Below are 60,748 nucleotides of genomic sequence, written 5' to 3'. Positions count from 1 at the left end.
GGGAGGGATCCGTTCTTGAAATAATTTTTCTTCTTTTGCTGAAGGTGGATAATCTTCACCACTAGGTTGAGCAGATTCCTATAGAACAAGCAAAAAATTGGAACTGACACCCAACTGACTTGGCTGCTATACCCCTTTGGCAGCAATACAACCTAGTGGTGAAGGTTACTCATTAAGTAGGAAGGAAGGAATTGGTGATTGAGAAACCAATCAAAAAATGCACTATCATGCAAGATAAGGTATTCCAGTTCATGTGGGTCTTTTGACATGACTGTTTTGTATTCATTTGTAATATATATTTATCCTATCAAAAAAGAGGTTCTGTGATATTGTAAATGCCATTTAACATATGTTTGTAGGTGCTATTTTTGCAAATGTGAATGTAGATATTAAAATTATATATATTTTAAGAGTGTATACTTTATATATATTTTAAGGTATTATGTGAATTTTGTTGGCTTGTAAATAGTTTTTTTGCTGTAATTAACTGCCCAACGCTCTAGAAAGAAAACATTTGCTCCACTTTTTTTCAGCTTAAGACTCTAAGGGCCATTGGACATATTAAGTCGTGACAAAACATGCTTCCCCGCGAGTGCACACTTGACAGAATGGCAACTGGGGCTGGGGGAGGATTGGCAAATTTATGATCAGCCTTCACCAATTTGGTACCCTCCAGATGGTTTGGATGATAATTTGCATTAGCCAGAACCAGCATTGCCAGAACCAGTCAGAAATTATGGAGATTGTAATCTACTGTCAGCTAGAGGGCACCAGGTTGGGGAATGCTGGGCTGGAAGCTCATGATGCAATAACCTTTCTGGAGGTAGCTAACTAATAACTAAGCACCTCTGAGTTTGGTTGTTGCCTGAATGGGAGTTCTGCTATACTGCTTGGTGTTCCTTGATGGAAGGAAGATGGGACTGAACATTTGGGAGGTACAGTATTCTACTAATGAGTTCCATCAGTGCAAGGATTTCCACTTGGTCAGTGGGACTGTCCCATCTGTACTCCCCTCACACATGCCCCTCCATTCCCCAAATCTGCCCCAGAAGAGTGGGGGAACCCCTAGAACCAATTTAGGGGACTTGCAGAAGGAATAGTGGAGAGAATGTTCTCATGCACAGGAGCGGAAACCTTCCCCTGAGCGCTGCATTGGATTCCGTCCTATATTTCTATACCACCCTTCAGCAAAAAAAAAAAAATCACAGGGCAATGAACAACAAATCACTATATATTCTATAACTAGTTTCAACGTCAATACAAAACAAGCAAAACATGAACTAAAATAGCAACAAAAACAAAACTACAGGTGTACACTACAAAACTAACTTTGGACCGACTTCACCTCTTTGTTGGCGAAAGAGGTACTTGTTCACCTTCCTTCTAAAATAAAGGATAATGTTAAGGCAAGGAGCAACTCAGCAAAGAGATTGTTCCAGTGTCTTGGAGCTGCCCAAATGGTCTCAATTTTGCTGATCTCCTCTCTTGTCAGGACTACCACATGGGCTTCATTGGCTGATCTTAAATATTGGTCCGGTTGGTATGCGACAAGGTATTTTGGTCCCAGAGAGTTCAAAAAATTTAATGTCAGCATAACCACCTTAAGCAGGAATGGGAAGACAATCGGTAACCAGTACAGCTGTTTTAAAATGGGAGTAATATGTGAGTTTCCTGTTGCTCCCATAAGACTTGAACCACTGTATTTTGTACTGCTTTAAAAACGACTTCCATGTCGAGTGCATTAGAACATGAAAAACTATGGCCAGGCTAACCCTATCCAAGGGATGCGGGTGGTGCTGTGGGTTAAACCACAGAGCCTAGGGCTTGCTGATCAGAAGTTCAGTGGTTCGAATCCCCGCAATGGGTTGAGCTCCCGTGGCTCAGTCCCAGCTCCTGCCAATCTAGCATTTGAAAGTAGGTCAAAGTGCAAGTAGATAAATAGGTACCGTTCCAGTGGGAAGGTAAACGGCGTTTCCGTGCGCTGCACTGGTTTGCCAGAAGCGGCTTAGTCATGCTGGCCACATGACCTCAAACCTGTACACCAGCTCCCTTGGCCAGTAAAGTGAGATGGGTGCCATAACCCCAGAGTCGTCTGCAACTGGACCTAATGGTCAGGGGTCCCTTTACCTTTACCTTTACCTTTACCTTTACCTTTACCTTTACCTTTACCTTTACCCCTATCCAGGAAAGCTAGTGCATCAACCAATGCTAAGCATAGCTGCTGCTGGCTGCCGAGTTGGGACTTTGGGGGATACTACTGGAACCATATTCATCACCAAAGTGCACCTCTCCTCCTTTAAGGAAAGTGCAGTTCTGTTCAGAACAGGCCATTTCACTAACAGCTGAACCCAGGAACCATCCTCCCTCGGCACATCTGCTTTATTTGGATTGAGTTTCAATTTGTTGGTTCCCCATCCAGCCCATTACTGCCTCAGACACTGATTCAAGATCTGGGCTTCCCTGAAGGTGTGCAATCATTAATCCTCAGCCTAATAAAGTGCATTGTATAACTGATTTACAGCAGAATCATCTCAAGGTTGCTGGCTCATTTGAGTGAAAAATATCCAAAATCCATTGACAAAAATGTTCAATCAGACATGTGGCTCTCATGTAGGCACCTTGGGAGCAACGCAGGGCTGTTGGGCTGGTGTGCAGTTACTATCCTTGTTCTAGAAATGCCTAATACACCCAACTGAATTTACAAGGGAGTTCTGTGTTAACAACAGCCCATCTTTTCTGCTCAAGTTTAGAAATTTGAGTGTTACTTTAAAATCCCCCTGTTCCTCCAAGACACAGAACACTTGGTGAAACATCCTAAGAGGGAGGAAAGTATACACACAGCTGCTTCAAAGCTAATCGTTTCTAAGTAACCTTAATACATTTTATAAGATTAACCATCATGCACTCCTCTATCCTGCACACGTAATTCTGGACAATGATGGCTTCTGTGAGCATGTGCCGCTTATCAGGAGCAGGAGACAGCTATATCAGGCTCCTCAGGCTAAGGATAACCTCCACTCAACTGGTAACTGGCAGAGTTTACAATGATGCAAGTAGAATTTTTTTATAAAGCATTTCAGAAAAAGGAGGGAAAATATTGCTAACTTTGCTTATGTTAAAGCTAACACCGACCTCAGCTAAATAAATTTAGAAGGTGATGTGGTATTTTTAAAATGCTCTTTAAAAAGAAGAGCATTAGAGGTTAATTGATTAAGAGATAAGGCCAGAGAAATAGAACAATGTCACATGCTAACAGCTCCCCACTGAGAGATAAATGCCTGGATAAGTTCGTTTCCAGCAAGGCGACAGGTTAGGCAATGCAGAGATCTATTTTCAAGTCCAAACTCAAGGTTACCCTTCCAGTTTTGACTGTACTGTTATTTGTTGGTTTTAGAGTTTGCATTTTCAAGAATAAAAATAACTGTGTGTGATAAGACGGGAGGGGAAAGGAGTGAAGAGCATGGAGTAGGGGAAAGAGAATAATTTATTTTTGTGGAAAACAACAGTCTTCCATCAGGGAAATTCAGATATACAGAAGCAGATATATAGAAGTTCAATGTTTTGTTTAAACAAGTCCTGTTTTAAGGAGATGACCCAAAAATAAATAAATAATGAACTTCTATACATCTGAACTGCCAGCATGAAGGACTTCGGATAAAATTCTCTTTTTCGTACCTTGTGGGGTTTTGTTTTCGCTTCTTTTCCTAACCCCACCCCCTTCCCAGCGTGATAAGCAAGATGTACTTAAAACAATGGGCTGAGTCACCACACATTCAGGTGCACTTGCCCTGTTGAACTGGGAACTAAGTCATGACTAATTTTTTAACGCTGCTTGCAAGGAGGCTAAACATACCCAGCTCCTTCAAGCTTTCCTCATAAGACTTGGTTTCCAGACCCTTTAATAATCTTGGGAAAGGAGTCTTCACTTCTCCCGTGAAGTACCGGTAGTCCTGCATTGTGTGGAGGCTTTCTCATGCTGCTGCAAACCTCTTCAGTGCCTTAAAAAGTGGGAAATCAGGTCCCTCACTAGGAAGAAGATAGCTTCCATTTCTAAAGTGGAAAAACCTCCCCTTCTCTACCTAAAGGGTGTCAGCAGGAAGAAGAAGAAGAAGAGTTTGGATTTGATATCCCGCTTTTCACTACCCGAAGGAGTCTCAAAGCGGCTAACATTCTCCTTTCCCTTCCTCCCCCACAACAAACACTCTGTGAGGTGAGTGGGGCTGAGAGACTTCAAAGAAGTGTGACTAGCCCAAGGTCACCCAGCAGCTGCATGTGGAGGAGCGGAGACGCGAACCCGGTTCCCCAGATTACGAGTCTGCCGCTCTTAACCACTACACCACACTGGCTCTCGCCAGTGGGGTTTTGTTTTTGCTTCTTTTCCTAACCCCACCCCCTTCCCAGCGTGATAAGCAAGATGTACTTAAAACAATGGGCTGAGTGACCACACATTCAGGTGGACTAAACCCCAATAAAAAAGGAGTCAGAAAACAAAGAATGTGGGGTGAAGCTCGAACAGCACTAACCCAACATGACTTGTAGGCTCTTCTGGCCTTGACTGATGGTCAGGGGTGCTGCGGGCAACACTGGGCTCTGTCCCTCTTTCCTTCCCTCCCTCCTCTGATGCCCTTTTGCATCTCTGACTCCCAAAGGCTTGCATATAGCTGTTTGTTGCAGCAGCCCTGGTTACAAGCTCCGCAGGTGAATGGTGCCTCTGGGGCTGGCCAGGGGGTGCTGGTTGCCAGGAGCTGAGGCAGCCCTGGAGTAAGCAAGCAAGTGGGGAGCCCAGCCAGCCAGTCCACCAGCACTTGCTGTTGGGAATGGACAGACAAGTGGGAGGCCAGGCAGGCAGGCACTGTGCTGGCCTTTCTTGTGCTTGCTGTGTGCAAGGCCGGTCTGGGAGCTGAGTGCCTGGCGCTGAAGGTGGAGCCTTCCCGCCATGCAGGCCTGACAGTGCCTGCTGTTGCCACTGCTGGCTCCCAAGGTAAGGTGCTGGCCTCACATTCACCTTTGGCCAGCTTCCATTGGGCCCCTAAGGCTGGGGGCATCCTCTTCCCAGGCCCCTGTGGGGCAGTGTGAGGAGGCACCTCTCTTGGGGGAGGCGGTGGGGGGCACTCAGAGACCAGGGCCTGCAGCTGCGGATGCCCAGAGAACTCTCAAGGAGAGGCGAGAGGAGGCTGAGGGAACATTCCCCAAGGGAAGGTGTTCGAAAAGGGGCAAGGGGCTGCCAGCTCTGCAGGCAAGGGGTGACATAACTGGACTCCAGAGCCTCACAGTGGTGCTGCAGAAAGAAATGTAGTTGGTCAAGGGAACCATGGACTGAAAAAAGTTGAAAACCTCTGCCTTACATGTAGCAAACTGAAGGTACACATCCCACAAGAACTACTTAAAAATGAATTGTGGAATGAAATTCTGCGCTCCTTTGAGGGAAAGGGCAGGATATAAATTTAACAATAAATAAATACTTTATGTGCAATCACCAAGACTTCCCACCCCCCTTACTTATTTTCATGGAATCATGAACCATCATGTGAAGTTAGTAAAAATGGATCTAATGTCTCTGTAAACTAGGGAGGGGAAAGTTGTGACCATCCCTTTCAGGGAAACACACGAGGCTCTGGCAGTAGTGTGCACTTGGATGAATACTTCGGTTGAGGACAAATTCTGGAAGCCAGGGCAAAGTGTGCCCTTAAGCAATGCGTCTCAGTCCAGCATGTGGTAATTGCTAATGGCCACCACTGCATTTGACCTGGAGAAAGGAGGAAGCTGTACCTGGTTAGATGTTGTTGGACTCTTAACTCCCAACTGGCCAGTCAGCATGGCCAATTAGGGCTGCTGGTAGCCAAACAGTGTCTAGGACAACCACAGGTTCCTCATCCCTGCTCTAAACCTTTACTTTTGCAATGTGAAAATGAAATCTTCTGTGCTTTGCTGTGTAATACTAATTTGCTAAAAGGCTGACAAGATGCTTGAACTCAGATGTTTGAATGCAGACAGAGATGTTGATCCAGGCTATTACTCTTAAAAACACAAAAGCTAGTAACACAAAACATTCGGCACACTTTTCCCCTTAAAAAACAACAACAAATCAACAGGTTTACACATCAATTGAATGTCAACACCTAAAGCATTTATTTTTTATACTTTTTATACATATGATACATTTGAATTTTTACAAGTTGTCCACAGATACGAAAGTTATTACAGGTATTAATTCCCTGATACTGAAAGCTTGTTATATAAACATTTCTACAATGAACATAAATACATGCAAAAGGAAAAAAAGTCAGAGAAGAAAATGGGTTGTTGAAGAATGAGCAATCCTACAAAAAACCAGGATAAATTTATACACTTTCCTATGTCATATAGTCATAATTCCACCAACCCATTTGACTGCCATCTTGAGTACCTGAGGGGAAAAGTCCTTATTCTCTCAATATTTACTTTACATAGAAACTTGTCAGTTAAATGGCAGCAGATCCTATTTTTCTGTTTTATGCACCCATAAAAGGGGAGCAGGGGAGACTGAGAAACTAAATGTATTGTTACTAAATGCCTCTTAAAGCAAGTTTTTTTTCCCAAAATCTCAAAGAAACAGTATTAGAGCAGAACTAGTACATTAAGTGTAACATGCACAGCAAATAGCTTTACCCACAACCTAATCAAAGGGAAAATGAAGACTGAATATTTTCTTGCTAGTTACACAACACTCAGCAAAGAAGGAGAGGCTCAGGAACACATCTAGGAAGACTGATCAGATGGACAAGTCTGTCCTGTCAAAAGTTATTCTCCCTAAGAAAAGGAAGCCAAACTGGTATAGCTTTGAATTTGTGTCTTACGTATTCACTGCAACTATTCTGAACCTATAGAAGACTGCTGTAAACACTACTTGATGTATTAGATCACTGAAAAAAACCCAAACTTAGACTAATTGCAAGTATACTGGCTGTTCATGAGATGGCATCTCTGAACTGAAGATGAAAGCCAGGAGAAATCCCAAGAGTTATCAGAACTAACTAAGATTACAGATTATAGCTATTTATTTTAAAAGGATGCTATTTGGAAGGGACAGAGAGCATGAAACCTCTAAAGAAAAGTATAATGTTATCTTATATGGTTTTAATGGAGGCCCCAAGGTATATTTAGAAAATTCACTGCCTTCAGGCACCCATGTGCAAAATCTGTGCAGTTATTTCAATATACTTACAAAATATACTATAGACAAACTTCTTTACAGAATGCCAGCCAAGTTCAAATGGATGTAGATGGCGGTGCAAATTAAAGGAAATTAATGTGGTAGTAGGGGGAGTGTCCTCGGTTCTCACTTTGCCTTTTATCTTTTTATCTTGGAACTTTAAAAAGAGGAATGGATCCTGAACCTTGGAAGGCTGGTAATCAACAAATGTAAATGAAATGAAATAAACAATCTTATTCACTCCCTCTTCAATCTGACACCAAATTAATTTTCGCATGACTTCTCTGATGGGTGATGTTACTCAATATCTCAAATCAACTAAGCAGAATGTCAACCTTCTAAACACAGAAGGTTATCAATCACAGCATGGACAACAGTGTTCTGTTTTTGCCTCCTATGTCAATATCACAATCCACACAATAATTCTAAAGAGTGCAATATTTCAAAAAAAGATCTTTAAATTAGTTTTCCTTATTAAAGTGTTCTCTTTTAATAAGAAGAAAGACAAAGGCAAAATAGCCCTGCAAGGCTTCAGATTACAAAGTCGTTTTAGATACAATGAGTTTTCTTCTGCATTCCTATAGATAAACCCATTGCTACATTTTTTTGCACCCCTATTTCATTCCAATACAAGTTTTAAGTACTAAAATGCAAAATGGCTCAGATTTACTACAAAAGGGTGAACTCACCACTTCAACATTGTGCTAAGTTGCCATTTCAGCAGAGATTTCCTCCTCTTATCCAAAAACATTTCATACTCCAAGGAGATGGCTACCTTTGTACTAGAAATGTTAAATTCAGTAGCCCAAGTTATAGAAATCAACAGGTTGTGTATGAAAGAAGCAGTGCAAATAATACTACTGATCAAATCTGCTAAAGTTTACATGGTTATGGAAACCAGGAAATATACAAACATGGAAAAGTCAATAAAAGAACTAGACTCTTCTCTTTATTACTTCAATCCTTTGTTTCCTAATCCTCCTTCCGACTGACAAATTTTGCAGGATTATAAAAGGATGATCATGAAGTTCCAGTCTTCAGAAAGAAATTAGTTATAAATGTTGCCAGTCGATGCCTACTAACGTTTGATTTGCTTCTTGTGCGTGTCCTATTTCCTCCGTAATGCTGTGTTGCTGCCAGAGTTTTTGGATCTTTTTAAATCGCTCTCTGCACAGATGTAGAGGATTCCCTCGTCTAGGATAGAAAAGTCCACGAAAAAGCAACTATAAGAACATGAAATATCCCAAGTTCCAAATGCTATCTTGCATGTAAAAATAAACAAATAAAACCATTTGTTTGCAGCGTTTATAAGCATGCCCTGGTCTCAGGGCTGAAACAATTAGGCAAACAATAAATCCAATAAAAATAAACGTATTTTTTTTTAAAAAAGAACAATGAAAACCACCAGCAGCAGCACTTTATGGAAGCAGGTGACTAAAAGCTATCGGAGAAAAAGGCTCATAACAGCAAAGCTCAGTAAAGCTCACCTCCTCCCAATGGCCTGGACACATGCTGAAAGTTGATGTCACTAAGAGGCCAGAAGTGCAAGTCACCAGCCAGGCATCCCTCATCATATCCACATCCATTAAACATCACCTCACTGACACCTTGGGGGGTATCGTCTATTCCCTCATATGCCCATGACCATCTGAAGTATTGCTCGACCTTACAAGGCTGTTCGTAAAGATTACTTAGTTCAGGGGTCAGCAAAAGGCAGGTCTCTGAGTGATCAGAAGGGCCCAGAAATATTTAAGTGTATGTCTTTAGCACTTGGCTCTGGCTGGTGGATCTTGGAGTTTCAAAAAACAAACAAACCCCAAAGTAGATCCCACAAGCCAGAAGTCTGTCCACACCTGAATTAGACAATGTACGCGAAGCAGTCTGAATACTCGAGATGTGGTATATAGAATGTCTTCTTTATCCTAACTAGATGAGGCAGGCAGAGATTGATGCTTTTTTCCTGATTCTAATTACCTTCCCATATGCAACTGGTACTTAATCCTTGGTGAAATCTATGCTTCCCCAGACTTTTGTTATTCCCAAAACTACACATTTTGCGGGCCACACACCAAATAAGACCTGCCCAGTTTCCATGAGGCTGGCACCATAAGACAAAAGGTTCTGGTACATATAATAATAATAATAATAATAATAATAATAATAATAATAGAGCACAGGTAGACTGAAGCTTGCACCAGCCCCAGCCAGTATGGCCAATGAGCATGGATAATGGGAACTGTAGTCTAACAACATCTGGAGGGCACCATGTTGGCTACCCTTGCTGTAGAGTTTAGCCAGCGTAGGGTTTCCATGATGCTCCCACATGATATTAACAACATCTGCACATTAAGCAGTGCCCTCAGGCTTCATTTTGAAGGGCATCCTGCAACAGGATTCACTGACTGGATGCTTAACTTTTTGTTCAAAACTTGCAGTGACTTCCCACTACCGGATTCAACTCTAGAAATTATATTTCCATATGCACCTGACATCTAGAAGCCATGGCAACAGTGGCCATCTGTATTAACTAGTAACAATTTAAATGGCCTCATGGAAGTCCATTTTTGTGAAATGGGTCTATTTCACAGAACTGCGATTAACTTTGAAAATTAATATAACTTTATTGATGGTGTCATGCGGTTCACCGTCACGGTGTTTTTCCTTAGTTCTGGCAACATAGGTTGTTTGTTTTTGTTTTTGCAAACAAACAAAACAAATACAACACAGAATATGGAAAGCTACCTGAGTCCCTGATCCGTTTCTCCATAGTCATCAAGGTAAGGAGGAGCATAGAAGCAGCCCTTTGTTTTTCCAGCTAAGAATAGCACTTGACACTCCCGTACTCTGAAAAGATCACAAAAAAGATGACGTCCTGGTTAATGTAATTCCGTATTCTCTTAAATCAATAATCCCACCAGCAATTAGAGGTTAAAGTTCATCACAATCAGAAGAATGGAGGCATTTTCACAGAACTACAGCCTGTGCCTCCTCAATGAGCAGCTGCGTGAGATGAGTGCAGAGTGAAGGCGCAGGTCAATTCTGTGTCCAGGGCAGCTGCCTACCAGCTCCATCTGGTACACCAGCTGAGATCCTACCTGCCTGCGGACTGTTTCGCCAGAGTGGTGCATGCTCTGGTTATCTCCCACTTGGACTACTGCAATGTGCTCTACGTGGGGCTACCTTTGAAGGTGACACAGAAACTGCAACTAATCCAGAATGCAGCAGCTAGACTGGTGACTGGGAGTGGCTGCCAAGACCATGTAACTGCTAACAACAACACTTTGAAGATCCCGGGCCCCAGGGAAATTAGACTGGCTTCGACTAGAGCCAGGGCCTTTTCGGCCGTGGCCCCGGCCTGGTGGACCGCTCTCCCACAAGAGACCAGGACCCTGCGGGATTTGACATCTTTCCAAAGGGCCTGCAAGACGGAGCTGTTCCGCCAGGCCTTTGGGCAGGACTCAGTTTGATTTACTTTCCTTTGTATAAAACAAGCCCAAAGGAGGCCCCCAACCTGCTCACAGGTCTTGTATGATCAGTGGAAACAGTTGGCCTGGGCAAGTATCAACCACTCTCAATTCCAACCTGATAATTGCCACCTGCCCAGATTTTAACTAGTCTGAATTAATTTTAAGATGTATTTTAATTAACTGATGTCTGTTTTTATGCATATTGTGTTGTTTTGATGGTGTTAGCCACTCTGAGCCCGGCCTCGGCCGGGGAGGGCAGGATACAAATAAAAATTTGGTATTATTATTATTATTTATTACAACACCAGTCCTGAAAGACCTACATTGGCTCCCAGTACGTTTCCAAGCACAATTCAAAGTGTTGGTGTTGACCTTTAAAGCCCTAAACGGCCTTGGCTGAGTATACCTGAAGGAGCATCTCCACCCCCATCGTTCTGCCTGGACACTGAGGTCCAGTGCTGAGGGCACAAGAAGCCAAGTTACAGGGAACCAGGCAGAAGGCCTTCTTGGTAGTGGCACCTACCCTGTGGAACGCCCTCCCACCAGATGTCAAGGAAATAAACAACTATCTGACTTTTAGAAGACATCTGAAGGCAGCCCTGTTTAGGGAAGTTTTTAATGTTTGATATTTCTTTGCTTTTAGTATTATTAATTATAATATTCTGTTGGGAGCCGCCCAGAGTGGCTGGGGAAACCCAGGCAGATGGGTGGGATATAATATATTATTATTAAGAACAAATCCTACAACTTAGTCTCCTCTTCCTGTGGGAGAGGTGTGACTTTCCTTTGGAACTATTCAAGTGCAACCACCCTCTTACCTGAGAAAAATTCCTACTCCAGAGCCACAGATAAACGTATGTGCAGTACAGGCTCCTACATCTTCTCCTTCCAACTCTGTTTGACAACAGTAGCTCTGAGAACACAACATGGTCCCACATACAAGGCACAACGTTGGTGCTCGACTTTTATCACCACCTGACTTTGGACACCTTTGTAAGAAACAAAAAGATGTGACATTTATATTTAATACAATGCTATTGTATCTACCTAGGTAAGTTTCACTGCAACTATTATAATATACTCCATTTAGTTTATGTCTTGGATCCAAAGAAGGGTGAGTGGAACTTCACTCCTGCTGTCATCACTCTCCCCCCCTCCCCCCCAAAAGCTGATCCTTGAGTATGGAAGAGCCTCTGAAACAGGACAGGATGCAGCAGGGAGGGAGAATGGGAAGAGACTGGAGTTGGGGCACAGGGTGATGCCTTTTGTGAGCAGAAATGCCTTTCTGCTCATGGAGAGGGGAGAAACTAAGCAGCAATGCAGCTCACATAAATCCTGGGCAAGAGCAGAAGATAAAGCACTATTTGACACCTCTTTCACACCAAATCGACAAACCCCATTTGTGCACATGGAGTGCACATTTGGGCCCAAGCCTATATTTTGAAAGTTTAAAAACTTTAAAAATGTGTTTAGTATTTTTAAGGATACAGAAAGTGAGGAGCTGAACAAAGCCTTCATGAAAGTTTTAATAAAACTTTCAACTTTTCCCAAACTTTAAGATCCCCTTCAACTGAAGATGCCAAGGACTGCAAAGGTTATATACCCTGTCGCTGAGCTGCAGCCCGGTTTCAGAATTATTTCAATAAAAATCAAGGTGGTCATAAGGAATTGCATAAGACTTACGAAAAGTTAGAAGCTTGATTGATGAGGCTACTGTAATCATCGGGAAGGTCTATTAATTTGTTAGATTCTCGCGGGTAGCTAAAATGAAACGAACCAATAATACACATTAATACATTTCAAACTTGGCTGTGGTATGTAAACAGTTTGATCTATTACTGTACATTTGGATTCACTGTTGAGGTATAATGTAATATTGACATTTTTTTATTATAGAAAGACCTTTAACTACAAGCTTAATGAGATCAGCTTGGGTGACCCTTGTGTCTAGTGGGTGGTAAATGCTTTAATGTGGGAGGGGGCAGTTCCTGCTGCTCTGAAGGAGGCAGTGATACAGCTATGCCTGAAGACTACCTTCCCTAGACCCAAGGGTATGCAACAACTACTGCCCACTCACAAATATCTCCTTCCTGGGCAAGGGGCTTGAGAAGGTGGTGGCTGCCCACATTCAAACATGCTTGGCAGAAATGAATGACCTGGCCTTATTTCAATTGGGCTTCAATTTCAATCTGTCAGTACCTGCATCAGGACAGGCAACAAAAACACTGGAAAGATGTAGATGAGATAGCAAACAGAGGCATGCAGGCTAGGGAGAGGTAGGCAGTAGAAAAGAGCAATAGGAAGGTATGGTAACTATGAGGAAGAGGGAAGCAGCAATAAGATTGATACTTGTCTGCTCATTCAGCTGATGAACTTTTCTGACCATGTTCCCACATTGGTAGTGTTCTTGCAAGGACAGCATCACTGTATGCAACCCCCTTATTCTAGCACTAGAAACTCCATCATGGATTTATACACTCCCTTTTAAGAAAACAGCTAATTTAGGCTAACTGGACCTACAACGTATGAAGCAGGGCAGGGGGAGGATAGGGTATCCACACAGCCTATGAACAAACTCCAACTAAAGGCCATCGTTTGCAAGTCTGCCCCATTCACAGATAAAACAGGGGTGAGCAGCGTGTCTTACACGCCCCTGAATCTTTCCCTCCTGCTGGTTTTCTCTTACTTACCTTATGGCTTGTCTCTGACCTTGCAGGTATCTTTTTACTTCATCATTATTACACCAGCTATTAATGGAAAGGGGAGAGGGGGGGGAAGGTTAGGGTTCATTCTTGTAGGAGCCAACTGAGAAGTGCATGATTCCATATCCTGCATCCAGAATTTCCATTTGCAAATGGGCATCTACTGTGGTATAGGCTGTCTATTGCAATCCCATCACAAAAGCTTGCAACAGCTGTATGCCACCATTAGAATGATAGCTATTTCCACTCCAGGATCTTGCATTTGGGAACTATACCCCAATGCAATGAGGTAGTACCAATCCTTATACCTGTGTGATGCAAAATACTCATATTTGCCTGTAACAGCACAGAACAATGCAAGTGTGTACTGCATGGGTGCAATTGCTGCACTGCACTATTTTAAATAAGCATGTGTCGGCTGGCACAGTGATTTATACTGTTTAACTATCAGGTTGTCTCCAAATGCACACACTGCTAGTTCTCTCTGTCATCTGATATAAACGCTCTACCCACCCCAAAAAAAGTGTTTTTCCACTGTATATTTATTTAAATTGAAATAATAAATATTGTTCCTACCTTTCAACTAGCGTATCTGTAATTTTGCTGTTTTCTTGAAAAAGGCAAACGAGGTTGTTTGGCAAAGAGAGATAGCTACATAAATGTTCAAACTGGTTTGCCCCGCTGACTGTAACGGGAGAGAGAAAAAAGAAATATATATTATGATGATGGTTAGATGAATCAATCATCTGTAAAGAACTCCCCAAACACACATGTATGCATGTGTATAATTTCCGGAGAAGTAGCCATTTTGCAGTCTTTAAGGTTCCACAATAGAATAACATTTAAGAGGGAATAAGCTTTCATGGACTACAGTTTGCTTCGCTAGATGCTTTTATTTATTTCATCAAATTTATATACTGCTTGGGGGAAAAAACCTCAAAGAGATGCATTAAATGACATCCTGAGTTACAGTTATATACATTGTTGTGATTCAGCGGTTTCATACTGCAGTTTCCTTTTGAAGTTCCCCTTTTTCAGCGTGATCACCTTAAGGTTGGTTACAGACTACCGTATTTTTTGCTCCATAAGACGCACTTTTCCCCTCCTAAAAAGTAAGAAAAATGTTGGTGCATCTTATGGAGCGAAGGCTCCCTGTCACGCAAGCGGCGAGAGGCGGCGGGGGGCAGCGGAGGAGATGCTGCTCGTTTCTCCCTGCCGCCTCCGTTCGCAAAAGCAGGCTATTTTTGCAAACGGAGGCAGCAGGGAGAAACCAGCAGCATCTCCTCCGCTGCCCCCTGCCTCTCGCTGAACACGGCGAAAGGCGGGGGCCGGGACCTAGCGGCCCGGAAGGGGAGAGCCGCCCTGACACTGTGCATGGTGCTAGCAGTTCTCCCCCCACCCCGCTTGCTTAAAGCCAGCTGGGGAGAAGGGACAGACCATAGCGTCCTCCCCTTCTCCCCAGCTGGCTTTAAAGTCAGCGGCAAAGGGGCGGGGGAGGAATGAAGAACGTTCCTCCCCCCCGCCCCTTTGCCGCTGGTGGCGGCGGCTGCGGAGGAGGAACGTGCAGCTCAAAAGCTGCTTTCTCCTCCTCCTCTGCCGCCACCAGGTTTGAGGCAGAATATTTTTTTTTCTTGTTTCCCCCCTTTAAAAAATAGGTGCGTCTTATGTTCCGGTGTGTCTTATGGACCAAAAAATAACGGTATTCTGTGATGTTGAAAATTCCCTCCAATGGTTTGCGTAGAGTCTCTGTGCAGAAGCTGACCTGTCTGTCCTATGTAGAATGTGCAAGGAGATTGTTGTTAGAGGATATGTATCACACTGTAAGAGTGCCAGAGTCGTGCATGCTCTAGTTATCTCTTGCTTGGATTACTGCAATGCGCTCTATGTGGGGCTATCTTTGAAGGTGACCCGGAAACTACAACTGATCCAGAATGCGGCACCTAGACTGGTGACTGGGAGCAGCCGCCGAGACAACATAACACCGGTCTTGAAAGACCTACATTGGCTCCCAGTACGTTTCCAAGCACAATTCAAAGTGTTGGTGCTGACCTTTAAAGCCCTAAATGGCCTCAGTCCAGTATACCTGAAGGAGTGTCTCCACCCCCATCATTCAGCCCGGACACTGAGGTCCAGTGCCGAGGGCCTTCTGGCGGTTCCCTCACTGCGAGAAGCCAAGTTACAGGGAACCATTCAGAGGGCCTTCTTGGTAGTGGCACCCACCCTGTGGAATGCCCTCCCACCAGATGTCAAAGAGAAAAACAGCTACCAGACTTTTAGAAGACATCTGAAGGCAGCCCTGTTTAGGGAGGCTTTTAATGTTTAATAGATTGTATTTTAATGTTCTGTTGGAAGCCGCCCAGAGTGGCTGGGGAAACCCAGCCAGATGGGCGGGGTATAAGTAGTAGTAGTAGTAGTAATAAATTATTATTATTATTATTATTATTATTATTATTATTATTATTATTATTATTATTAGCAGGTGAAAGAACCCATATTTCCAATAAGATTAACTGAATTAGCGAAATATAGCAACGACCAAGGGAAAACTAATCGGCCCATTTGCAAAGCTCAACTGAAGTGCCCTTGAAATTAATGGGATATAAAATTAGTCATGACAAGCTATTTATTTTAATGGGACTTAAGCACAATTAATGTTCTCTGGATTTGGAACACTTTAGTTTATATTTAGCTCTTTACACCTGGTATGGTAATTCTGCAAGGTTATTGCTTTTCATTTTTGTTCCTTATTTAATGCATATTTTGTTTACAAGCGTAAGCTATCCAAAATTTAATTACCCACTACTGCACTTTCTATAAAATCACATTACACCTCACTTCCATTTCCAAGACAAATTAGTTTTATTATTGAATATACAAAGCTGCAATTCATTCTGTAGAGTTTAAAATTACACTTCACCAGTCATTCACATTATTGCTTCAATGTGGCTAACTGATTAAATACCTTGCAATTCTGGTGGTACTGGAACACCATTTAAATAGTGGAAGAACATAGCAGAGCACCTCAGAAAAGGCATGATCCCAGCTTTTATACTTCTCCATAGATGCCATCCAGAGGACATTTCTTTGAAGGCACTAAGAATAAAAACAGATATAGATTTTTTTGTGAAATCAATCTTAAAAGTTACACAAAATGCCACAAACGTTTAATTGATTTTGCATTTCATCAATTAAATGCCCAGGCAGGAAAATAAAGGGTGTGATCCAACTGGTGCCCTTGTGCTCACAGAATGACTATTTATCCAGCGGATGCCTTTGCTAATGGGAGAGGAGGGCCCTGTTCAGGAATGTCTCCAAATTCTGTAGAGCTGTTTTAGGGGTCCTGTGGGGTCAAGACGATACAAGAAAATCAGCATAATAATAATAATATTCCTTTATCTTCCATTAGTGAGAGCTTTCACTGGGTGAAAAGAGTGCAAGGGCACCAATTGGATTCCACCCCAAATCTTTTGACTTCATTGTTTTTTTTAAAGTAGATTCGAAGTCAAAACACTATTACCTATTCAGTCCCAGGGCTACCCCCACATCTTTAATAACCCCACAGTAACTAAGGCCCCATCTATATTATACATGTAAAGCAGTATCATGCCACTGAGCTAGCCCTGAGCTCATTTGGTAGAATATGAGACTCTTAATCTCAGGGTTGTGGGTTCGAGCGCCACATTGGGCTCTTTCAAGCCCTAAACCAGAACACCTGAAAGACTGCCTGCTCATCAGAGCTTATCTGAAATAGTCAGCAGAGAGTTTTCTCCATGTGGCTCCACCTCTGGAGAGTAAGAAATGAGCTTCCACATATATTAAGCTTGGAGAAGGCAAGTGAAGTAGAACAATGTATGGAAAGGCTGCACCAAAAATTATGATTTTACCTTCCTGCATACCGGCCAAGACATTTATGCAAAGCAAGAACTGCTTCTTCTTCACCAGTAGGATTTTCTTGGTCCATGCCATTTTCTTCTGAAAAGTGAACAAAGTAAGTCTAAACCTAATTGTAGTGACCACAGTTGTGGATGCCTCACCAGAGAACTTTGTGCAATTTGAAAACTTGCTAAATCTATACCAAGAACATAGTAGCATTAACAAAGAGTTGCACTGGAGCAATGCTTTTCGTTTTATAAAGCATGACTGCAACTATCACAATATACACCTGCATCACGGTTAACCACTATTTTGCCCAAGAAGCCATAATTATTTCTCTTCCCTTCTCTAGTTTCCCTTCATGCACAAATCAGCATAACTTTAAACAGAACACATTACCTGTGGATGAGGTAAGCATTATTTGTACAATATGTGCCATAGTAACAAGGTGGAAGATATGAATATCTCCAGTACCAAGACTAACTCCTGAAAAATCCTGACTGTGTACAGCAGGGAAAGAGAGCACCAAGCACACCTGTAGACAAGGGGAAAATGTATAAGAGACAGAACGACTGAATTTTCTCATCCATTCCCCATTTACGTCTGCTTAGCCCAATCCTGCAAAGCCATCTTTTCAGCATCCTTACATAAAGCAACAAACAGGGCTGACTTTGAATGTTAACTACTGACCCAGTTACAGGTAGGTAGCCATGCTGGTCTGCCATAGTCAAAACAAAATAAAATAAAAAAATTCCTTCCAGTAGCACCTTAGAGACCAACTAAGTTTGTTCTTTGTATGAGCTTTCGTGTGCATGCACACTTCTTCAGATTACTGACCCACTACTTCAGTACACCAAAGGAAATGTCACTCATAAATCAAGTATTTACTTCCTGTTGCAAGACTCTGACCTCTAACCTTTCTTTTCTGCTACCGGTATATTTCATAAAAATATTTTGCTAGACATATTTCCAGTGCACCAGACTTTATTTCCAAAAGTTAAGCTAATGATATATGGCATATGGGATTGCAGTACTGGCGGAATTTATAAAGGTACTTACCAATAAATGAAACATGTCGATATCAAGAATGCAAGCAAGATTCCCACTTTTTTCATTAGGCACCAGCGCTGGATATTTAAAATACAAAATGGTTACTGATGTCAGAATTTTATTAGTCGACATTTAATTTCTGAAACTGTAGACTGTTTGCTAACCTATCTGATGGCACCTGAGCTTCAGAGTATAGTACTGCTGAGTTTGAAGTAGATTTAGTGGGTGATAATACAACTAAGTCACACTCAGAAATCAATGGCTATTGCTCAAGTCCCCAGTATTACCTTCGGTGGATGAAACTTTCAAAATATGGACCACAGTTACCACGAAGAAACACTCAGCTATGGACAACAGTGCTTTGTCTCAGGAAGACACTTAGCACCTCCACTTGGAAGACTGTCAGCCAGGTGGGTTAGACACTGTCCTTGGCTAGGTGGACTGATGCAATTTAAATCAGCAACATGCTGATTGAGGGGAAGCCTAACTTGTCAGTTTGCATTTCTTAGTGCAGAAAGTATTGATCTGATGTGTAGAGATCTTTCCTATTCTAATTAATTCAAGAGGGTTCTGGAAGCTTCTGTGTGTGAAAGAAACAAGCAGAAGGTTCATGATGTTTGGTTATTCCTTCAGAGAAGCTGAGTACAGCTGGCTTAAACTGGTTCTGTTGTCTCTTCTGTCAAGGTCATGCTGACTATAAAAGTAAGGCCAGAAGGAGCCTGGGCTTCACTTTCTTTTTCCATCTCTCTTCCTTCTGGTGTGGCGCTCTGTATATAGTGTTAAGCTTTAGACTTCTTATAAGTTATTGTAAGTATATGTTAAGTCTGCTTCAACTGGACTTCTTATGGACAGTGCCAATCCTGAATGTATTGGATTTGTGACCATTAAGCTCATTTGCCTTCAGTAGCAGTAAAGCCCTGCTGGATGAAATATAATTGCTTCTGGTCTATTTTTGGGGGCTCTTGCAATGAGTTTTAAGTTTTTACTCTGCTAACTATACACTGGATCAATATTGAGTAGAATTTCATGACATAACTATGGATCCAAAATGTTATTTAAGAACGCACAAGTTTTTCTTCAAGTTCGGTCGCTCTGTCATAATTCTGAAATTGAGAAGTGATCTTGAACTTACATGATAAAAGCCTGCCAAAGTGACCCTGTACTGCCGAGAGTGAAGAAACTGCCCAGTGTGCAGCTGCAAATCTAGTCAACGAAGTAAGGCAGTCATCCTGGAAGAGGACATAACCACAGTTGCAAGCAAGTATGGCAAACAAACGAGCAAACAAAAGCAAACCTCAGTTTATTGAAAATTAAGCCCTTTGGGAATTTCCTTGCTTTGCTGAAATTGTGGAGGTGACACATATTAATAATCTATAATAGGTGGCTATTTTGTAATAGATGGCTATTTTTCTAAAACTATAGGGGACCCAAAATAAGAGTTAAAGTTTTCATTTCACTATCTCTACATATCCCTCAGTGCTTCAGTTTTAGCTGGTCGGGGCATCGTACCTGTCTGCAAGATAGGTGTCCAAATAATGGTTTCTCTTCATCTGCTAAAATCCGTTCTGTGGAGGGCAAAAATAATAAGTTAAGTGAGAGTAGCAGAACACCTAAATGGATCTTGCTCCCCTGAGCGCCGACATTTTAGTGAATAGTAAATTTGTTACCTATTGTTTGTATTGTATATGCACAACTGCCCCAGCACATTATAGGTACACGTAGATCGTCTTCATTGGGGTGAACCTTCAGGCCCACTTTGTATGTTGCAGTGCCAAATGTTTTCAGCATTTCCTTAATGCTTTCAGAATACGGATTCCTTAAATAAGTGAAGAACACATACTATTAACTACAGGTTTAAAGCATGAATTTGGGAAGCTACACATTGGCTGGAATACATTCCTAGTCTAAAAGGCCAAGCATGCCCTAGACACAGTCTCTGTCCCAGCTAATGTGCCCTTTAGATTATCTGCCATCCTTGTTTATTTGGATCTCATAGTTTAGGAAAGTTTTAAACCGTATTTTTCAGAACACCTCTTGCTCACTGTATTCACTTCTGTGAATAAATACTGCAAAAGTCCATTGATTTGGTAATACTGTTGTGCCGAAAGGGATGAGGACAATTACTTTATAATCTTGACTATGCTCTTTTTGCTAATTTTTGTTGTTGTTGTTAGATGGCAATTTTATTCATTTATGCAGAGTAAAACTAACCATCCTTAATGGTAACTTATCCTCAGTTGTTGGACCTAGGTTTGTAACTACCTGAAAACCTTTGCAAAGTATTCCAGAGTGCTTTTATCACTCTCCACTGCACACTATTTTTGGCCTGAACTTAAATCAATATTTAGATTTATTGCAAATCTAAGTATCAGGATTTTGAACTGAGTCTCCTTCTGCATACACACAACATTGGGTGATATCCCATGTCAGTCATACACAGAATATACCCACTGAAAATAATATAATTTACTCTGAGTATGACTAAGACTGGATATCACACAAGTGTCTGGATGTTTTGCTTTTTTTTAACCACAGTTGTTCATCCTGAAATAAAAGACAAGTCAAGAAACTCACATATTATCCATTTGGCTTCTGTAAATGTTATGAACACAACATGCATTTTATAATTAAAAATGCCAAAATGTGTATATTTTGTCTTGTAGCTTATAAGAGAGTTCTTACATGCCCTTTGCCTGCTAATGCTGAACAAACTGTATTTAAATTGGTAGCAGGACAATTTGAAGTTCATTATTAATAAACAGATACATACTTTGGTTGGAACTCTGGTCTAAACCCTTCAGGTAGTTGCAGTTCATCCATTTTTTCTGAGCTACTACAAGAGGGTTTACCTGAAAGGTAAGCGAATGATACATTATTTTTCTGGCATGTTAATACTATTGTTCATGATGTCTGCAATCTACAAACTGTAGAAAAAAGCACTCTTGCCAACAGAGAGACCATCAGAACAGTCTCATTGCCAGTTAGATACCCCAAAGGAAAAATCCCCTGAACCTGAACAGCAAACACTATTTTTCATCACCTTTTCCTGAGAACTGTGATAATGTAAGCAGAATTCACTTACTAGCACTTTCCTGATCTCGAAGCATACACAAAGCTTTGATTTGCTGAGATACTGTTCTTATCCACTGAGCAAGATTTTGTTGACTTGAAAAATCTAACCTGTCAAGAACAAACATATACATATGTGTTTTCAAGTCATATTTTTACATAAACGATACAACAGTCCCCCAAGTCCGACATCAGGAATACAGGCCTTGTGCAGTATTCCTATATGAGCAGGGCATTCCCACGGGTGATTTCCTCACTAATTCAAGAACTCTGCGACAGGAAGAGAGAGGCAATGCACTTCCATTCCATTCCCTCCCAAAGCCATTTTCCTGAATTGTTTTTCTATCGTGCTCTTGCATAACTCTGCTACAGGGTGAACAAGAGACAGAATGCTAAGACCCAGCAATGCAACCAGTGGTAGGAAATCAATGGTCTTAAACCAAGCATTATGAGGAACAGTTGATGGAATTGGGTATGTTTTTAGCCTGGAGAAGAGGAGACTGAGCAAGCTTATTTTCTCCTGCTCTGGAGGGTAGGACCCGAACCAATGGAGGATTCAAGTTACAAGAAATGAGATTCTGACTAAACATCAGGAAGAACTTTCCGATGGTAAGAACTGTATGGCAGTGCAACAGACTCCCTCAGGAGGTTGTGGACTTTCCTTCCTTGGGAGGTTGGCTGGCCATCAGCCATGGATGCTTTAGTTGGCATTCCTGCATTGGAGAGGGTTTGACTAGAAGACCCTTTGGGTCCCTTCCAACTATGATTCTGTGATTCTGTGAAATGACCAAAGATACTCCAGCCTTTCATATACCAGTATAAAATATACCAGTATAAATTAATACTAGCATTTATAAATATCTTGGGTTGGATCTATAGTTGCATGGAGCAGAACTCTGCTAAATGGATGCTTCCATGGGCAGAAAGGAGAGAGAGGTTGATTTTTGCCAATTCCCCCTTCGCCCTGAAGACCCCCATGCTTCCTGCAGATGTGTCCCATCCTATGGAACAAGATGGAAGGTGGTGCAGGAAAGGGAATAGCAAAAATAAAATAAAATGCTCCTCTCCTTTCTCCAGTGGGTGTATCTGCTAGATCCAAGTCACAGCAGGTCTGAATCCAATCCATTTTTTTTCTCTGAACCACCACTACTAGTTGTTAAACATGTTGTATCTCAGACTTGGAGGCAGCAAACACAATGGATTACTATCAGAAATCAAATGGATTATGTTAAGAGCTGTTTCCTCAGGAGACTTAGTCTCAATTTCTCCAAAAGTATTTGTCATTTCCTGTGGCCATATAATGCAGAAGCCAGCATTCAACAGAAGAAAAACAACTATGTCATGAGGATTAGAGGTTCGAGTGTGACGGATTCTACTCTGGCACAGCAAATCTTTTAATGCAGCTCTCTGACCTATTAAGCATATGATTACTGATGTTTACCTATCAGCGCTAAGGTTTTGCCACGTGCGACTTTGCTTTGCCAATCTTTTGCAGCTTTTGCTAGGGCAAACCAAAACAAAGCATGCACAACTTTTACAACAGAGCACAAGTGATACATTAGGTCTACGTATGTTAAGAGATATCCCAATAATCTGTGATAACATAAAGCATTAATGTTGCCCTTAATGTACAACATTTTTAAACATTCAAGATAAAATGCTTTTAAAATAAAATAGTATTCTGCTGGCACCACTGATACAACTTCATGGCTTAATAGTTCTGACAACTGCAGCAGCACTTCATCATAAAACTCTTGAACTGGAATTTGTCAGCAGGCTTCAGTCTACCCATCTAGTCTGCAATCAATAGAGTCTGTTTTCTCCCATTACACATGTTAAAATGTAACACAGCCCAAAAGGTATTAAGTTAAAAATACAAGGCTACTATAACATAGACAAAAACAATAAAAAGCAGGCATCAACACCAAATGATACCCTCTTTGGCTTTGCTGTTTACATATTATCTTTATACCTGTGTATACATATGCGTATACATTTATACACATACATTTCTATACCTATCTGCAAATTCCCTTGTAACTATACTCCTCAAAGGAGAGTAGGACTGCCAGGATTGGCCTAGGACTGTTAAGACACCCTGAATGATTTCAAGACTACTAAGCATTTCATAGCCACACAAAAATCTTTAATAAGTTGTGATGTCAAATTAAGAATATCTGATGTTTTCCCAACAATAAAGAGAACACAGCACACACCCAGCATCTATCAGACACTCTCCACAGTTGCATCCAATTTGTGACCCTTGCACCAGATCTTTTGAACAAACAAGCGGCATCTACTAACAGAGGTGATTTTTGCCTCTATTAAGGCCCCCCCCCCCTTCCTGCAGCTCTTGGGACCGATTGTCAAAATCAGTTCTGGGTGGTCCCACCATCCTTCAGGAAAGAAGTACTAGTTGTTGTTTTTTAATCAAATCAACGGAGTAGCTAAGAAAAGGTAACTGACCTGTTAAATAAACTCCTTGGGGGAGGAAGTAGAGGGATGACCGTGTTGCTTAAACATTCACAAAGGGGACAAAGGAATTCACCATTTTCTACATCGTAACTTGTGTGCACACGCAATCTCTGTTGTCGCCTTTGCTCTTTTGCTTGTACGGCGTCAAAATACCTTTGGAGAGCAGCATGAGTTAAAGCTTTGCAAAATGAATTCCACAAGATGCCACTGAACGCTACTTTGCTGCCATCATCAACACAAAAGAAATCTTCTCCAGCGTGTCAAGTCCTTGTTAAAAGGTTTGCAGTACCGGCCAGCCAAATGCAGCATACAGAACCTCTCAAATATGGGACACTTCAATACAAGAATAGTATCACCAGCAGGAAGCATGTCTCAAAATGGGAATTCACTGCGACGAAACCTTTCCATTTGGGCACGTCTTTAGAAATAAGCTCAATGAGCAAAGTCAAAAACAACTGGGCATACATAACCTAACATTAGTATATGCTTGGGGAGTGCATGCATACTTGGGAAGAATAATGATAAAACACATGAGTTTCCTTTCACCAAGGTTAGAGGAATAAAGGAAATAGTGAGGCACGGAGTGCAAATGTTCTTTACTCAATTTAATTTTTCTTAGGCAATACTGCAGCAGCTCAATTTATTTCGGGCTAATGAACAGTGAAGTTGAAGCATTTTTTAAAAAAAAGATGGAGTGTTCTCTCAGCCATACTTTACATTTGTCTTCAAAATGTTAAAATAAATAGAAAGAGACAAAACGGAATTTACTACAGAAACTTTTTGTAAGAAGAAAAATTAAACATTCTTCTGGTGTAGATGTGGTTATAGGTAAAATGCTTTTATTTGCTCTAGGATTGGTCAGTCACTTTCCTTTTCTTCCCTTCATCCAATTCTTGCTCCCAAGCTTCGTTCCTGTTATCGAGATCTGCTACAAAATAAAACCACTGTCTCAAAATTTTTCTCTGCCCCATTAACAGGTAGGCAGTCTGCTGCCCAAAGGGACCCTAATTTTCACCTGACCTTCTGATAAGTCTGCAGATATGCACTATATGTAGAGCTAAAACATTAAGAGGCCTGTAACATGCAGCCATGGGCTCTGGAAGATGATCAAAAGGGGGGTCAACTTCTCAGGCAGGGACATCATGAATTATCGGTACTTGAGTGGCTGTACATTAACACTTAGCCAAGTGCATCAGACCACAGAGGAAAACTGTGTGCTAAATTGACATCTCTTAAATGTTTAAAATGGAAGTTACCTTTGCCAGCAGTGGGCATGCATAATGTGTCCACAGCTACCAGTGTATGTTCCACATGACAGGTCTGGGTGCATGAACAGTGGATCATATTTTTCTGCATGTAAAGGCATTTTAAGAAAAAAACATTAGAAGGAAAAACTGCAAATTTTATTCACATCGATTTTTAAAATACTTTTAAATTATTAAGGAATTAACATCTTAAATCAATTTTTTTAAAAAAAAAAAAAATTACTTCCCATGTAGCTCATGACTAATATACATGCACTACTCAGCCACTGGGAAAATCCTGGTGGCCCAAGGCCTATGTATTAAACTAGAACCAGGGTGATTTTAAATATTTGATGATGATGATATATTTATTTACACCCTGCCTTTTGCCCTGATGTGGCTCAAGGTGGCTTACAGATAAAAGCAATAATCACCAAAAACATAGGGGGGAAATCCATTAAAAACAATTAAACATTAACAGAATTAAAACTATATAAACACATACGATGAACAGAATAATAGAATCTTCCTAGTTATTATTCAAATCTAGGAGACCTACCGAAATCACACACAACGACAAAGATGGATATTCGGTATCACAATATTGCCTCTACTTACCAGGATCTGGAATCACTTTACTTCTGTTTTTAGACAAGACTGTCGATCTTTGAACAAATGCTGCCAGCACCATTGCTCTGTTATCCACCTTAACCTCCTGTTCTTCTTGGCATAAGATACAGGTAACAACTTGCCTCTGTGGAGTCACTTTAGTTTGCTCAGGACCCAAAGCTGTAAGCTTGGTATCTGAAACTGAAGGACTAGAATCAAATGATATTAGTAAGTATTTCACTGGAATGTTTTCTAAACTAAGGCAAAAGTTCAGTTCATCTTATGCCGCTGCCAATGCAAACATTTTAATTTGGATATGATGCAGCATATGCCTTAAGAAAACTTTAAGAAGAGTCCTATTTTTTTAATTAAAAAAATTAATCTAAGGAGCTCTCCATAGCGTCACAGTTAAAAGCAGCACTCTTGAAAGTGTTTAGATGTGCCAGAATTCAAAGCACAAAGCAGACACAAGCGCATCCCATATTATTTTGGTAGAAGTCATTGTGAATGTTTAAGGGCTCCCTCCTCTCCTGTCCTTCTTCCAGCAGCATCCTCCACTGAATTGGAAACTCTTCTGTTTGCACATGACACTCTTAGGATCCAGGCTTAAGAAATTATAAACACAGGCTTGAGTGAAAATGCCGTTGCACAATGACAAAGTGAAGTGTCTATTACAAAGGGAGAGACACTGCTTGTCACTTTCATCTTACCTATTATCATGCACTCTGGAGGTAGAAGTTTCAAGTTCATCCAAAGTCTGCTGGAAGAGCTCTTTGTTCTCGTCAATGAAGTGTCGCTGCATCTCAGACATCTGTGCCATGATCTTCTCTCTTCGCAGCCTGGCAATCTCAGCTTTTCTCTTTCTCTCAGCCTTTTCTTTATCTCGTGTGCTCTACAAAGTTGTTACATTAACAAACACAGCTGATTTTAACTGATCTTCATTTATGCATGGATTGCACAATTTACGAGTGTCTTGACGTAAAAAACCCAAATTTTCTGTACTTGCCCCACCCCGACATCAAATATTATGCCAGCTGTGGGATACGTGGATGTGGTTTATGAGAAATGGCCTCATGAGCCAAATATATCTCTGTGCCAGGCCTGACTAGCAGTTACAGTTGCTAGGGTGGTGGTCTTCATCTGACCCTGTTGTTTGTGTTGCTTCTGCTTATCAGGAGTTGTAGGGGCAAGGCAGTGGCAAGGTTGGTGTGGTGCTAATGCACCGGGGGCATCAGAATGGCTCCACTGGTGCATATACACCAAGCTGACCTTTCCCTCCCTCTTTCCCTCCTGCTAGGCAACAGCTGCCCCACTGACTACTACTGCCGATTAGGCCCTTAGGGCACAGGTTCCCCATCAACATGGGTAACATAAACTCCTCCCCCCACTACAAATTCCCCTAAATCTGCCCATTAACATATAGATGTATATAATGAATGGTCACTACTAGGTTACGTACTCAATAAGTTTTATTTTTACCTCTTCCATAATATTTCCCTCTGTCTCCGATACAGGACTTGCAGAAGATCTCTCTCTGAGCTTCTTAACAGCATTAAAAGTCTGGAACAAGGAAGTTTATATTATTTGCTATTTAAATATTGTAACATTCCTCTATTACCCATAAAGATGTATAAAAAATGGAGCACAATTTACCTTTAGTATCCATCTGATCATATCCTTGTGGACTTCCAGATGCGGTGCATTTTGCAAAGTTTCTAGCATTGCTAATATACTTGGGGAATTGTGGGGTGTATCACCAGGCCCTGTTTCAAACAAGGGTAAGAGGAAACAGCAACAACTTACTATACACGTTTGCTCTATTTGTTTGATTCCATTGTGTTAGCTTAAATTCAGTATAGCGGAACTATATTTACTTACAGGATACATGTTATTTTTAAATCCTATCCCAGGAAAGTGGTGCATTTCTCCTTCATTCAAGCTTCCTCCCCCCCCCCCCCGAATTGCAAAATGTATCAATAGTTTAATTATTATTAGAGCAGAGGAACTGAAGACCATTTCAAACATTACACAGAGGCAAATGTACATTTTACACAGGGAGCCACAATCTGTTCTCTGATTTACATGCCTGAGTCAAATATTGTGCTATATTTATCACAAGCATACAAAAAATAGGTTTCCTTATTAAAAAACAACAGTGTGTAAAGCACCCCTTGGGCATAAAGACAAAGGGGTGTATCCAAATTTGTCCATCTGTTAGCAGAATGGATTTCCTTTTACACAATGGGACTTCAGCTTCCCTCACCCCCCATGTGCCTTCAAAATTTGCTCTGGAAGGATAGGGATCCCTCCGAAACAGATTTTCTGCTCACCTTACACTAAATTTTACCCAAAAGGAAATAGGAATTCATATACAGTACAACCTCGGTTTAAGAACAGTCCAGTTTAAGAACGATTTGGTTTACAAACTCCGCAAAACCGGAAATAGTGTCTTGGTTTGAGAACTTTACCTTGGTCTAAGAACGGAATCAGAACAGTGGAAGAGCACCGGCAGTGGGAGGCTGCATTAGGGAAAGCGCACCTCGGTTTAAGAACGGTTTTGGTTTAAGAACGGACTCCCGGAACGGATTAAGTTTGTAAACCAAGGTACCACTGTATACAATAAGATGCTGTGCTTTGTATAATTTTATTCTTGTGTTTTAGTTTTACAGGTCTGGTACCTGTAAACTGCCTTTGATGTCAAACTGGCAGAAGGGCAATTAAGGATGCTAATAAACATAAGGGCCCTATTTGCATAATATTGTGGTTTGCTGTCAATGAGTGGCTTGCTGGTGCCTGTGGCCTGATCATTCCTGCTTCAATTCCTTCCTGTAAGAGCAAGATAAACAAACCCGGAAACCTTGGCTTTCCATTATGCCAGAGGAAATAATGGTTTGTTGCTCCCTAGAAAACTACTATCAGCAGGCCAACAAACCATGATTCAAGGTTGTCTGGTGGCTTGTTAAGGAACAGCATTAGATCCCAGTTTGGGTGAAATGGAAAACCCTGGTTTGTTTACTTTGCTCACATCAGGGGACAAATGAAGCAATTGGGCAGTCCACAGGAGCCCACTGTTCATGTACAGAAAACCATGATAAGCGAGAAAGTCTGGCTTATTGTTGCATACAAACACAGCCAATGCTTCTGTCACAACACATGAAAAAACAGACATACTATTCTTGTTCACTTTTGTACTAGTGAAAGTTTGCATTTTCTTAAATAACTGCAGCATTAAAGTTAGTTCCAGTATCATGTTTAATAAATAGCTTTTCAGATGCAATTATTTTAGCAGAGCATAAATGGAGGTACTATGGGAAAAATCAAAGTTTGCAATGCATATACAACTATCAACCTACTTGAGATCTTCTGACTGAAAGTAAATGTTATTACATTATCTTCATCAGCATTCTCAATGTGTTGTTTTTCTTCTTGCAAGGCCATTCCAGTCAAGTGCAGAACCTAAGCAAAAAAATAACATGCTTAGAGTTTATATTTCTAGGAAAAGCTTTCTATAAGATTTGCTAATATTTATAAGTGAATTAACAACAGCTGGAGTTTAAAGCTGAAACACACCCTTTGAAGCATGGACTCCGACCAGGCATAACCATTATGCTCTACTGCCCATTGCAGTATCGTCCTCATAATGCACAACATGACGTCACACTGCAGAATATTGATCAGGCTTTCAAACAGAGGGCAGAATGGAGGTAGAACAGGAGGTGGGAGAGCTGAAACAGAAATAAATTAATGAAATATTGTGTAGCCCTGCTGCAGCAAACTTTGAAATGTATATCAAATATTTAAGAATATGTCATGGAACCTTCAAGATGACAAAAAAAAATCGGGAGATTTTGTTCTTTCAAGCACATCTACTCACTGAGTTTAGTGGGGTTTACTCTCAGGTAAGTGGGTATGACTGCAGCCTATTTCCTGATCTTAGAGAATCAAAGCAGTTTTGTTGGGCCCCCATATCTGGATCCTATGCTGTTCCTAGGAACTGCCGATGAATGAAATCATGTGGCACAGATGATGATGATGATAATAATAATAATAATAATAATAATAATAATAATAATAATAATAATAATTTATACCCTGCCCATCTGGCTGGGTTTCCCCAGCCACTCTGGGTGGCTTCCAACAGAATATTAAATGCAATAATATATTAAATATTAAAAGCTTCCCTAAACAGGGCTGCATTCAGGTGTTTTCTAAAAGTCTCGTAGTTGTTTTTCTCTTTGACATCTGGTGGGAGGGCGTTCCACAGGGCGGGTGCCACTACCGAGAAGGCCCTCTGCCTAGTTCCCTGTAACTTGGCTTCTCGTAGCGAGGGAACCGCCAGAAGGCCCTTGGCACTAGACCTCAGTGTCCGGGCAGAACGATGGGGGTGGAGACGCTCCTTCAGATCATATGCAATGTTTTCATGTCACCTCTCCACTTCTTATAAGAGCTGGTGGAACTAACACAGGAACTTCATGGGATTTCAACTATCAAAACAATTCTGGACAGCAAAGGATCCAAGTATGAAGGAGCAGCCACACCATTCTGATGTGCAGTATTTGTTGTTGCAAATCTCAAAGTCAGTCTTTCCATAGCCTTCATTTTCTATAACCCATTACAAGCAGGAAGAAAATTTCTAACTTTTTTTTTTTGCAAGAATGTACACATTTAATCCACATTGTGGGTTAAACCACAGAGCCTAGGGCTTGCTGATCAGAAGGTCGGCGGTTCAAATCCCCAGGTGAGCTCCCGTTGCTTGGTCCCAGCTCATGCCCACCTAGCAGTTCGAAAGCACGTCAAAGTGCAAGTAGATAAATAGGTATCACTCCGGTAGGAAGGTAAATGGCGTTTCCGTGTACTGCTCTGGTTCGCCAGAAGTGGCTTAGTCATGCTGGCCACATGACCCGGAAGCTGTACACTGGCTCCCTCGGCTATTAACATGAGATGAGCGCCGCAATCCCAGAGTCGGCCACGACTGGACCTAATGGTCAGGGGTCCCTTTACCTTTACCTTACACATTGTTGCAAATTTCTTATATCTTGAATCAAGCTCAGTGCCAGCTTGATTTTTGATGACATCTTAAAAAGCAGAGACAACTGAAAATACTTTCATACAATAGCAAGACAGGTACCTGTATCTTCCCGGTTTTGTCGCCTTATTTTCCTTTGGGCTTCCTCCGCCTTATAAAAAAAGAAATATGTATATTTTTAATTTTCCAAATGCTGAAGGCAACAATTTCTGCAAAATTAACAGACATTGCCATTTACTTCCCTCCTCTATTTTTCTGCATTACATTGAGTGCTACAATAATCCTACAGCTCTGACTCAGGCTTCATTGTTATAAAAGACTGATTTGTTAGCAGTTTTGTTTATTTTTGTAGGAGGCCTCAGTTTACATCTGGGTTTTTACATTTTGTTGCCTGGCATGGATTCCAAGAAGTAGTGATAGGCAATGCAAGAAGCTTTATCTTTTGATATTTCCCAGTATTACTTTCAAGGTTTTCCTGCTAACAGAAATGTGGTTCAGCCAAAACCCAATGCCAAGCCACTGGCAGATCAAACAGTATCTGATTATTTGGTCATATCAGATGGATCAACAGGAATCCAAAAGTGCTTGTATGTGCTAAGTTTTCCAACCCGCACCTTTATATTTTCAATTCCCTTTTTCAGTTAAATGCAGAAGTCTGAAGGAAATGGGATGGAAGGGGCAATAAGAAAAACAAAGGAGGCCTGGGCACAAGCATCACATAGGCAAAGGAACTGTTGTGTGCTGATGACAAGTAATGGGTAGACAAATGAGGAACCTTCAAAGGCTTGAGGCCAGAGACTTAAGCGGGAAACGAAGCTTAATTCTGGATATTGATTTGAGCAACCTATTCAAACCTTTGACGGAAGATCTCTAGTTCTGAAAACGAGACCTTCCAGTCAGTGTTACAAGTTAGGAATTTCATAAAGTTTGATTTATTGCTGTAAACTTATCTTTTGGAATTTAATGCAAAATGAAAGGACCTGAGGCTGTACTTAACAGCAGAGAAGTCTCTGCAGAATTTTAGTGCACAGCACAGTTAGGATAGAGCGTTAGCATCTTGAGTTCAGGTTGACCAGTGCAACACTAGAATGCAACCCAATATTATAGCTTTTGTGAAGGACAAAGAAAGATCACTCTGGGTTTAGGGAAAGTAAGAGTTGCACATGTGATTTCATTAAGGAGTTAGGTAGAGGCAGACATTCTTGGCACGCTAGGAGGAACTGAATGAGAAAGAGGGCAATACAGCTAGTTGAAAAGCTCAGGCAGAGAATGTTACAATTTACCGATATTTATATTTCATTGTTACCTTGGATTGCTCTGCCCTTGAAAAATGATAGAAATATAAATTGAAGTATTTAGCACATTCTGGTTTCAGCTCATACAATCCTCTGCCTGTTAGTCCTGGTTTCCTAAAACACAAACAGAACACTTAGAATTCACACCTTAATAACTGAACATTGCTTCTAAAAAGGTTCCATGTATTTTAAATTGCAAGCCCTTTGAAAACTCAAGAATGAGGGATACTAGCCTATTCAGGCCTTGTTTTATCCTTTTAACTACTGCACTAGAAGCACCAGTAGTACTCTCTTAATGGATTGATATACGGTTTCTTTCTGGTGGGTGTGCAGGCAGGAAGAGAGACAGCTATTGCTTCCCTTTACAGGAGTCCTTCCTTCCTTGATTTCCTTCTATATAACAAAGAGTCCTGTAGCATCTTAAAAATGAACAAACTTATTATGGCAAAAACCTTTGAGGATTAGAGGTCCACTTCATCAGAAGAATATTGCATCTGATGACATGGATTTTAATCCACAAAAGTTTAGAACATAATTAATTGGTTAGCTTTTATTTTTATTTTTTCCTGCAAAAGGCGAACGTGGCACACCCTTTTGAAGTTCTTTTTTGTATGTAATATTTTTTTAAGCAAAATCCAGTGATGCCGACTTGCTTGTATAATTAAAATCTGCTTCTGCAGTTGGTTTCTCCTCTCCCTTCTCCAGCCCTCATTCACCCCCAAAATATGTTCAAGGGAAACCCCAACCTGCCAGAAGGAGAAACCCTGAGGTGGGAGCAGATAGTATCTGTGGCTATGTTGGATGTCACCCTTTTTTCACAAATTTGTATACACATTAGAAAAGAAGGGTTTGTTTGTCAACAACTACTTTTGGCAAACAGTGTTCCCACAGAAAATAAGAATTTTGATGAAGTCTGTTAACAGGTTCCTATACACGTCAGATTTGCCCGTGATTATGTATGTTGAGAACAGTTCATTCAAAGCATTTACTGTCTTATGAATGGAGTTAAGAATAGCCTTGAGCAATCTGTTGCATGATGATGTATCTTTAAATTGTGTAACCCATCCTGGTAACTCATTATGAAGAAATTGGGGGGGACGGGACAAGAAGGCTATGCTTTGTTGTTATTTTACACATTTAGAAATACGATTGCAGAAAGGACATTACTTGAAACAGGCAACTGCTTCGATCACACTTTCCATCCCAGTCTCCTTGTTCTCCTGAATAATTTAAAAAAGGAACAGAAAATCACTGGACAGGCCAATGACTAGCAACTACTTCCCAAATATTTCCCCTAGAACACTGGTATATCTATAATCACCATCAAAATTTACCAATCTGAAAGGATACTTTGGTTCTATCTCAGGATCATGCTCTCTACCCTAACTTGCAAATGTGGTAGGATACCACAATTTCTGCTCTGATTGCCCACTTTCCTGTTGTTTGACCTTCCACAGCGGTCAGAGCTCACCGCTATATATATATCCCTGTTAGGATGCAGCAATGCAGATACAAAACAATTTGATGACTAGCTCTATCCATGTTTCTGCACACACCCCTCACCAAACATCCATTTCCCCCTCATGGTGCTGCAAGCTCTCTCACCATGTCTGCACTCCCAACAGCAGCAAAATGACTTCAAGTTGCTAAGAAAGTTTAACACACGGTATTGACAGATTTCTAGGCAGCATTAAATTGTAGGAAAGAGCCAAAGAACAACACAAAAGCCTATAGGCTGGAAAGACATTGTGTCCCATAAGAACAGTTTTCTCTACGCCTGCCATGAAAACTGAACCTCTCCTCCCATCTCCACAGAAGCCAATCACAATTCCAAAAGTTCTTTCATCCACTGCATTGAACGTATTTTTTTAGTGATTCTCACATCTTCAGGCAATGCTTTTACTAATTCACTGTGTGCCATGGGTCTGATGCTCAGTTGATGAATGATCTCCCTCTTGATTTCATCTGTAGCAGTGACTTGTCCAACACCAGGGATAAATCTCTCTCCTGCAAAATATATCCATAATTACAGCAAACAGGGATCAATTCCTTTTATTAACCATTCATATGTTATGTTTTCTGCCTGGCTGGATAAAGACACATTAAGCCACTATGCAGATTATGCACAGAAGAAAAGAAAGCATGGCTGGTGTGCCATGGAGATCCAGACATTGAAAAATGCTGCAGACAAGGGCTTGCTTGAAAGCAAAAGCAATATATCTAAGCTTACCATACTGACAGGGTGGGCTGATGAGAGAGCAAACACCAGAGTGGTGAAGAACACCAAGGGAGTGCTCCATTGCGACTGACAGGTCAGGGTTGTAATCAGAAGGAATTATTTACCCAGAAAGCAAATCCCTTTTAGTTCTTCCCATTGCCAAATCAAATTTTAAAAAGATGCCTAGCACAGAAGTCCTTGGACCTAGTTGTCTCCAATTTGACATTCATCTTACCTAAGGAAACTTACCTTGGGTCTCCAATTTTTAGAGCAATTGCCCACAAACCACTAGGGAAGGTCACGTTAGGGGTGTGGGGTTTTTTGCACACCCTAAAACTGTAATGGCTACCCCTGCAAGAAAACTTATTCAGCTGAGCTTATGAAGTTTGGCACAATATTTGCCTTCTAAATGGGTGACGTGCCTACAAATTCCATTCAATTCCACCCACTAACAGTTAAAACATTTTCATATATTTTCTATAATTCTGTGGGTATCATATTCTCTGGAGGGTGCCTGTAAATTTCACCTAGTTCTGTCAAAAAGAAAGAAGTGAAAGCCATTTTTTCATTTCCCACTAGTGAATAGCAGATGAATGGAGCAGGTCTGAGGTGGAACTTAGCTGAATTGGTCAGCTACAAATTGCTTCAGGTCAAGGCAAACTGATTTCTGAAGTGCTGAATTAGGATCCAAACCATAATTTTGTGGTCAGTGCACACTCCTGGTTTCCAAACCCATCCAATCCATAACACATAAACTGAAATAGACTTCAAACTTACCAACAATAATTATAATTAGGTACAACATTTCTTCAATAAGTGTATTATTTTGTTGAACCACATCCTGAAAGAAAAGGAAAAATATATTCAGTGGCCTGGTTTACACAGAACATTCAGCCGTGATTGTATAGGCAAAGTATAGTTCGTCTGAACATCCAAACCCAGCCCAGCAGACTAACCATGGTTCATTTTCTGGTAAGCATGAAGCAAAGCCATACGAATTATGGTTTGACTCTATGTCTGAAGAAAACTGTCTTGCTTAACCAAACTTCGCTCGGTTATACCACTCCAGACATGTGTCAAGCTATAGAGGCATGAGGCAAGAAGAGATGGAAAACAAACCAAGCTTTGGAGAAACCAGCCACAGCTAGTTGGCTTGTCTATGGCAGAACTGGTGGTTTGTTTAACAAACCACAGTACAGTCATACCTCGGGTTCCATTCGCTGCGGGTTGCGCGTTTTCAGGATACGAACATGCCGAACCCGGAAGTACCAGAACGGGTTACTTTAAGGTTTCAGCGCTTTGCACATAAGTGCCAATTTGCGTCATGCACAGACGCAGTGGCATGGGTTGCGAACGCGCCTCCTGCACGGTTCGCATTCGCAACCCAAGCGTCCACTAGCATTACGTGTGAATGCAGCCATTGTATGAGGAAAACTTTTACAAATATGCAATAGATTTCATATGATAAAGTAAGTCCAATGTACAGTAATCCATTAGCAGCATTTTTTAAAAAAATAATACATAACTTTCAACAGCTCATAGCTTACCTTATTGGAATTTTCAGAACTGAATCTTTTGCCATAATCCGGAGTACTAAATATCTGATAAAGTTCAAAGCGACTCAGCATTATCATCAGGAAGTGATTTGGATCCATCATGGATGCACCTGTCTAAAGAAATTTTAAATGTATTTATTATACTGACTAGGTGAAAATAAGACATGTTTCCACCTTTTAAAAATAAGCTTTCCATGCTTGTTTTGGAAACATGGATACTATAGTGTGACAAACTATGCAATGCTGGAAATATTTCTTAATTTATGAACACAAATCTTCATTAGACTTTGCCTAGGAAGCAACACAGGACTTAACAAAACAGCCCTTTTAATTTTTGTCCATTTTAAGAATAAGTAGCAACACTGACAGATGCCTTTTCAAATATACAACATGTTCATAAGCCAAACATGACAGCTTCCTTAACTGAAAAAACAATGAGAGACTTCTCCAAAGTAAACACATGGATTTTAGATGTAGGAGGACAAGTCGCAGAAATCCATACACCTCTTACATACAAGTATGTGAGGATTTTTACTGAAGCATCAAGCCTCAGGTTCAGGACATGCTGAGTTTGAAATCAAGTAGAGAAGCAAAATATGCATCTAGGCATAAAACACTACAATACTGGGGATCCTTCAGCCACATAAACAGAACCTAAATAATGAATTATTTTCTAAACATCTCAAAACAAATATGAAAATGTGAGAAAGCAGCTTAAGAAACCACCTTTCTAAAGAAAGCAATCACAGTAGTGACATCTCAGGGTCCTTTAAACAACCATATTCAGGCAGTAGGAAAGAGCACACATACATCAAAATGACATTAATGTTACCTGAAGCATTACTATATCTTTGTCAAACATCTCTCGTCTGCATTTCACATTATGATAGTAGTATATCTGAGGAGGAGCAAAGATAAGTTTTTCATAATTGAATAGATAATTCATATGAAATACAAGATACAGATCAGAAAGAGATCTGTATAACCAGAATGAACCTGAAAAAAGCCTTTCATGCTCACCCCAACCTCCCCTCTCCTTCTGCCACACAGCTGGGAGAAGAACTTCTGCTGGGTTTACTTCCGATTTTCGTAAATCTCGTCTCGTAATTACATACAAGCCATGATTTAAAGCAAACTCTCGCTACTTTCTACAAGCCACTTTCATAACCCATTGTTGAAGCTAGCTTGTTTTAAGCCATTGTCTCTGGTTTGTACATAATGACAACACAGGGTTTGTGAAAACTGAAAGTAAGCACGGCAAAAGTCCTTCTCTCCAACACCCAAGGAGGAATGCACAAGCCTGAGACTTCACTTTGACTCATTCTAGCTTGCGCATGTAGTCCTAATTCATGGTTTGGCATTACATGCAGATCTGCATTGTTAAATGGTGGATTCTTAATCTGCTAATCTAAATTGACAGGAACGTGTACTTCTGACCTAGTCTGAGAATAAAAATTAATATAATGAAAAACTAATGCTTGCTGCATTCCCAACTCATTGATCAGGAACTTCTGGGTCTAGCATAAGTTGCCTGCAGCTTAGTATTTTCCTACTATTTTTTTAAAAAATCCATTTGGATGAAAAATGATTATATCTATTTACAATGTTTATATACATAAACAGATCTTGCATGACAGTTTACAGGAACATAGAAATTTACCTTTCTTGTTCAATGTACATACAGGGTAGAACAAGAAATCAGAGTTCAACTTGACTTGCTTCTTGGTAAACATGTTTAGCAACCATACGAGGACAGAAATATTTGAAGACCCAGAAAAAAAGGGAGCACACAGGTCCCCCCCCCCACCATGTCTTTCTCTCTCTAGGAAGCATAACACACAGCTATGCTGTGAGCTATTGATCTAGGACAATTAACTCCTTATGCAATAGTATCTCAGATTGCCCCGTGACTCTCAGATATATACAGAAAGACGGGCAAATAAATGTTCAATACTTACTTGGTTAACAAGTGAGAACCCATTCCGCCTCCACATCCCAGCATGCACTTGAGCACACAGAACGAGACATCTCAGGGGGTGTTCTATTAGCATAGGTGGACTAAGTTCACTCTGCATTAAGTGAACATAACACAAGAGAAAAAACTTTAGACATTCATCATGTTTGGTGAGGGCCCTGAAATATATTTATAAATGGAAAGAAAGCCCATTCTACCTCTTGAAAAAAAACTGCAGGTGTTGTGAACCAGTTTGTACAAAACTAGTGGGCAGGAAGGCACCATTTGCAGCATTTACCTTCATTTCTCCCTAATCTTAGAATCATAGAATTGAAGAGTTGGAAGGGACCCCAAGGCTCATCTAGTGCAACCTCCCCCCCCCCAATGGAGGGATGACTTGTCATTTCAAGTGAACCAGAGATTGTGACAAATTATTTTCCCAACAAGCCAAATTCAAAGTTTGTTACGAACTGCAATCTCTGGGTCACACACAATCACAAGCAGAGCTTAGAAGAAACTGAACGCTGCAGAATTTATCCTCCCAGTCATGCAAATGGAAGTGGGAGTGTGAGAGTACAAGCCTTGCTTGAGCTTATACCAGCTCAGGCATGTAGCACCTGTGGACCTCCACATGCTGTTCGACTACAACTTCCATCTACAACAGCTAATATGGCCAATGATGAGAGTTGACAGGAAGAGGAATTCAGCAACACTGGGAAAGAACCATGTTGACTACCCCTAGTTTTGTGTTATGTGCAAACACAGTCATAGTCATCCCCTCCAGGTCTCTGGAGGGTTATCACTCACTGATACTACCCTATAAACTGCTACAGAGGCAGAACTCAGCACCGTATATTCACTGTATCCTTGGGATCTTAAACAGATTTAAGGCAACAAAACATGCTTTAACACTATTTCGTTTCACCAGGCCTTACCTACCGTTTGCTGTAGATCACTCCAGTCTCCCAAATAACAATTCTGATCTCCATATAACCCTCCACCAGTGCACTGAATGCTAGGCTACTCCAAAGGCATTCTGGCAGTTGTGGTTCTGGAAGTAAGTATTTCACCAACAGCTAAAGCATCTTTTCTCAAACACTGCTCCATTTCTTCACCATTACCAGCAACACTTCTTTTTTGTACTCAGAGCAATTTTATTTATTTTTAAAATCTGCACCTTATGAGATACATTTATCTAAATATTACTCACCATTGGAAGCTGTTCTGGAAATTTGTATGCCACTTCACTTTTGCTCAGAAGCACATGCAAACCTATATTGACAAAAGACAGAAAAGGTATTTTCTGCCACTCTGGGATCTATTGAGGTTGTCAAACAAAGCTGAAAAGAACTAGAGATTTACTAGGAAATGCAGTTTCAAAATCTGACATCTAGGAATTCAAAATCATGCTCTGGAGTGGTCACCCTACCATCTTCCTACCACAAGTTGTTCTGGAGGGTCCCGCAAGCCCCACAGAGCCAAAAGGGGGAGAGGGAAAGCACTGTTGCTCAAATGGAAGTTTTTGTGCTATACTTTAGATAATAATATTTAATGCTGGGTAACCCCTTGTCATTGTCAGGCTACTATTAGTGAGCCCATTTGGATTGCCCACCTTTGGGCGACCAATGGAACCTGTTGGGGCATAAACTTAACAGCCTCTTACATGTGTCATATAATGTTTATTCCACACATGAAAGGAATCAATCTCAAGTGTGGCAGCACCTACATTCTGGAGCCTCCTGCCCATTGGCAGGCAACTTCACTGTTCTGTTTTTACTGCCTGCTAAAATAGGGTTGCCATATTTCAAAAAGTGGAAATCCGGACAAAAACGATGTTTTTAGACCTATTTTTAAGGAAATTCGCCAAAATCTAGACTTCCGACATGGGTTGCCATACGTCCGGATTTCCCAGGGCATTTCAGCAATTTCCGCCCGGACACTGCTTCCAATTCCAGTTTGTCTGGGAAATTTCGGAGGAATGGCAACCCTATGCTAAAAACTTTTGACATTTGTACATTTGACATGTCTTTTAATATGTAACTGTATTTGTGCGTCATACTTTATTTATATTATTGGTTTTTTTAGGTTAGTTTATATCTAACACCTGGTTTTATCAGTACCTTTAATCTATATTTTATATTTTGTATAAACTGGTTAGAGGCTTTGATGGTTGAGCAGTATACAAGTCCTGTTAATTAATGAAACAAACAAACAAACAAACAAATCCAATGGTAATACAAGTTAACTTAATTGTCACGATCTGGTTCATTTCCAAAGATAATATGCACCAAATGAAAAGTAACCTTGTGCAGATATTAGTGATAGTAGAGTTTGGCAATATCCACAATCATGAAGTTGTTTCATGCGGATTGCAGGTTTATATCATAATCTTGTAGTGCATATAAAAAAATAAATAAAGCAGGGGTCTAGAGTTCATATGACTATGGAGAAATCATGATGACAGGAGTCAGCAAACAAAGAAAAGTTTAGGAAAATATCTAATCTTCGTGTGAGCTTGTATAAACTGCTTTAAAACAATCCAGCACAAAATCAACCAAATATGTAGTCCTTACCTGCAAGTAAACGAGAAACAGGGAGATGAATGCTAACTTTTTCCTGAGAAACACAGTATCTGATAGTCTCAACTGAGTGTCCACACATGTTGAGGTCAATCGGTTGCTCTCCATCAGTAAAACCACTGTGGCATTGCATCAATGTGGTCAAACTTTTCTTATATGCTTCAATAAGCACTTTCTCCTAGAAAAAAGATTGAATTTATTCAAAGAAAGCATGGCTCTACATAAAGTTACAGCATTATTTATTATTAAAATATACATGTTAAGGATGTACCAAGATAAAACCTAGCCCCAGCTTATTTGGTTGAATACAAAAAAGTATGATGAGTGGAATGAGTTTACTCAGAATAATTCTGTGGAGACGTTACATGAAAAGCTATCTGGAGCTGTGTAATAGTAAGCAAAGGGATTATGGAACTACATTTCAAACATGGGGTTGTATGCGTTGCAAGCAGAAAAACATCTGTGTATTTCAGTTCATTTCATGCATAAAATGCTCTTCCACTAAGTTTAAAACAGCCTTTCCACATGTGAAAGAGGTGTTTTGCTTGCAGAAGGGAATCTTGTATTTTATCCATTTTCCTTTCCATACCACCAATTTAAGAGGCACCCTAAATGGCTTTGGACTAGGGCAATTGATATTAAGATCCTCCTCAGAAGCCCTTCTTCATGTTCCCCACCCTCAGGAGCTAAGGAAGGTGGCAACCCGAGACAGAATCCTTTTAGTTGTGGTACCCTAACTTTGGAATGCTCCCTTTTTTATTCCCCCAGGCCATTTCAATTTTTATGTTTTGAAAATTGTATGGCTTGGTTCTGAGATACTTCAGCTGCTCTGTTTATTTCTGTTGGTTGTTACAGTTCAGTTATTCAGTGTTTAAACTATTATTAGCCACTCACAGAATCTTCAGTCTAAAGAGTGAGAAAAGAAAGGTCCTAAATAGATCTTAAAATTAAAGCTTTCATTAACATTCATCTTTACACCAATACTCAGCGCATTAAAAAAAAAAAAAAAGTAATTGTGTTGAACCAAAGGCGAAATGTTCCAGAAGCTCTGCAGACACCATCTTGGTAGTCAAGATAACCCCACAATTAAATGGTGGTTGTTGTAGCAATGAGATCATATACGTTTATATTCACTTGCTTTGATGTAAGCTAATTGGCTTGCTTTGATGTTATCCTTGAAGTGATTGGCTCTGAGCCCAAAAAGGGGAACTATCTGCAAGATATGGGTATTTGCCATCTATGCTCTCATCTTGTCAGGTGGAGCGATGGAATGTCCTGGCCAAAGGAATGTAATGGGTGCAGAAAAGCCATCTCCTTGCTGCAGTGTCCATCCCGCTTCTGCAAAGGCTAGGAGACCTGACAGGCTGCTTTGCTGAAAGTCTACAACCTTCTTTAATAAAGCACTAGAACAGATAACCCTGATTTTTTTTTACATCCTTCTTTGGTACCCCTGCACCCAACCACTCCCATGGGCCCTCCTTTGGGCCTGCGGTTCAGAACAGTAATTGTGGGCCATAAATAAGATTGTTGATCAACCCGCTGCTAATCAAACATCAATAAAACTTTGCCAGCTACATGCACTACTAAACTATATAATTTAACTAGGAGAGCTTTCATTGTCAAACAGCTAAAAAAGAAAAAGGCAACTATTTTCAAAGTATTTTATCATTTCTTATTCACGGGAGAAGCTGCAAAATTATGGGCATGTTATGATCAGTCCTCCTTTTTAGATTAAGGACGTGGAAAAAATGGTTCAAACCAAGATGGCAACAGATAATTCTTCTCACATTTATATACCTATATCCCTCTTCCCCCTTCCTTCTACCCCATGAGATATAAAGTACTAATCCAAGTCTCAGTTCTTTTTGCAACATGTAATAATCATTACCTGAAAAATGTGCACAAGGTTGGAGGTCCCAATTTTTAAAGCAGTTTGGTTTCACTGATACACACCCTATTGTTTATTTATATACAAGAACCTTAAGAAAATGTAGCTATTTTATTCATTCATATTAATCCGAACACATCTGAAGGAGATACAACTTACATCTAAAGCACACCAGTCCTGCATCATTGAGATGACATGGGTCAATTTCATCTGCAACGTGAATGCTGCTTCCCACTCTGGTTCCATTTCGATATGCTGCCCAACTTGGCGGGTTATTGGATCCATGCCCTTCAGAAATAGGAAAAAGCCAAATCATTTACAAGAGAAGCATCAAAGCAACAGGGTAGGGTCAGTGCTGAGACTCAGCAAATCTTGCATGGTGATTGCCTACAGAGGGAACTGTAGAAATATTTAGCTCTACTGAAATTGGGGCAACTGTAAAAAATAGATTTCCAAAACCTAGCAATATTTTAACAGTAATATGAAGACAAAATAAAAATAAAAAATTCCTTCCAGTAGCACCTTAGAGACCAACTAAGTTTGTTCTTGGTATGAGCTTATATATACCATCTCATTTGTTACTCCTTGATAAATGTAAGTACCTTAAGAAGAAGAAATCACCTACCTGCATACACTTCAGTAACTCCAAGAAGATGTCAAAACCATCTAGAAATTTTTGCCTCAGATCATCAGACCAATCAACTGGTTTGCTTATCAACACGTACCTGAAGTACAGCAGAAATAAGTTTTCAATCTGATTTTGGGCTATTCATGTAAAAATATATTTGTCTGATTAGGTATAAAACACTCACTTTAAATCCAGAATCAGGCTTTGGACTCGTCTGAATTTGAAAGCCTGTAGCGCAGTGTACCGTTCAAACTGAAATCTGCCTTGTATATCTCGATGTCTTAAGTGGTCCATAAATGTTGAGATGATAGTAGTCATGAGGTTCTCCTCTATTATTAACATTCGAGCCTATGTCAAAATAGATATTTAAAGGTTTGTTTCAATCATGTCTGATAATGACAAAGATAAGAGACTCAACTAACAGAAGAATGCTCAGGTGCATGGTTTTTAATGTGGATATAAGGTAGTCCTATTTCTGTAGCAAAAGCAGTCTGGGCAGGAAAGCCAGTTACTAGGTGGGAGATCACCTGAGAATCCTCTGATCCTTGAAGGATAAAATAAAGAGTTTCAACTCCATGTCTATAGCTAGAAATTGTACTTTCAATGACTGACAGGGCTTTGTCTATCGCTCATATGAAAACAAAAGTCATAAAAGTACTAACTGGCATTTTTTTTTTGTTCTAAATCTCTATAACCTGCTTTTCATCACTTGGTTTTAATCAGATCTGTAAAAAGGTACCCAATATAGACAATATAACAATCTATTTACATCTCAACCAAGATGTACACAGGATCTTTTCCGAGAAAAAAAAAATGTGTCAGTAACTGAGGCAAAATAAACTGTTGGCTTTAACCTTACACCAAAACATTACCCATATTTATTCAGTCTAACATATCTGAATCAGTTAACAGCCATAATTTGGTACTTTTCTCATTAAAAGGAGTACATTTTCTTCATACTATGTTCAGCACTTTATAATCTTCACTGGAAATTTTCAAGCAGTCACCTTAAATAGCTACACCCATAATTATGTTATTTCTATGGCACTGTAACCCTAATCCAATTTCAAAAGCATAGCACTGGAGCCCTACAGATATACAGAGATCTTTGCACAACTAACTTTGCCTCATTCAATTCTACCTCCTCACTGGACTGAGATACAGAGCTGAAATATGAAAATGACATTAACATGTGTCTGAAAGAATGTCAGATCACATTCCCTATTATTGCCAAATGCCTCCAACACAAGCATGTTTCATGTATTCATTATGTTAATATTTCTGATTGCTCAGTACGTTACTAAAAGGAAAAATTGTTGCAGCCATAACTGTCACTGAAGTTCTCAACCGAAAATATTCGTATGAATTAAAAGTACACTAAAGCACCAACCTAATGTCTTGCCCATTCCTTAAAGCATGGATCCTCTGGGGACAGGAATTCATCTATGAAACTATTGTACTCTAGCTACTAATTTAACATAAATGAGTCTTGTGATCTAATACTATCACAGAAGTACTGGTAGGGAATCTCTTTCCCCTCCCCTCTGTTCTTTCCTCCATTGCCTATTTTGGACTGTAATCTCCTTGTGGGTAGAGATCTGTATGTTGTACATGAAACTATGCAAGACTATTACCTGTGTATAAAACAATAACAAATTATTAATGTTAGATCTGTGGGAGTTGGGGCAAAGAGAGCTTCAGTCATCATTTAAGTACTTACAAGTGAAGGCACTGTGAATATCTGTACCGAAAGGTCAGCAATTGAGTACTCTCTGTCGTGGTCATCTTTCACATAATCATTCTGCAATCGCTCATAATTCTATTAAAGAAGGAGGCAAAAAAGGCAAAGGGTGCCAACTATCAGTTTAAAAAAGGAACCACTACTCACCAGAGTAGGCACAGTGAAGAGCTGAACAGAGAGAGCAGTCACCGACACTGGCCGCTCGTGATCATCCTCCATAAAATCTTTCTGCAACTGCCGATAATTCTAAACAACAAGGGGGAAATTCACCTCTAATCTGCACTGACCAGACGTTCTAACTAAATTTAAAGCTGGCGATGGGAAGGTTTTGTACCAGAAACTGCATTTGTGCAGAAACAGTGCAAACAAACTTGCAGTATCATCACAATTTACCAGACCATTAATAAGCACAGGTATAGCAACAGTTACTTGTGTCAAGAAAAAGGACTGGGTTTAGCCAATATTTAGAGGTCATATCTGGGAAGCAGTGCAATATATAAGAATAATTTTTATTTTTCAGATTACATGCTTGACTACTCCCAAGTTATTCAAAAATTACGCCTGACTTCATTCCACAACTTGACAGCCCTCTTCAGACGATCTTTCAGGCTTCATAATCCACAGTTAGCTAGGAATAAGAGCTCCTCCCTCCCCCTCCCCAAGCCAAGTGCCAGTTTCAGCACAATGATTCTGACTTGTATTAAGCCAGAGTTCACCATTACGCCTGGTTTAACCTTGGTTAACTGCTTTTTTATTTGGATTGTTAGGCACATCCAGCAAAAGTGGTAACATGTGCCATCCAAATCACATAGGAATTTACATTTCCACATTTAGGCTCTGATCCAAAGCTTCCACATTGACTTTAATATTGAGGCCAGCTTTGTGCACCCATCTAAACAGTACATGCAGATCTGCCCAAACAAGTCATCAGGCAGTCCTTTTACATGCAGGAATACCACGTACAACCCAGAACTCCAAAAGGCTTAAGGAGCCTTTGGCACCAGGTTGTTACTATTTAGTGCAGGCATGGCCAAACTTGGCCCTCCAGCTGTTTTTGGACTACAGTTCCCATCATCCCTGACCACTGGTCCTGTTAGCTAGGGATGATGGGAGTTGTAGTCCCAAAACAGCTAGAGGGCCAAGTTTGGCCATGCCTGATTTTGTGTAACAATCTATGTGTTCCACTATGTGGTGTTGACCTTTAAAACCCTAAACAGCCTCAGCCCAGTATACCTGAAGGAGCGTCTCCACCCTCATCGTTCAGCCCAGACACTGAGGTCCAGCGCCGAGGGCCTTCTGGCGGTTCCCTCACTGCGAAAAGTGAGGTTACAGGGAACCAGGCAGAGGGCCTTCTTGGTAGTGGTGCCCACCCTGTGGAATGCCCTCCCACCAGATGTCAAGGAAATAAACAACTTTTAGAAGACATCTGAACCTGTTTAGGGAAGTTTTAAATGTTTGATGTGTTATAGTGCTTTTAATTTTCTGTTGGGAGCTGTTGGGAAACCCAGTCAGGTGGGCAGGGTATAAATAATAAATAATAATTATTATTATACTTGAAAAGTCACACTTTGCATTTTGAAGTATTTTTCATTAAGAAAGTTACTCACCCTTGCAAATCGGATAGCAAAGAGCTTCTTGTACTTCAAATCCATAAGTAGGCTGCTCATGAATAACTGATGGTAGACACTTCTAGCTCCTGTTGTTGTTTAAAAAAAGAAAGATACATATCAATGTGGAGGACTATTATATGACAGCATCATCCAAATAACTTTAGAGCAATCATCAAGTTTTGACAATGTGCTGATGTAGAGACTGAAATAGTTAAATCGTTCTGTTAAGTTGTCATGAAGATAAGGTGTCCCCAGAGTGGCTGGGGAAACCCAGCCAAATGGGCAGGGTATAAACAATAAACAAATTTGTTGTTGTTGTTGTTGTGCAGCAGCAGCAGCATCTTACACCAGCCATGTGGGAAGGTGTCCAAAAGGGGGAAGCCTTGCACAGTAGAGCACAGGAAACATAGCAAGACGTGGCACAGCATTAAGAAACACCCACAGTCTATAGCTCTGCTGCTTCAGAAATTTAGAGGTGTAGATGCTTGTTTGGCTTAGATATGAGCTTGGCAGAGATCAATGCCTCACTACTTCTAGCCTTGCATCTTACGATATCCTGAACAGCACTTTCCTCTTGACGGTGCCTTCCACCAAGACTGCAGTAAACCAGGAGTAAACTAAGATGTATGAATTTCGTATCTGAGTACCTAAAGTCTGTGCCCATCCCTCTCATCACAGATGCTTTTTGCTCTGATTTATCTAGACTGCTCTAGCTTGGTGAAAGAAGAGGAGATCCCAGCAACCGGACTGTGGTGCAGGTAGATTCTTAAAACAAGAAGGAATAGCCCACCTTTCCAGAGTTTAGAATCAGACAGCATTAGTTTATCCACAAGAGAAGAGTTTTCTCCTTCTGGTCCCTCCTGTAAGCCAACTTGACACAATATTCTTCGAAGGCCATCTAATTAAGGAGAAACAGTAATACATGAACCTAAAGGATTAACTGGTTTGCTTTAATCATCCGTTTTGTGCATAAAACTCAGTTGTACGTAAGACATTTAAATCTCCAACATGCACATTCTTAAAATAGAAGGCATTCATCTTTATTTTGTATTTACTACAGATATGCATGATCTTGCAGAATAGACTGTCTCCAACATAGAAAACTTAAGTGATGTAAGGTCATTAGAGGAGAATCATATTTAGAAAGCAGACAAGTGGGACCTGAAATTGCTCAGGGATAGGGATGATTTGCAGTCAGAAAATGGCATGGGAGAAATATAAAACTCTCCCTACTTCAGGTGCCCTTGTGGTTGATTTTAGGAAACAAAAAGAATGTTGGGAGATTCTTTCAGGGACTTTCCACATCACAAGTAGCTTTGTCCTCATGCTTTAATTAAACTGGACCAATAAGCCTGAACAAATATATTTTTGTTATGTTTGTACCATGTCCACAAGACCATGTGAGTCTATCATTCTGTCCCTAGAAAGAGGAATTTTCTGCTTTTCAATCATGACTTTTCTCTTTCAAATATATCGTAAGTGTTTCAAATTTCAGTACCTGAATATCCAATAATATTGCCAAGCCAAGTTAGAAGCTTCAAACCAAAACTCTGATGGGCAACAATAGATGAATGCATAACTTGAACCTTCAGCGGCTTAGTCTGGCGACTGGTACTTCTCTTAAGAAAAGGAAAGGAAAAAGGGCAGGGAAAAGAGAAGCCATTAACAGGTTTTGCCCCAAACACAGCACTTTTCTTTTCAAGTTTGTACAGTTAAGACACAGAACAATCCCAGGCAACTGGATTTTCATGGTTTTCCAATATCTAGTACTATATGCCTACACTTTATAATGCAAGAATTGTAAAATTTGAATTCCGTTTCTAATACTGAAGGTGAACAGCCTTAGGAACAATTGAAGGTTTAACTCGAACTCAGAATGCAAGGGAGAAATGTGCTAAGAGGAAGGCAGGCTTGGCAAATCCACACCGTGATCAACTCCCGCCCGGGAACCAATGTGCCCACTGTGGAAGGACGTGTGGGTCCAGAATTGGCCTCCACAGTCACTTACGGACTCATTGTTAAAACTGTGTTTATGGAAGACAATCTTACTCGGCTACAAGTGATCGCCAAAGAGAAGAGAGACCCTTTTTGGCTCTGACAGATATGACTACAGCAAAGGGCTTCCAACTATCTGTAACTGCAGATGGAGAGTACATCAACTGTCCGAGAGGCATGGGGGCCATGAGTTCAAGGCTTCTTTCCCAACAAAAGATTTCCGTCTTCAACCCCATCATGCAATTTAATGACACAGTCAAGGCCAAAAGTGCCAAGTATCTATTCACAACAATGCAGGTCCCAGTCTAGTTTTGGAAATTGTGCACGTAATTCAGGGATGACTGCAGAGAAACATTATGGCTACACTCATCGGAATACACAATTTTTGATCCAGTAGATGTATCTGCTGAACTTTGCTTCTTAGCATGAGTCATACACGTTGGACTGGGGGTTTCTTCATTAGCCCCCCAGAATCTTAGGGAAAACTTGAGCTGAAAATATACATTTTCCCTCCCAATCCTATGCATCTTTACTCACAAACAGTATAGCAATCTGAAGGAAAACACCAGCACTTTGAACTTTGCCTGGAAATAAAACTGGGAGCCAATTCAACACTTTAAGCACTGGTGAGATGTCATCCCAATACTCAATTCCCGCTAACAGTCCAGCAATTATACTCTGAATTATATTTAGTTTCCAGTCTTCAAAGGCAACTCCACGTACAATACATTGCAATAATCTAATCTGGATGTTACCACAATTTTAAAGTAGAATGTGCCAATTTTGAGTTTTTGAAGAATGATAGAACCATCAGACAAGTGACTTACAAGGCATGCTGCCACTTCCATCAGACACATTTAACATTTCCTTAACATTCTTAAAATGTCACATACAGTTTTAAAATGCTAATGGGCACATATGCTATAACAGTGAATTGATTATAAGGAAGTACCATTCAGTTAAGGGAAATGAAGCAATGTCACTTACCACTATCACTGATTTGGCTTGGTCACAGTACTGAAAGTCTCCATAGCGAACTGACCTGCGTCCCTGTTAAACAGTTACATGGTTATTAACAACTAATTAAAGATATAACTAAAACTTTAAATAGTATGTTTCGTTTTTACAGGTTTTGCCTCTATGTTACATTAGAAAAGACTGGCTAAAAAATATTTTTTCTTGGTGGACGGTGTAAGAAGAGAGGAGGTTTTCTCAAATTTTAAAAAGTGCTTTCCCAGAGACTCACTGTGAAGTTAACTTGCTAAAGCATTGCCAAAGAATCACAGGCTGGGAAGGCATCCAGGAAGGAAGTGTCCCAACTTTCACAGCATGATTTGCGAAGTGGAGGTGGGGGAGCAAAATTGTATGTTATCAAGTAGGCACTTGCCAAGAGGGCCAATTGCAGCAAGTATAATCAAGGAATGAACTAATTCATTGATTTGGAATTTGCCTAGCCCCTTCTATTCCTCCAAATAAGGTAAATGGTTGATCAACTAGCAGGAAGGAAGAATGGAAGGAACTACAGGACTAAATCCTCTTAAACTGACCAAGCTTAATCATTTTTATCCAATATTTCAATGGAAGTCTAAAGAGGTTACTTACATCTCTGTCTACAGTTGTTGCGAAACCAATGGCTTCCTTTTGTGTACAATTGACAGCTTTTTGAAGAGTGTAAATAACCTGTTCATATGTGTGAACTTCATCATTAAAAAGCATGCAGAAGTAAGTATCTGTCTTCTCACTGTAAAGACAGTATTACGAATAAGGAATATAATTAATTTAAATCAATCAAGGTATTTTCTCTGGCATTTCAATACTTCTATTTGCTGGAATCTCTATTAAGGAAACATACTGAATCAGCAATAGGAAGACGGAGGGCTCTTGTGATTAATTTTACTACCGTGCCTTGAGTGAGTGGAAAACTTCTGCTTCTACATGACAGCCTCGCCAAATTCCTCTAATTTCCCAATCCAACTGACCCTCTATGAACCATCCTGCAGGGACTACCAAACTTCAGGAGCAACTTGGGGAGGGGCAGAGGGCGTTGTAGTGAGGAGCATCCTACTGCAAAGGTGGAGTTCTGTTTTATGTTCTCTGGATCCAAGTTATTGTATTATCCTACAGGATATGCTGGATCCTATCACTATTTTCAATGACATTAGCTTACTATAGCAGTGCCAAATTGCATTAGATACTATTGGCAAGAAGCACTATTCTACAAAAACAAATAAACAAACAAAAAATCCCACTAATTTATTTCGTAAATAAAGGAGGAGAGGAAGAGAGAACAGACTTTTCAATAAGAAAAAAATCAATATAATTCTTTAGAGAAAACATTTCCCTTTTAGCCTCTAGGAACAGCTATTTTAAGCATGTTTAGTCAAAGCTATGTCCCACTGAGCGCAATAGTATTTACTCTCAAGTAAGCTATATCCACTGAGTGCAATCCAGAGAAAACTGATCACACTGAAGACCCGCTGAAACTGATGTGATGTAAATGTTTGTCAGACTTATTTCAATGGGACTAAAGCATTGGCAATTCTTTTTAGGCTGCACACAATGTCATTTATGAATTAAGATGCAGCTAACATTTTTCCATTAAAAACTGTGCCTGTCTTGGAAGTTCAAACAATAATTTTACTTACACTGTCTCTAAACCAGGTGGTAAATCATTTTCTTTTTCCCATGTTAAAATATCTACAGCATACTGAAACATGATAGCAAAAATATTGTAAACTTTTGCTATCATATCTTCTGTCAAATGCACAAGAGGATCCTAAAATGAAAAAAGAAGGCAAGTGTTAAGATCGAGATAATAATTTCTAACATTTCCCCTACAGATAAAAGAAGCTTAACACATCAAAGTTAATTATTTGAAAATTCTTATACCCTAGTCCAGGCATAGGCAAACTTGGTCCTCTAGATGTTTTGGGACTACAACTCCCATCATTCCTAGCTAACAGGACCAGTTGTCAGGGATAATGGGAATTGTAGTCTCAAAACATCTGGAGGGCAGAGTTTGCCTAAGCCTGCCCTAGTCTATGGGATCTGGCTGCTAGAAAGACTAGAAAAAGTCATTTTAGTGTTAAAAGCTCCTGAAGTGAAGAACAAGACACTTAAATACAGAAAACATAATAAAGCACACCTGACTGAAAGAACAACCTTGATGTATTCCCTCCTGCTTTATACAGGAGGAAGCAAAGATGTCATGTGGGTGGCGTGGCTGGGCCTAGAGTTAGGCCAGAGAGTGGGCTCTCAAATTTTGCTCTCTGTCCAAACCGGAGTTACCTGAGCAACAGCACAAAATAGTTTTCGAAACCTGTGTATCCTTACCTCCTCTTCTTCTGTTTCTGAAGTGTTATGTTCATGCTTCTGGCAGTATGGACCTTCTTTCCAAGCTTCAGTATCACCACAGTCACAGAAACCTCCTCCACCAGATGTTGTCATCTACAGCATTATTTAAAAATAAATATGAACAAGAAAGTATGCTTCATAAATGAAAACCCAGGCTGGTAAACTTTCTATCAAAAACTGATTGGCAATCTGGGACACAGTGAAGAAGACCCGAGAGACAATTTAGAGATTCGTGGTGGTTTTTCAATCCTTGTGACGTTAAGTTAAATGGCTGCTTTGAAGTTTTGTATAACAAATCCTATACTCAATGGAGCAGAGACTACAGGAATGTCATTTGGGCTCACCACCAGAATAAGGCTCCATCTTCCAGTAATAGCCCTGACAGCTGGCTGCTCCCAGTGCCAAAGGATCAGCAAGTCTTATGAAAGGGCAGAGGGGAAGAAAAGTCATTATTACCTTTCAAACTAAGGGTAAATCAATGATATGAGCTATAGCAAGCAGAATTCTCCTTGCTTTTAGAGCTAAGCAGGGCATATTCTCCAGGTCTGTCCTGCCTGCTTTTTTATGAACAAGGATTCAATAGATTCCACTCAAGCCTCCACTCGTGATAAAATGCCTACAGGAGTAGATCCTGCCATTGTACTAAAATATGAAGTCATACAGACAAATCAGCAGACATGATCTTGGAATCATACATTATAGGAATTATTGTATAGAATAAAAGAACAAGAATCACTTGAGTTTATTGCATGACTCACTTATACCAGTTCCAATTTTAGGTTAGATTATGGAAAATACTGACTGGTTGGCCTTATGATTATTAGTTCTGCTAACTTACATACTTCAAGAAATGCACTTCCCAAAGAAATTACAAGAAGTTTCTCCCTGCTCCAGCAAGTGAATTAGGCGATAACAAGATAAGGACTATCTTATCTTATTCTTCTTCAGTTAGCAGCTATTCTAATGAGACAGTGCATCTGGCTGTTAACCAGAAGGTTGGTAGTTCAAGCCCACCCATTCCTGCATTGCGACGGGTTGGACTAGATGACCCTTGGGATCCCTTCCAGTGCTGATTCTATGAGTCTATAATCTATGTTAAGCAATCAGAGCAAAAACAGATCCAACTTAAAGATAAGGCCAGGGGAATGGAGAGTGAAGCCTTTCCCTTACTTTAAGTCTGCAATTTATTATGTTTAATATGTGAACTTGTATGAAGCATGTTATGGGGTGGCAGTGTAGAGAAACAGAATCTGAAAGGGGTAAAATGCTTGACGAAAGCTATGGAATTAATCTCAGGTTCAAAGTAAATAATAATAATTCAACCTACAGTATACAAAGACTAAGCAACATAACTTCAGACTATCAGTAGTGTGGTGTTTTAAGGACTTGTGTTGTTTCATAGATTCCCCCCCCCCATTTGACTTTGTTGTAAGCTGCCCTGGGGCATGGGCAAAGTGCATAAACCATCCTTAGAAAAACAAACATGATAACATACATAACGTATCTGCATTGTTGTGCCATCAAAACAGGATTATCACAGCTGATTAGTAGGAATTAACATTTGCAGACCCCTGATAATTTCTGTAAAGGGGAAAGAAATCCAAAAGTTGGCCCAGGGTGCTGGGGGGGACTGAAGATCAACAAACCACCAAATCCAGAGCCCTGCTGGGCACATGGCCTCAGGCTGAGAGGGAGAAGCACCATTTTACCTGCCCCCTTCTGTTTTTTCCAAAAATGATTTATCTCCTATTGTTTCCAATAGGAAGGAACATGAGCTGGCTCCAGGGTTGTCATATTAATTTCCTCTGCTTTTGGGTGTGTGTGTGTGGAAGGGGTGTCAAGGGAGTGGGAACACTGACCCATCTCTGTAGCATCTACTGGTTTCAGAGCTCAAAGTTGGTAAGATAGGGCTGTAGAGGTTTCTGTGACAGCTTGGAGGGGGGCAAACTAGGTCAGATTCCCATGGGTTTGGACCACTGCCTCCACCCTCACAGGGGGGACTGAAACATCCTATGGTCCCTAGGGTGCCCTGTCTAGGACCATAGGATTGCAGCCAAAATACCTATTTATCTGTTAATTTCAGCCTTCAGTTCAGTGATAAAGGGATATACTAGAGATGCTGTTTTCTTCTTTTAAATTACAGTGCTGAGTTAACTGTGAGCATGAGGCAGCTGTTGTGTCATAACTGGTTGACGCTTTCATTTATTGCCTGTGATTACTCTCATTAAGCCCATCTACCTACACTTACACCTATAATCTAAGGAAATGAACTTCAAAGTCAAATTTTTAGTTTCCGAAAGCCACATTTAATGTTACTCAAAGTACTGATCTGTGTGAAAGCATCAGGGCTGCCTGGGCAAGTAGGAATACTTCCTACATACTGAATTTCATAGCTTTTGTAATGCTACTTTTGCATTGGGGAGCAGAGGAAGAGAGAGGGAGGAGAGGAAAAGATAATGGGGGGGGGGGAAGTGTGATAAAATATACACTCATTTGATTTGACCAAGTCACAAATTTGATACTGAATGAGACATCACCAAAATCACATATAGGTTTACTAACCCTGTATCGATGCTCTCTGTGAACACTTCCCAGGAAACATTCCATGCAAAGCACGCAAGTTGGATCAACTGCACAATCTCTGACAAAAAAAGAGAGTAGAAAAAACATGTAATAAAAGGGCCAACTACACAATGTTTAGAATGAACTTCTATACATATTTAACTAAAAACAAGCTCCACTGAATTCAACACTTCTGAAAAGATCTGTATAGGATTGCACTGTCAACTGCTTGACAAAAAGCCTGTAATGTATATTGGACACAACCTAGGACCTTCTATGCAGATGGAAATATTATATGTTGTTGTTGTTATCATTATGTATTGAATAACAAAAACTGCAGTTCAAAACCACTACCTGCCCAGAAAGCAAAGAATTAAAAAGTACTAAATGGCAGCCACAAATAACCCAAACAGGTTGGGGTTTTGCTATTCTTTGGAACCAGAGATCAGATATAAGAATGGTATCAAATTGTGCCCTTGTGAGTATGTAGCCTGATCTAGGTGGGACCTAACAGAAAAGGGGGAGGAGGTATTTTTTTGCCAAAATCCTGCATCCAGTTACAACCTCCCACACTACCTTGCTTGCAGCCCCAACCATCTGCAACATGCAGCTGCCTTTCTTCAACTTTAACTGGTATGCCAACTACGACAGTTCCTGGGCAGGGAACCTGCTTTCACTGTATTTACTGGATTTTAATGGATTGCTTTTATTGTAAACTGCCCTCAATTTTTTAAATGAGCAGTTGTATTAAAAATGTTTAAAATCAATAAATAGAGCTCAAATCATTCAACTGTTAAGGGGCTTGACAGTTTAAAATAAGTGACTAGTTACCTGCAAGAGTATGTAGGCTCGCCAACTTTAAACACCCGGCCACAAAGATGTGAAGGCTTGTTGGATTGCTCAAGTTTCTGAAAGCCAAATGCAGGGTCTTCACCGCATAGGTACCATTCCATTGGTCCCAGCAAAACCTGTTGCGCAAGCAAATCTTCGCTTTGTGGGGCTGGATTAGGACCCCTACAGTAAATTTTGGGTACATAGTAGGCAAGGTGCTTGTATATTTCTTTCGGAAGATCAGGTGTTTGCAGCCATTTCTTTAAGGGGGAAAAAGTTAACATACATTAGCACTGCCTCCCAGAGTTCTTTGCTCTCCTGCCTCTGTCACATGACGAGAGACAATACCCAACCCATTCGAGTCACCAGCAAACGTCTCAAATTAAAAAATATTTCATAGCTTCCCAGCATATTTCTGAATGAAAATACTACAGTACAACTATCAATATAAAATTCAGTCATTTTGATGTCTACAGTCCAGAGAGATACTTTGAGCATATCCATGACCAATCAGTTGTCAACTTTTTTCCTTTTAAAAGCTGCAAGTTTCAAAGTAGTTTATCATGTGGCAATGCATATACAGAGATGTACAATAAATACAAGCCTAAAGTCAAACTGCAGAACTAGCCGGAGGACCCTTTGAAAAGTGGCTGTTGCCTCCAAATTGGTAGTTTCAAAAAGCTTTTAAAGAAAGGTGCACTACATACAAATAAACCCATAAACCTCTGTAAACAACCTCATTCTGGATAAAAGCACTGCCCAGGAAAAAAAAAACCTGAATTGGCAACAGCCACAAGAAGTCAATGAAGTTTTACTGCTTTTAAAGTTTTCTTCAATGGAATTCTGCTGATGGTGTTACATTTAGTATGGGGTGCGGTGGGAGAGAGCCAAGGTGAAGGAATGGAAGCCTTTGAAAGATTTTTTTTTAAAGTGTTAATCAGAAGACATGGCTTCAAAGCCCATTATATCACTGCTTTTCTTTTAAAACTATAGTCATTAAAAAAACAAAGAATAAGCAAGTGGGTTTTCAAGGCATGCCAGGAACACAAAGTGATTCAACTTCAGTATGCCTGGCCTGAAGTAACCTCACTTGCTACGCTTGACATTTATGCTGTGCCTGCATGAGAGAAAAAAAATGTTAAATGGCACCGCACAACTGTGCTCAACCTGAAATAGGGGAGGAGGTTCAAGGGAGTATTCCCCAACAAGAAACCATACCCATGCAGGAAGGATCCAACTGTCTTCTGACAGAAATGTATGAAAGTTGTTCTGAAAGCTCTTCCCAATTACCAGTATCTCAGGTATTTTTCAGCGGTAAAGGAATGAAATAATTTGGTACACCCACCACTGAGCCATAACAAAGAGAGCGTAAGAATTGTTTTGCTGGATCAAGACAAGATCCAGCTAGTCTAGTATTTTTTTCTTTACAGAAACCATCCAAATTCTTCTCAAACTTCACAAGTCCAGGGCACAAAGGTGATAGGCAATTCCTATTACTTTCATTCTGGAATTACCAAACATTATACAGAGTGAACCTTGCAATTTCCAAAATTTAACCTAATATTTGGATATGCTGGTAGCAAAACTAGCTTCTTCTTTGGGGCTCATTTTTGGCAATGGAAGGGGGTAGGACTCGTCCATTTTATTGTGATGCTGGATGAGCATTTTAGGAATTTTGTACTGTATGTCATTTTAAACATTCTGTATTTTATCTAGCTTTGAGATTTTTTTGCATAAAGCAACTAACAAATATAATTAATAATAAAGAACATGGGTTTCCCCAGCTCCATCCAATACTTGTTATTTTCTGGAAATATTTTGATGATAACCTCTTCAGAATGCAGAACCTGATGCAGTGCATAAAGTACACAAATTAATTATAAGGGGGGAAACGCTAGCTTGGAAAGCTTGATACATCAATCAGATCATCTGATTTATTTACTGATGAAGTTGTATAGCACTTTCAAGTGAACTCAAAGCAGAAGCCAAGGAATTGCCATATAATCTGTATAACTGTGCTTGTGGATAAGGTCAGGCTGGATTGATACAAAATTATCAACAATTGCACATAAATTATTTTAGCCAGAATTAAAGAGTCTGAATTAAACAATCTGAATCATGGCTTTCATCTAATATAGTGCCAAGTAACAGCGCAAGTGTTGATCCTTGTTAACTTAGTGCTAAACTGAATCCAAGCCAATGTCTTCTTGGTAGAACCTTGTCCACTTTCTAATTCCTCTTAGCGGAAAAAACTAACATAAAAGCACAACTAAAAATACAGCAGTGCTATTATTGTTAACCTCGATACCCAACAGTGTTAATCACCTTCAAGAACGTGATCTTCCATTGATTTTATTTTTTTCAAAAACAATCACTTTAAGAAAAAACCTTAAATGAAGTAGATTTAAAGTGTTGTTTACAATAAATATACAGAATATGTAAATAAGGCTGTCAATGTCATTAATGGTTAAAAGTGCTATTTTTGTCATCACTAATCAGTGGGCTGAAAACAAGTGAACCACCTATTGCTTTTACAACAGCAGCAAATTATCTATAAACAAATGTATCTATTAGTTGTTACTATTTATTTCAAAAGGATTATTGCCATAATAATGTTTATCTATGATATTTAAACATACTGTACCTGCAAAAATCCTATAACCATGCTTACAGATTCAAATATGCTATTTTTTACACAAAGATAAAACACTTGTATTTTTCAAGTGCAAATAATTTATAATTTCAAATAAAAATTAAAGCCACATTGTAATTATATTCTTTCTAGGGTTTAACTCTATGTACAGTTTACTCAGAGTATGTACAGTATACTCAGAGAACATTTAATCATAATAAACTAGTCACATAAAATATATATTTTTAAAAGATATAAAACATTTAATTTTAACAATTCCATAAGCATAGTTTGTGATAACATTAGAAAAGTTAAACATAACTTAATATTAGACGTTGTTGGTGACTACACTTGTGTCTCAGCTACAAGTTTGCCTTCTACTGTACAAGATATACTTTCCTTTGTTTTAACAAAAAGGGTACAAGATACAAAAGATAATAACATATTGTTTGTTCACGGAAAAAGAAAAGGCAACTATAAGTTACCACAAGTTCCCTACAAAAATTCAAATCTCCACAGGAGAAAAAGAGAGCTTCACATACAAACAAGGTTCAATTTTCTATACAAATGTATTAAATAATTAAAAACTTTTATTTAACCTATTACGGATAGCTACTATGAGGACTATAAAACACTCCATATTGCTAAAAGCCCCACAATGGGAAACAGATTCCAATTCCACGTGTCAATCCTGCAAACGGTTGTGGGTATGGGAAGAACCAAATCTGCAAGCACTAGATTCAAAATGTCTAAATATACAGATTATCAATTACACAGGATGCTCAATTGTGAATTTTTTGAGCTTAACATATAAACATAAAGTAACAACAATTATGATAATACATTTCTGGGAGTCAAGAGAGTACTATGAAAAGGTATCAAGATTTCAACAAAAAAAGCTAAAATTCAGTCGTGGGGGGAAAGTTTTTTACTTGGTAACAGAAGTCAGGAGCTCAGTTACAAAATTATAAATATTAACATGGAATAAGAGAATTCTGGTCACATGAGGTACTAAAATGAACAGGCTGTTAGAACATTTTTTACTTATGACATCTAATTCATCTTATATTTTACAAAACACACAAAGGAACAGAATGATGTCAAAACATAACTCCATATCCATCTATGCAAAGTTACATCATGACACTCCATCAAACTATACATTCTCCAACCTTGCAAGGAACTGCAAATTTTTACTAGGCTGCTCACGTATTACTGGAGTGTTAAAAGTTTTAAAGTCTGGCAACTTATTTCACTGGAAGGAATTGTTCTCTGCTTCCCAGAGCTGCTCATATGAACTAAAATATGGGTTAGATGTACAATTTCAGAGCTATTTTTTTAAAAAAATAGTTCTGTTTCAGGTGCAACTAGAAAGAATATTCCCCAAAGAGACAGAAGTGACCTGCCCTTAACACTCTTCAATTATACCCTCAGCAACGCTCACTAGCAGTGACTTGCAGACACAGAGGCTTGTGACAAAGTGCTTTAGATGGGAGAACACCTGCCATTTCCCAAAACATAGAGATGAGGAGGGAAAGTGTGAAGCCACCTAATATGCAGTATTTTAATGTCAACCACCATAGCCTATTTATGACTGGAACCAGAAGCTCTGTTTACAAATTAAATACAAGTCGAAGAGATCAACCCCAAAAGTTATTGCAGGAAGGAATCCATTCCCAATAGCGTTGAAGGAGAAAAAGCAGCCAAAAAAAAAAGGAAGGGGGGGGAGGAGTGCACTTCAGATCGCAGTTTGGTTAACCCCGCTGACTTGTGCTCCCTCGAATGAAGTCCGTAACTTACCACGGACTCGTTTCTCTGCTAAGTCGATCGTACTTGCAGAGGGGTCGCCTCTCTTGCCCCCTTTCGCCGCGACAACCTGTCAGGGTCTTTCACACGACCCTTCCCCCCCCCCCCCACGACCCAGAAGACCCGCCGCGTTGCTCTCTGCAGCAGCACAGAGGCATCAAGGAAAAACAACCACCCCAGGGCTCTCTCGATTCATGCTCAGTAGTAGCACTGCGGCACAACTCCTTGCCTAACTTCGCAGACCATTTTTATTTGTTTAGGAAACTTGCTTTCCCTCCCCCGCCCCCCGTTTCTCCGACGCCAAGACCCTCCCGCCTTCCCCGCTAGGCAATAATACCTTTTGTCACGCGAACCCCCCCCCCCCTTCTTTTTGGTTCACCGAGCTTTGTCTTCTCAACTCCCTTCTTCCTTTGCGTGTCAACAAGAGGCCGGCACCCTCCCCTTCACTGGACGTGGCTCCCACACCCCACAGCTGGGGAGCGAGTGGCTGTCCGCCCCCCAACTCTAAACCCCCACCCCATCCTCTCCGGCCCCTCGCCTCTTTCTCCGCCCGCAGCCCTCAGCATCCCCTCACAGCCTCCCTCCTCCTATTCTCGTCCCAACCCACACACCTGACAGCCTTGCCGGGCCTAATAATGCCCAGGTCGGACGCCCACCCCCGGGCCGGCCGGCCAGACGCCTCTGTCTCCCCTCCCTGGGCGTCCCTTCCCCGCGAGGCCTCTCACCAGGGCAGTCTCCTCGGCGGAGCACTCCAGCAAGCTCCTGTCAATGGCCGGGACCTCCGTCTCCCGGTCCGCCGCCATCTTCTCTCCTCCCGCGCTGCTGCTACTGCTGCTGCTCCTCCTCCTCCTCATCCGCCTCCTCCGTCGCCAAGTCAGTGGCACCCGGAACCGGGCCCGGCCGGCCGGCCTGACCTGTAGTGCCTGCCTGTCTGCCTGCCAGCCAGCCAGGGGAACCCGCTTCCGTTCCGAAGCCAACCCCGCCTCTCCCCAGGTGGCCCGGGCCCTGCTCTGCCTTCCCCTCCCGGGCGGAAGGGACTCCATTTCAGGGTCCCGCGAGGCATCCTGGGAGTTGTAGTTCTGAAGCAGAGGTGCGGTGAGGGGGAGCCCTTCGGAGAAGCGAAGCGTCCCCACCGGTTGTGATCTGCCGAGCCTGTTTGTTGTGGGCGCGCAGCTGCCCAGCTTGCTATTGGCTAGTCAACAAGGAAGGCGGCTTAATTCGGTTTACAGTAATTCGTGCGAAATTTACGCTCCCCAAGGGCTTTGGTGGCTCAGCCCGAGCGTGAATAATAGAAAATATTTGAGCATGTACAGAGTGGGTTTGAGCGGTCGCTGGGATTTCAGCGCGGTGCATGGAAGGTACCGCAGCGGAATTTGCTCGTCTAGATAAAAA

The 60,748-nt window shown here is 40.6% G+C and overlaps 1 protein-coding gene across 3 annotated transcripts; it reads right to left on the bottom strand.

Annotated features, from left to right (window-relative positions):
- Positions 1-6,107: 6,107 nt before the first annotated feature.
- Positions 6,108-60,299, bottom strand: UBR2 (ubiquitin protein ligase E3 component n-recognin 2). 3 transcript variants are annotated; one of them, XM_033144848.1, is made up of 47 exons: positions 60,082-60,299; positions 54,919-55,178; positions 54,088-54,166; positions 51,505-51,618; positions 50,817-50,947; positions 49,774-49,912; positions 49,159-49,221; positions 47,675-47,795; positions 46,967-47,074; positions 46,174-46,262; positions 44,714-44,812; positions 43,010-43,173; positions 42,823-42,922; positions 42,357-42,485; positions 40,304-40,487; positions 38,941-39,002; positions 37,735-37,845; positions 36,609-36,674; positions 35,768-35,890; positions 34,998-35,061; positions 33,885-34,009; positions 33,170-33,222; positions 32,014-32,116; positions 30,810-30,858; positions 29,252-29,406; positions 29,035-29,137; positions 27,335-27,444; positions 27,161-27,241; positions 26,392-26,573; positions 25,691-25,890; positions 25,085-25,178; positions 23,820-23,981; positions 21,367-21,464; positions 21,055-21,133; positions 19,952-20,100; positions 19,794-19,849; positions 19,417-19,513; positions 18,294-18,361; positions 17,634-17,769; positions 17,246-17,333; positions 16,324-16,454; positions 13,938-14,046; positions 13,350-13,406; positions 12,343-12,420; positions 11,478-11,648; positions 9,935-10,036; positions 6,108-8,386 (listed from the first exon to the last, which is right to left on the bottom strand). In XM_033144848.1, exons 1-47 carry the CDS (start codon positions 60,208-60,210, stop codon positions 8,245-8,247), a joined length of 5,313 nt encoding a protein of 1,770 aa, XP_033000739.1. In that variant the 5' UTR covers positions 60,211-60,299; the 3' UTR covers positions 6,108-8,244. The 3 variants fall into 3 exon arrangements, with proteins under 3 accessions (XP_033000739.1, XP_033000738.1, XP_033000740.1); XM_033144847.1 differs by lacking the exon at positions 44,714-44,812 and adding an exon at positions 44,546-44,644 and having other exon boundaries at positions 60,082-60,298; XM_033144849.1 differs by lacking the exons at positions 17,634-17,769; positions 18,294-18,361; positions 19,417-19,513; ... (8 more) ...; positions 27,161-27,241; positions 44,714-44,812 and adding an exon at positions 44,546-44,644 and having other exon boundaries at positions 27,439-27,444.
- Between the last annotated feature and the right edge of the window lie 449 nt (positions 60,300-60,748).

The sequence above is a fragment of the Lacerta agilis genome, chromosome 3 (assembly GCF_009819535.1).
Source record: "Lacerta agilis isolate rLacAgi1 chromosome 3, rLacAgi1.pri, whole genome shotgun sequence".
Taxonomy (NCBI): domain Eukaryota; kingdom Metazoa; phylum Chordata; class Lepidosauria; order Squamata; family Lacertidae; genus Lacerta; species Lacerta agilis.
Note: the sequence above shows the minus strand (reverse complement) of the source record. Positions and strands in the feature narration are given on the sequence as shown.

Bases quoted from the DNA above. Each gene is read 5' to 3' on its own strand.
- UBR2 (XM_033144848.1), bottom strand. From the start codon at position 60,210: ATGAGGAGGAGGAGGAGCAGCAGCAGTAGCAGCAGCGCGGGAGGAGAG. The intron at 49,913-50,816 runs GTAAGTAAAATT...CTGTCTTTACAG, and splicing joins CCACCTGGTTTAGAGACAGT to TGAGAAGACAGATACTTACT. The intron at 42,923-43,009 runs GTGAGTGTTTTA...GCTGTACTTCAG, and splicing joins AGCCTGATTCTGGATTTAAA to GTACGTGTTGATAAGCAAAC.